The 71,763-nt window shown below is 40.6% G+C and overlaps 2 protein-coding genes, 1 non-coding gene and 1 pseudogene across 4 annotated transcripts in view; 2 read left to right on the top strand and 2 right to left on the bottom strand.

Annotated features, from left to right (window-relative positions):
• The window catches only part of HAL (histidine ammonia-lyase), a 21,147-nt gene extending 11,824 nt beyond the window's left edge, over positions 1–9,323 (bottom strand). Inside the window, exons 1-14 of the mRNA XM_006914594.3 lie at positions 8,599–9,323; positions 7,889–7,949; positions 7,755–7,782; positions 7,348–7,422; positions 7,183–7,255; positions 7,023–7,089; positions 6,672–6,709; positions 5,934–6,059; positions 4,891–5,030; positions 2,990–3,037; positions 2,192–2,339; positions 1,342–1,437; positions 1,192–1,250; positions 1–110 (exon numbers count right to left, since the gene is read on the bottom strand). The exon at positions 1–110 is cut by the window's left edge and continues 25 nt beyond it. Of these exons, the coding sequence (XP_006914656.1) occupies positions 1–110; positions 1,192–1,250; positions 1,342–1,437; positions 2,192–2,339; positions 2,990–3,037; positions 4,891–5,030; positions 5,934–6,059; positions 6,672–6,709; positions 7,023–7,089; positions 7,183–7,255; positions 7,348–7,422; positions 7,755–7,782; positions 7,889–7,949; positions 8,599–8,845 (1,316 nt within the window). The 5' untranslated portion in view covers positions 8,846–9,323. The remainder of the gene's footprint in view (positions 111–1,191; positions 1,251–1,341; positions 1,438–2,191; positions 2,340–2,989; positions 3,038–4,890; positions 5,031–5,933; positions 6,060–6,671; positions 6,710–7,022; positions 7,090–7,182; positions 7,256–7,347; positions 7,423–7,754; positions 7,783–7,888; positions 7,950–8,598) is intronic.
• LOC112481920 lies at positions 766–884 on the top strand (annotated as a pseudogene).
• Positions 9,324–13,376: 4,053 nt separating the features above from the next.
• On the bottom strand, positions 13,377–40,606 carry LTA4H (leukotriene A4 hydrolase). Of its 2 annotated transcripts, XM_006914592.3 has the most exons (19): positions 40,311–40,606; positions 34,570–34,700; positions 32,950–33,070; positions 30,546–30,614; positions 28,824–28,928; positions 27,748–27,800; positions 25,455–25,527; positions 25,062–25,202; positions 24,195–24,218; positions 23,097–23,167; positions 22,536–22,647; positions 21,818–21,962; positions 20,726–20,829; positions 20,225–20,295; positions 18,197–18,251; positions 17,260–17,355; positions 15,091–15,173; positions 14,342–14,446; positions 13,377–13,705 (listed from the first exon to the last, which is right to left on the bottom strand). In XM_006914592.3, the coding sequence occupies exons 1-19, from the start codon at positions 40,467–40,469 to the stop codon at positions 13,588–13,590; spliced, it is 1,836 nt and encodes a 611-aa protein (XP_006914654.1). In that variant the 5' UTR covers positions 40,470–40,606; the 3' UTR covers positions 13,377–13,587. The 2 variants fall into 2 exon arrangements, with proteins under 2 accessions (XP_006914654.1, XP_006914655.1); XM_006914593.3 differs by lacking the exon at positions 15,091–15,173 and having other exon boundaries at positions 40,311–40,563.
• Positions 40,607–40,959: 353 nt separating this feature from the next.
• TRNAD-GUC lies at positions 40,960–41,031 on the top strand. The gene has a single exon. It is a non-coding gene; the product is annotated as a tRNA-Asp (tRNA).
• The last annotated feature ends 30,732 nt before the right edge of the window (positions 41,032–71,763 follow it).

Raw genomic sequence — 71,763 nt, 5'->3', positions numbered from 1 at the left:
TTACAGTTTAGTAAGCAGTCAAAGGATACGGGATTGTCTGTTGCACTGTTTAATTCTATGGTAATGATGTTCTTCACAAATGCTATTGTGTCATTCACCACACCATGGACCTAAAATGTAAGATTACATGAGTTAATACATGTAAGACACTGATAATGGTGCCTGTCACATAGAGTCTTATATTCTTATTAGAATAGCAAGAAGGTTTCAAAGTGGGATTTATTCTTGCTGTTGAGCTAATTTGGCAGTTCTTCCCCAGAGACGTTTTGGATTGAGCTAGCTAGAATAGAACTTGCTAGGTGCAAAGAAGCGAGGGTATTCACTCTAGGAAGAAATCTTTATTACACTATAGACTGGAATTTGGCACAAGCTGAACTATTGTTTCATTCTTGAGATGCATGTTAATCTCTCATTTAACTAATTGCCATATGCAAATGAGTTGTAACATCTGCAATACAGGATGCCTCATGCCAACCCAGGTCATCTGTATTTTTTTAAGTTAAAATTAAACTTCACAGGGTCATTTATGATGATTTATGTCTGCCTATTAAATGCAGATAAGGCACTTGAATTTTGATTAAGTTTTCCTGTGAACATTCCTGGCAGGCTGGTTCTAACTCTAACAGGGAGAACAAGTAAAACTCCATTCACTGGTTAGGATGATGTTATTATTAAGAATTTTAAAAATGGTACTAAATCAATACAGCAAGTTGTCTGTTGGATTTCTCTACAATGAGATTGAGCAACGCAGTTCGAAAAGAAACGGTCTATGGCCATGCCACCCTGAACAAGCCCGATTCCATCTGATCTTGGAAGCTAAGTAGGATTGGGCCTGGTCAGTACTTGGAAGGGAGACCACCTAGGAAGACAAGGTGCTGTAGGTGTAAAAAAATAAAGATAAGAAATGAGGGATTATAAACTGACAAGGTCCTTGCAATCTGTGAGTTCAACCAAGGGTTGCCTTGCCTAAAAAAATAAGTAAATAAACAAAAGGAAACAAACAGCTTGTCACACTGAACAGAAACTTTAGAACAATTGCACAAATGGCAGTATGATGTATATAATTTTTAGTAGAGGCAGTAAAGAAATTTGGATTATAATCGACCATTACATAATTTTCTAACACCTCTCTTTTTCTATTTCCTCCCTGCCTTGGGCGAGAGAAAAGAAACTTTTTGTTTGTTTGTTTACCTGTGGACAGCAGCGCAAGGTGTATGCATCCTGAACATGATCACAGAACCTGTGACTTTCTGTGGAAGAGATGAAGGGGGAATTTGTTATCAATTTTTTCCCCACAAAACACAAAACCAAATAAGCTCACTCACATAAATACGCCCAGACCTGCTATTTCTGATGGATGGTGATCCGAGTCTAAGAGTGACCGAAAACGAAAAGAAACTTCAATTTGCCCTTGATGAGGGCGAACAGCGTGAATGTCTAGAATCGATGAAGGAGAAAAAAATGTGAGCAACTCTCGTATTAGAAGAAACTACCACAGATGACTCAGGACCATCCGTGGTGCTGACACAGCCTTCAAAAGTCTCAAGGATCTTTAACCACCACAGAATTAGAAAATGAACTCCAAAAGCCAGTTTTTTTATTGTCTTTATTCTTTCTACTTTAAATATCTGAGTGCAAACTATGTTGAGTCTACTGGGAATTCGACTCAACACCCTGGGCTACTCTACAAAGATGTGGGCTCATACTGGAAGGGAGCTCCATAGTGGCCTAATTTAACTAAGTCATTTTCAGACAGTTTTTCTGTCCTACTATATACAATAGTAGAGAGTCCTTCAAACTCACTACTTTCCAGGTAATCTACTACTTGTACAGTTTTTTTTTCCCTCTCAATTGTCTAAGGACTGACCTGAATTCTATAGTTTTAAAACTCTACAAACAGGTTCCCAAAACAGCACATAGTTTGATGGGAGTCAGACCTGGGTGACCTAGAGCAGGTCAGTTAACTCTTAGGGTCAGCATCTGTCTAGAAAATGTAGTCATTTCAAGTATCAAGTGTGGCATAATTTAGAAGAGATTGTGGCAGTATTGGGTATGCCATAGGCACTTGAGTTTTCTCCTTCTCCCCTACCACCCACCCCCACCACTCCTGCGTCTAAAGACCTCGAACAGACCTCGAACAGCCCCCCACCTGGTTGAATGAATAGCAATTGAAAGGAAGAATCATGCTGACCGGAGTCGAAGGCTTTGGTGGTGCCCTTCAGCACCTCCAGGGTCAAGGCTGCCACTATGTCAGCCTGCCGCGCAATAGCACTGGCCCTCTCCACAGCTTCACAGCCCAGAGAAGTGATCATCTGTGTCCCGTTGATGAGTGCCAGACCCTTTGGGGATGGGGAGAGAAGTTTCCTACTGTATTTATTATAACAAGTCTATGTGCAAGTTGATTTAGTATCTTTTGCTTTCATAAGAGAAAAGTTAGCCTGTCAGCTGAATCATGTTTATTCATGTTTTCTGAAGTGGAGTGCAGAAATGCTTATTTAAGCACTTGAGGACTAACTGCCATCTTGTATGAAATTGTTACTATTAATCTGGCAAATGAAAACACTGTCAAATATTCCCATTCTCAAGGCAGCAGTAGGGCTCCAGTGTAGAATACATATGAAATCTTTAGCTCTTAATTATGCTGCATGTATTCATTAACTTCTCATCATTGTAGACATGACACCCTGAAACATTTTTCATCCAAGACCCTTGGTTTAAAGTATCCTAAGGGATGCTGGCTTAGAGTGTCTCTTAGAATCCCTAGAGATCCCAATCTGAAGTTTAAGTTCTTAGGTAAGAGAACCCCTAAGCATTTGTGGTAAAAAGAATATTTTAAATGTTTATGGAGGAGCTCTTTCTTCAGTGAACAAATTTTAACAAATATAGAAGCCATATGTATTAAAAAAAAAAAAAACCAGTGAGACATATTAAGACTGAAAACTGCATAAAGACTTGTTAACATGAACAAATTTTCCTTGAATCTCCTTACCTCTTTTGGTTTCAAAACAATTGGTTTCAATCCATGGGCTTCCAGGACCTAAAGAATGATTTAAAAAATGAAAATGGGTATCAAATGAAATACCAGCCTATTTCTAATTCCATGAGGAATCCAATGAAAGATCTTTAAGGCCACAGGTCTGTCTTATAAAAGATGAGATCTACATGAATTGGTTCTGTTTATCATCTCTGGTCTATTTTCCAGTTCCGTTCTTTAGTGTGAGAAGAGCTTAGCTTTCAAATAATTTTTTGTTCTTAAATCAAGGGCTCTAGCATCTAGTTTTGGTAATCCTGAGTTTTGGTTTCTAAGTCCTTTGTGTCCAGTGCCCACTTTGGCAATTCAACTTTCTCCTGCTGCTTCCTGAGCATACATGTACACTTGTACTGTACTAAGGCTGGGTTCCTGGCTGTCTACCTACACTTCCCTGCCTCCAGAGCTTGACCTAAAAAGTCCGCTACCCTCATCCTACTTATCTAAACACTGGCTGAACCTCAGAGCATGGCTTCTTACTTGTGCATCAAATGTGTGAACACCAGTGAAGGGGGGACTGTTGGCCTAACAGATGGAAAGAGAATCCTGAGGGGAAGTGGGCAGAATAATCTTCCCCTGAAATAAAAGAAGTGAAAGCAGTCACTAAGTTAAGGTCCTTCTAGGGAAGAAGGAGCCAGCACCATTTATAATGGCAGTTTCACAAGTTTATCAACATACCTATTAAACACCCAATTCTGTCCTGGGGGCCGGGGCTGGGGTTGGGGTAGGAAAAATGGAGACAGACAAGCTCAAGGGCAATTACAGTGATAGAAGGTTAAGTGCTCCAGGAAGTAGAAAGTGGGTATAGTTCAGTGGAAAATAATATAAGATGCTAGAAGAGCACAATGGAGGAGCAAAAGGGGCTTGGGGGTAGGTAGGGAAAAGAACCGGAAGAGCAGAGAGCGAAGTTTCCCAGAGGACTTATTAGAAGGAGGAAAAGGACTGAGTGGAGAAGAGAAGGATGGACCCGTGCTGTTCCCTCTGCCCAGGGCGCAGCACATTCCAGCTGTAAGGAACGTCCAGCGTCCGTGAGGCGGAACCCTGGTGGGGAAGGATGAAGGGGTAACCTGGCAAACAGGACCCTTGTAGGCCACTTTAAGTTCTGACTTTCTCATAAGGACAAAGGGAAGCATTACAGGTTTTAGCCAGGACATGCTCAGATTTGCTATGTGAAGGTGGTTGGGGAACACTGTACATAGAGAAATAATCAAGATGAGACTGCATGGAAGAGAGCTGATCTAGAACCCGTATCCCCACCAGCATTCTCTGTCTGGTTGACTGCTCCTTCCTCTTTAGTCCTCTGCCCTTTGCTTACTGTTAGGGGGCTTCCCAGCCACTGATCAGAGATGGCACTTCAAATAATTCTTTGCACTGCTCTGATGGAATTTGGAGATGAATAAAAAACATTATAGTTGTATCACAGACAAGCCTTTCTGATGAGCCATCACGCTGGGAGCTTGGAGAGGAAATGGTATCTGCTTGTCAGAGGCCATAGAGCGAGTGCTATGATCCACAGCTCTGCACCTGTGAGACCAGCAACTAAGCAAACTAGTGACAAACTGTGACCTCCTGGATAGGCACTGGAAGTGTTTTAGATGCAGAATAAATTCCTGGCATCAACACTGGCAGCTGTACCTTTTCACCCAGGCGATCACCAAGTCCAGAGGCTGACAGTTGAGCATGGAAGCTAACAGCCTTGCCTAGTTTGACTTCTAAGCTTCAGTTTTCTCACCTATAAAACAGGGATTTCAGCGGCTCCCTCCCTGGGCTGCTGTAAGGATGAGTGATATAAAGCAATGGAATACACCCAGCGCCCAGCCTAGGGAAAATACCGCAGGTGGAGGCTGTTAGGAAAGCCTTACATATTTAGCGTCAGCCCAGCCACTCTTTGGAGACCACATCTTCCCCTCTCCAATTAGCCCAAGAGCAAGATGAGACAGTGGAGCAAGGTCTCCGCTGGCACCGACGGTTCCTTTCTCTGGCACGTAGGGCAGGCAGGAGGCTAGGAGGGAAGCGGGCACCAGTTACTTCAGGAGAACTGCATTCTTGCTATCCTCATTTAGCCAGCGAGTCCAACCTCCTCCAATAGGATCTCATCATTTTAAAACCCATTCTCTATCATCCTTCACTTAGTATTTGGCCTCTTTAAGACCGAAACCAGCCCCTTAAGTCTGGCCTTAAGATCGGGGCTGGAGAGAATTGTGATTCAGTGTGCCCAGATGTGGTTAGAGAAGTCGCATCAAATCATCTGGGAAACATCGTGATTCCTGGATGTCCATCCCAAAGACTGACTTACTAGTTCTGGTTGGTGCCTGGGAATCTGACATCTTAATGCTTTCCAAGTTGTAGGATCGCCAGACTTAACTGAAATCCAGCTTCTCTCAAAGACAGGACAGAAAAGAGATCAAGGACTTGCTTGTGATCATAAAGCCATCTAGTGTTAGGATCTGACACAATTCAACTCTTTGGAGCTTAATTCTTGGGACAGGAAAATATGGAGACAAGATTTGAAATGCTTGGGAGGCCACTGTCCCTTCTCACAGATAAAGATAAATATTCTAGCTCAGCAGAGGCTCAGAGACTCTTTGGGGTGAAGGAGTGGGAGAAGAAGCAGCGCTGGACAGTCACATAGACCAAAACACATGCTAGAGTTCCTATGCTGTGGACACAAGTAACCCATAAATGTGATTTACCGATCAGTGAATAGCAATTTGAATGAACAATCTTAAAGTGCATAGGAGTGTCTCTGCCACATTCCCCCACCTGGCTATCCTGCTTGATGAGCCCATTTTCTATGCATCTCCATTGTTTTATGTCTTCTTGTCTCTACCAATTCCTCATCAAGTCTACCTTGTGGGACATGCCCAGCCTCAATGGATGGTCAGCTGGGGATCCATCGCATTACCGTTAAATACTTCGATAACTTGTTTGAGAGTCTCCAGGGAAATGCCACTGTATCCTTTGGCTAAGACATTGATTCTTAAAGCCAAGAGCATCCGACATCTCTCAGGGATTAGTGGTTCCCCAACACCTACAAAACAGAATTGATGTTTTCTCCAAGAAAATTTTTCTCCACCTCCTGGCTGCCTCCATCTCTCAAATCTTTCTCCACCTCTTGACTCAGATAGTTGGACGGCCCTCCCTCTTGACTGTCTTGCTTCTTAAGGTCTCATCTTCCAGACAAAGGTGAAATCCCAGTTTGCCTTCTCAGTCTTCCTTCTTGGAACCCTTCAGTGAGACCCCACCACCTGCCCAGCACCCTTAGAACGGTGTCCAGAAGCCTTAGCGCAAGCTCCCTTGCAATCGGACAGGAGCTGATAGTCGACAGACTGTTCTATCTCACCTCATCTTGATTAACTCGTTCCCTGACTTTCGGCCTTAATTTTGTTCCCTGAATGCACCACTCTCTTGGCATGATGTATATGTGCTCCTGTCCCAGACCTGTCCCTCCACCTGGCCCATTCCTTTTTCTGAGATTCATCTGGAAGCTGTTCTTGTCAGATGCTTTCTGCTTCCCTCCCTCCTGGGCAGCAGAATTGGCACCTAATCCTCATGGCTGTTATAGGATGCCTCACTCTGTGCTTTACTTTACCCACCCAATCAGACAAGTTCTAGGAGGCACTCCATGTTTGGAATGATTTACCTGAAGAATGTGAACGTACGAGGTTGACCTGGAGCTCTCTGGAAAAGAAAGGGAAAAAAAAACCAACCCTCTTAGATACCTCTCAGTGAAAATGCTCCCTCGGTTGGGGAAATGTAGGAAGGGACAGTTAAATCTTTGGAGGGACAGAATGAGGCAGCGTGAGGCAATGGAAGAAACCAGCGAAGCCTGTGTCTTCAGTATCAACTCACGTGCAAGTTAACTGGAACCTCATTCTCCTCATCTGTAAATTGGGGTGAATGTTAATTATTTCCACTGGTGAAAGAAATCTCAAACATGGGGGCAGATGGAATGTGTGCGTCTGGTGGGGAGGAGGGCAGACATCAAACTTACTGCAGCTTATTGATGGGAATTATAGTTCTGGCAAATTTCCCAAAACCTGTAGTAATTCCATAAACAACTAGAATAAAAAATAACAGACATTACACGATCAGATGCAGGCCATATTTTTCGTCTATAAAAATAATTCTATACCACAAAGCGGAAAAGATACCAGATTTTTCTTTTACGATGCTGTCTATGACTTCCCTGGATTTTTGCACTTTCTTCTCAGCAGTTGGGGTGAGCTAGAAAAACATGGGTCAGGGCTGAGCACGCTGAAAGCGTCCACATGCAGCAAGAAAGATCAGAGGACATCCTTCCCCTGCCTCCCCCATACCTTTATTTTGTAGCGTCCTTTGCCCAGGTTGACCAGATCCTCTGTGGTCAGGTTATCCCCATCTAAGGCGATATACTGCACAAAAGGAGATCTCCGTGAGTCTGCACAGCTTAGTTGCTCGAACAAGAGAGTAGGGAAGCCTCAGGCAGAATCAAACGTTGATACTTCAGAGATTTTATCACTGCTATGACACACTAATGTCCTAATTTAAAAGACAGCTTGCTTCAGAGGAGGCCGAGTAAGGAAAGTTAGAAATGAAAAGCATAATGCCTTTCCCGATTACACAGAGCTGGACAAAGTCCTGTCCTATTTGATGGTGTTTGCTCATCACTTTCGCTGGTTCTCTCCCTCCTTAAAGAAGAGGGGCTTAGTTTTCTTAACAAAAAAGAGAGTGGTTTGAAGCTTACCTCTTCAGGCTCTCGGTATTTGCTGTACCTGGAGCCAGGTAAAGGAAAATACTGGGGGTTGTGGAGGAGTCCCAGCCCCATCACCGGCAGGAGGAGCCCCCAGAGCAGGCCAAGGAGGCTGCAGGAAAGGATACAGGTAAACTCCTTCTGGCTGCGATGGAATGAAGTTGGGAGACACGATATCCCCTTCTATAACTGAAACAAGAACGAAGAGCGGCCCCTTACAGATCACCACGGAGAGCCACTTTTGGCCTCTCCTGTAACCCAAGGAAGGGCTCTTCAATTGCCTTGGAATTCTATAGAAATGGCAGCTTTAAAACAACTTCAGATACTTTCAAGTGTTCTTAGTATCTTTACAGAGAAGAGAAACAGGCAGAGATATCTATGTTGGGCGGGGACTCAGGTTTAAGTGAAAGTTCAAGATCTAATTCCCCCATTCTATCCCCCTCCTCAGGTTTATTTTGTTTTAAATCTGAACTTTTCTATGCCATCGGCCTCTAGTCTGGTTCTTTTGAAGGGCAAAAGGACCTTTAAGCCTATGAAAATAATTGTATAACACAAAGTAATTTAATAACTGCAAAAGGATTCAGACCTGTGGTCTTGAATTCAAATGGGATCTTTGCTTCTTACTAGCCAGACTGACTCTGCATAAGTCACCTCCTTTCTGGGTCTGTTGCCACGTTGTAAAAGGCGGATAGGAATCCGACCTTTCTCACAGGGCTGTGTGAGACTCTTAGGCATACAGTGGCCTAGCAGATCCTGCACACAGCCAGTACGCATTTTCCCCGGAGTGGGTCGACAATGGCAATGAATTCGCGCCGTGCCCCTCTGGCCACTCACTCACCCACTTCCACGAACTCATTGTCCTCCAGGGCCACCTCAAGTGGGTCTTCACTGTCCAACAGGCCCAGGCCCTTGCATCGGCGCACGAGAAAGTGCACGTCGTCCACCGAGGCGAAGCCACCATTGTCTGGCTTGTTCTTCATGTACCTCCGCACGGCTTCACGGCCCAGCCAGCCCACGGAGAGCTGCGCGTCCCGGCACGGCACAGCCAGCCATTCCCCGCGCACGTGCACTGTGTACCTGGGCATGGCTCCTTTGCCGTTCCTGCAGCACGATGACGCCACGGCAACCAGGCGGTGCCGGTGACAGTGGTGACTGTCACCAGGAGGGGAGACATTTATCTGGCAGTGACTACTGAGGTGTGGCAGGTGGGGAGGACAAGGATGGACTTTCAAAATATGCCACCTCCCTTGACTTTACTCATTCACACGTTGTACAAATATTTATTAAGGGCCCCACGGTGTTCCTTTGGGTTTTTGCAGCTGAGCTAGTGGCAGGAGAGGGGGATGCAGGCAGGCCAGCTTCCTGTCTAGCTGTGATGCAGTCCTGCTGGCAGATAGGCCTGGGGGTCCTAGTGCCTGCTGGCCCCCTTTCCTGGGGATTCCTGTCAGCAATCTCCTCCCTCAAGGCAGTCCGCAAGCACCAAGTTCCTGCCTTTACTGGAATTACTCAACTGTAAAATGCACCCTGCTGGCCAACTGTGACACCAGGGAGTTTGGCAATCCTCATTCATATGTTTATTCTACAAATAAAGTGTTGAGCAACTACTCTCTGCCACTGCTAACGTTTTCTGAAGCTGTCCCTCCAGAAAGGGAAACTGCAAAGACCAGAGGTCATTTCCACAAGTAAGGTCACTGTTGGACAAAAGAGCCACCATGGCTTGGAGGTGAAACAGCTCAGACAGCCATGGTGGGACTCCAGCTCCATGGCTTATGAGCCTCCAGCAAGTAAGTTACTAATTAGCCTCTGTTTCCTCTTCAAAAGATGAAGATGCTAACTGCCTCGCTGCAATTTTACAGTATCTACCTGGGGTGCCCGCTGGCCCCCTTTCCTGGGGATTCCTGTCAGCAGTCTCCTCCCTCAAGGCAGTCTGCAAGCACCAAGTTCCTGCCTTTACTGGAATTACTCAACTGTAAAATGCACCCTGCTGGCCAACTGTGACACCAGGGAGTTTGGCAATCCTCATTCATATGTTTATTCTACAAATAAGTGTTGAGCAACTACTCTCTGCCACTGCTAACGTTTTCTGAAGCTGTCCCTCCAGAAAGGGAAACTGCAAAGACCAGAGGTCATTTCCACAAGTAAGGTCACTGTTGGACAAAAGAGCCACCATGGCTTGGAGGTGAAACAGCTCAGACAGCCATGGTGGGACTCCAGCTCCATGGCTTATGAGCCTCCAGCAAGTAAGTTACTAATTAGCCTCTGTTTCCTCTTCAAAAGATGAAGATGCTAACTGCCTCGCTGCAATTTTACAGTATCTACCTGGGATCAAATCCTGGCTCTGCCATTTACTGGTTGTGGGACCTCTGGCAAGTTATTGACTTCTCTGGACCTCTATTTCTTCATCTATAAAATGGAAATGATAGTACCTATTTCAAAGGGCTGTGGGAGGATTCGGTGAGTTCCTATATTTAAAGTCCTTAGAGCAGCCCCTGGGAAATACTACAGGAGTTTTGGTGATTATTATTATTTGATCTTTAATACTCTATATACCTATATTGCTTTATGAAATGTTCTTTCATCTTGGTCATGAATATCTCTCATCCAGTTAAGCTTCTTCAACACAAATAACTGCTCCCTGCACTGAATTCATTACCACTAGTATTAAGGACCTCTGAAGATCATGAAAAAGGAATCAAAGAAATGTGGATACTAGTTTAACTAAGTGGCATTTTAGCAGTAAGCCAGTTTCTAGAGATTTGATTATTGCAATAGAAAAATCCTGAAAAATCTGTTTCCACTAAAACAGACTTCTGCTGGGACTAGTGACACAGTCACTTACAGAGAATACCCACACCCACACCCAGCATCTTTCTCTGACAGCTTCCTGGAATGTGTACAAATCAAGAGCTACTATGCCTTAGACCTTATTAAGACTTGCACTTGAGCCATCTACATCCTGTCTGTATCCTGGAATTTGTCATCACCTGAATCTGAAACGCGTAAATCTTAACTTCCAATGCCCTACCTTCTGATCACCACCTCATAGCCTTCCAGCTCTCTTCTTACTTTAGTTACCTCTGCCCTTGGAACTTGCCCTCCACTTCCTACCAGCTTCCTTACTTTCCTAGGAAGCTGGTCCCCCATTTGCTTACCTGGACCACTTTCTTCAGCACTTCGAAATTCCTTTATTATCCTAAACCTATGCCTTCGTTCTGAGTAAAACCTGACCTCTGGGTCGTAACAACAAACTTCCACCTTGTTCACCCAGGTGGAAGGCTCTGCTACAGAAAGTCCAGTGATGGTGTAGGCCATGGCACTACCCTTCTACTTGCCCCTCCCCCTCAGTTTCCCAAACATTCACCCACTCCCCAAGGATCTTTCCAATATGCACCTCTCCTAGTCCTCAGAGGAAAACTTTACCTCCTACCTCTGAGAAAACTGAGGCCCTTATACATGATGTACTTCAACTTTCTGCTCTCATCCAACAAATACTTCTTGTACGCCTTTTATGTCGCAGTGTTCCAAGCACTCGGTGTCGGGGTTGAAATAAATACTATACATTCTCTGCCTTTATAGGGCTTACTCTCTGGTGACATACACATATATTATATTGGATATATAATATATGTATATATTATATAATATATATATGGTGCAGATATATAAAGAAGACTGATAAGAAGTCCAGTTACTTCCTGTGCTGTAAGAAAATCCAAACTCTTTGGGCACTCCAGTTGCCAGTCTCACCTGAGCCCAGCTTTTGAGTGATCCCAGGCCAGACATCAGACATGTGAGGGAAGAAGCCTCCAGATGATACCAGCTCCCAGCAATTGGAATCACATCCAGCCAGTTGAGGATTATAAGCTCAGGGCCTAGATGCTGTAGAGCAGAGACAAACTATTTCTACTGGCTTCATCCAAATTCATGCCCCAAAGAACCCATAGTCTATACCTTTACTTATGTGATTCTTTCTCCACCTGGAACACACTGCTAGATCTTTCTTATTCCTTAAGACTCAGTTTAGGCCTTCTCTTCTCCAAGAAGCATTCCCTAAACCCTTCGGTGGGAGTAAGCGGCCCTTCTCTGGGGTGCTTTAGCATACTTCTTTACCACTCTACAGACATTATCTTTGTTCACCCAGAAAGTATGCATATATCCCGCCTGGCACAAAGACACTCAACATATGCTTATTAGCAGAAGTGAGTTAGGTGTGGAGAGCTGGCTCTAGGTCAATCTGTATAGACATTTGTCTTCAGCGCCCTCTGCCTTCCTCAGAGCACTCTTCAACGCCACCCTTCAACGTTCCTTGCTCCAATTCACTTTCAGTATCACTCACCAGTAATAACTGAAGAATGGCATTAGCATAGGGTGTGGAATAAGCTTACAGGGCAAGCAGGAGAAGCTGCTAACGCATCATTTGGGTCCGTGGATTTGGAAAGTTTAATCACTTGGAATGTGATTACATACCAGGGATTCACACAGGACTCTCTCCTCTAGTATTCCTGGTACAGAAGGCAAGTGAGAGCGGAGCTCTCAGAAACAGAATCACACTGCGTGTGAGGACATGTCCAAGAGGAGAGTGAGTGCCAGGGAGGAGTCAGGATGACAGGATGACAGCAATGGACCAGTCTCTGTCTTTGATATCTGCCCCTTTTGGGCGTTTGCATCTACTGGTTTTAAGACTTTCGTCACTGTGTTAGCACTTTTGGGGGGTACTTAATGATGATATACCCCCACCTACACTTATACTCTAAAACACTATTCCTCTTTGCTAGAGTTTATTTCCCTGGATCCAAGCTGGGTCAGTCTCATCTCTGGAAATTGGGAATTGAGATAGTCTCTCCACGTGGTAAGAACTATTTGCGACAGTAAAGCTGGGGGTAGCCAGACTATCCAATGTGGATTAGAGAAATGAGTGACAAGTGTATTGATGGCTCTGCAGTCCTGGGTGTCAGTTCCCTTCTGTCTGACCACAGGTTCTGATAACCTCCCCCTACCCTGTATCCTTAAAATAATCTTCCTTTTCCCTTTCTATCTTCTAGTCATTTGAGTTGCTGTCACTTACAATTAAAGAATCCTAACTAATTCAACAGTGGTTCTTAAACTCTGTGCCAAGGCACCCCGGGGCACTATACTGCATTCACAGGAAAACTGTCACTCTAACTTGGATCAGATTGTATCGTTTCCAGTATTTCTCTCTGTATGCTGTATGCTCTATGTAGGTAAAGAATGTTTGCTGACTGCTAAAGAGATGACGCAAGCTAAACAGACCATTAGGAGACTGATGGGAAATGCTGGCCGCCTGACCCTAGAGGACAGGGTTGCATAACAAGTCCAGTGGGTCCGCAGTGAATCCAGGCGCAAGGAGCAGAGTGCTCTCGCTAGAGTGTGTACATTTTGGTAAGGGAGTTCATCCTACGTCCACCAGCTGGGTGGTGAGCAAATCCAACTGAGTGCTGCTGTTTAAGGCTATTTAAAAAGCAAAACTCTAATCATGTTTAAAGAACTTAAAATAATGAGTAAATAATATGTTGATACTGTTTGTGACCATACTGGGAGAAAATATATATGAACCTAAAAATTTAACATTTATAAATCAAAAGATTAAACTTTTGCTCGAATTCACTTTTTATAAAGAACATGACATTGGGGCTGGGGGTGGGTAGGAGGAAGGTAGCTTAGCTTTATTTATGAAAAATCACTGACCAAACAATAAAAAGCCAAAAGTAAAAAGGCATTTCTAGTTACAATCTGAGCTGAAGTTTTATATTTCTCTATGAATTCAATTTAGAAAAGAGAAATGTCTGAAATCAGCAACAGGCAGGTCCTAATCCACTTTTAAATCCTTCCCCACCAGCATGGCAGTCACGGGGTGCATACTTGCTCTGTGCTCTTGGTAGGTATGAATGGCTTGGTTGTGGGACTTGTCAAAGGCAGCGAGGTCCCTGCAAAAAAAAAAAAAAAAAAGAACAAAGACGGGTCATGACTTGTTTTCTTGTTTTGGCAAACTTTATTATACTTGTGAAGTCAATGAAACAGATTAATTGTGGATATTTATGTCATGGTTATATTTTTTTCAGAATTCCTGCCAAATCCATAGGCAAAATAATTTCACTGAAATAGTCAAGATACTTTTTCCCCTTTTATCAAGCACTCTTTTATTATATGTCAAGCGACCTACTCTTCCACCTCATTGCAACATTTGAATCAAAAAATTTGGCTTTACTTGCTCAATTCTTTTTACACTTAACTTCAGACCCTCTTTTTTCTTGTCCATGCCTACCCATTAATTATCTTCTACTTGCTTTTACAGGTATTTCTGTGTCTTTGATTCGTTTCATTTTCACCAGTGTCTAACCCTCTTTGGCCCATATTAGGTAATCCACATATAATGCTTCGAAAAAAGTGAATGAAATTATCTCAAATTTTAAATATTTAGAAGTGTTAATTTCTATTCCAAAATTATATCTATAATATTTAACAAATTAAAAAATATGTATTATTTTTAGATTGCATTTTACAAAGTATTTTCTTCCCCATTTCTTATATAAATTCAAAGCATAGTTTGATTTGGTTCTTACCTGAATAAAGGTCGTGTAAATTTCATTCTTCCTTGTTCAGTCACCATTTTTAGAGCCAGAGGAATTGCTTCCTCCCATTTCGATTGAATGCAGAGCCGTAACCATCTGAAAGGAAGATTTTTAGGGGGTATGGAGTAGGAAATGAGGAGCACAGGGCAGGATAGGGCAGGTATATTTGAAAAGTACTTTTGTAATGATGAATAATCCCATTATAGTTACCTTGTATATCACTTTACATTATGTCTTTATTCTGAGAATCTCAAATACTTATACATACAATTGGAGAAGAGAAGGAAGAGGAGTTTGTTCTTTAAAAAGATCTAGCTTGTGTAAGTGCTCATGTACCTTATATATGTAATTTCTGAAGGAACTGAACTTCGGTTTAAGCTTAACACTACAAATCTGAATTAAGAAAGATTTACCATATAACAGAATCAAAGATTTCTAACTATTCCCATTTCAGGGTCGATTTGGCTAGTTGTGGAGCCTGTTTACCACTGAATCCTTAATTCTAATCTTTTTTAAAGGCAAGAGAAGCTTAGAACAAATTCTAATAAAAAGATTACTACTATCGTCGTATAGCCATTGCAACTATTCCTTTAAAAAAACCCCCACTATAATTATTTATTTAGAACCAATAAATTTGACAAGGATTTCTCAAGACTTATGTATGTCTCATACTCTGCTTTCCCTTTCTCCACCTTTTAGTTTTCTACTTTCTTCCACAGAGACAAGTTAAAATGATGTACCTGAATCGTATTTCAGAATTGTTAATGACATTGAAGTTGTACACCTCTTGCATTCGCTTTATGTGCCCCAATGGAAGAGGTGCCTAAGAGCAAAATAAGAAAGTATAATGTATCATTTCAACAGGATTCCTTGGAAGAAAGGAGCTGGAGAGAAATTCTTAGCCGGATTAAAATGCTAAATATTTTATAACATAATAGTAAGTTAGATTAAAAAAAATAATAAAAGAAACAAATGCACAGTAAAGTAAATTTTGTGCAAACTTATTCTGGATAAAGATGTTCTACTGGGAGCCAAGGGATAATTTAATTTGTGAAGTATGTAGAGAATTAATTGAGAATTACTCTCCTCAGACTATTTGGTATATATATAAAATATTAACTTTCAGACCCTTTCCAGAGTCATTCAAATTCTCTTTATACCTTATGTATTTTAAATATATTCCATTCTCCAGATTAAATCACAGTTCCTTAAATTTTTCCTCACTAATCCCTTTCCCAGGTTTATATTTCCTCTGAGATCCCTTTTAAATTATCAAGATCCCTAAAAAATATCAGTTTTTAAACTTTTATATTACGGACCCCTTTCAGAATCTGATGAATAATACGGACCCTTTCCTTAGAAAAAAAATACACTTACTTTATTAACACAAATTTCTATATACAATTTCAGGGGGTTCATAAACCTCCTGTGCCCTTCTTGACCTGTGCTAAAAGGGAGGACAGGTTTGGGAGAAAAAAGAAAGAAGAGTTCAGTTTGGACAAGGAGAGTCTGAGGTGCCTGTGCAGTGTGGGCTGAGGTGCCATGAGGTGATGGTAACTCTCGTCGCCAGCTACGACCTCCTGCACAAAACTCTCACTCCACGCTCATTAACCAACTCACTTCTCAGTGACCGCTACGCGCTTCCCAAAATGTTCAGTTTCAACTAAACTCCAAGTCCACCCTGGTAGGTCACCTGGTTAAGGTCACCTGCTCGGCTCCCTTACTTTCCCCAATGTGTGCCATTCCTACCCTCAAGTTATTGAGTCCCATCATGTTTTCTTTCTTTATGGCCCTAGGCCACATGGCAGTGCTACAGACATTTGTGAAGCTGCGATGACTTAATGCACTGAAAACTGATGCTCTAAGGCCCCGGTTGTCTTGAAATCCTATTCCTCATTTTGCATCAATTCCATAGGAAATTCTATTCAAAGTCTTCTCCATCCCTCTCAAGGTCCTTAGATCTAAGAGCTCCCTGTCACGCGGTAGTAAAGACTCAGTCATTATCTCCCTCTCAATATGCAGCATCTTTCAGTCTCACATATTCTTTTAATTACCTGGGTTTAAAACCTTAAAATCTGCTTGGACTCTTCCCTGTTAACCCCCAAATCCGGTCATTCATAAAACCCTTTGCTTTCATCCCCTCTCATCTGTCCTGTTCTTTCCTTTCCCACCAGCCCCACCCTCAGGTCCTATACTCCTCTGAGTCCCCCAGCTAACTCCACCACCAGCATTCCTCATGGCAATCCAGCCTTCACATCACCAGCAGAGTAGTTTTCATAACCACCATTTCATCGAATGACTCTTAAAAATTAAGACCTTTTTTGCTGACTGGGATAAAATCTAAAATTCTTAGCTTAGGATTCAAGACTTACCACAGCCGATCCTACCAGCCTTTCTAGTGTTACCTTCATTAACCTCTTTACCAGAGCTACGACTTAGTCCCGCAACACTGGGCACGCTCTGTCACTTGCTGCTCTGTCAGTCACTTGCTGCTCCCTGATTTGAATTTCTCCCTCCCTGCTAACACTGCTCTGCTCAAGTCAAGCCGCATTCTTCCAAAATCCTTCCTTGATTATACCAGTTGGGAGTCCTTCTTCACTAATTAAGTGTTTCTCAAGTTACACCTAAACTATACTTCCTTTTATTGCTAAATTTTGCACGTGGGACCTTTCTTACTTTGGTTTGTAAACTTTCTGAGGACCCGGTATATTTCTTTCTTATATATTTTTATATTTAGCACAATACTAAACAGTAGGCATTCAACAAATGTTTTTCGGTAAATGAATACATTTTATAAATTATTTTTTCCATTAGTTTCCACATTAACCTTTTTTTTCCAAGTTGGGTTTGACATATATGCTATGTCTTTATGCTCATCCTAATTTCTAACGTTTTGAGCTAGTACTTACTCTCTGAAGCATCTGTGCTAAAAACTCATTCAACTGATGAGAAGAGAGATCTTTCAGGTCTGCTGAGTTGAATGCATTTAAATCATCTTCTTTGGCCTAAAATAAATGTTACATAGTTATTTCCATTCATATACAATTTAATAATATTTATTGGTTTTCTGACACGAAAGTAAAAATGAAAGAAAAAACAGAAATATAAGAATGTATAAAATTGTAAAAAATAAACTTAAGCCTTAGCTACTTAAATATTTCAGAGATTGTATCACTATAACTATGACTCCTGTAATGCATACCACTTAAGTAAAATTAGACTTAATAGTAAGAGTGGAGGAAACTTCTGACATCCTTTGTACTATTCATGTTAACCTACTCAGAGGGTACAGGGGAAATTATTTTTCCTATAAGATTTATTGCTAAATTTTCCATTCAAGAATTATCCAGGGTTCTCTCAGGGTTATATTTCAGTGTATACATGAAGAAGCTCCTGTTTAGGAAGTTTCATAGATGTGAACAAGCAAACTGACAGAGCAAAAGTGCCTCAGTTCTTCCCTAACCGTTGGCATTAGCTGTCGCCCAGGACCATTTTAGATTTACCTGGTATGGGTAATGGCTATATTTGAAGTAGTATCTTTATAAAAGATTTGTGAGGAAAAGAAAAAAGGATAAATGCAAATATTTTTGCATACTTTTTAAAGAGTTGACAAGAAGCAAGAAAAATCAGAACCAGTGCCATCAACGTCTACTTGTTTCCCGTCCTTAAATTTCACTTTATACATTGGGAGATGGTATAGTGTCACTTTGGGCAAACTTGACTTACAAATAGCCTTTCCAAATACATGAGTTCATGAGTAAAGCGCCTATCACTACCAGCCCCATCTCCTTCATGAGTAAAGAAATATTCGTACAAAAGAGTTAAAAATCACACATCACTACTCACAGTAATCCATCTTTGACTTAAGGCAATACAAGCATTCGTCAGAGTCATATCATAACTGCAAAGACGAAAAAATAGAGATTAAATTTTACTAAAATGCACATGCTTTTGCATAAATGCAATTTTGAAGTTACAGAGCATACTTAAACTTCAAAGTTCTTTTTAAAGGACTCCAGAGTGATGGAAATAGGAAATCTTCTACCTGACTTAATTACTGGCATCATCTAAGAACTCAGAAATCCAAGTGGATACCAAATTAATGAAACGCCTGATTATTTTTTAGACAGAATGCCAAAACATCTCAGCAAAGACTGTCATAAGCTTCAGTAGTAAATGCTAAAGCAGCCTCAGTTGACCATATTTAGTGTTTACTGTAGGCCAGGAGCACTTCTAGGTACTTGGGACGAGAGATGAACAACACAGAGACCTTGCTCTCGTGGATCTCATATTCTGTTGTTCCAACCATCCTACCATCGACAGATCTTCGAGCACTTATGTAACAGGGACTGTTCTAGGTCCTGGGGAAATACTGGTGTCGCATGAGGAGACCTTTGGGAGATTCTGAAATCATGTGAGGATTTTGTTCCTCTCTTTTCAGATGAAAGTGGAAATAAACTCTGACCATTAAGCCAAGAATATTACGCTAAGTTTTGTGTCTTCTCACCTTGGAAAATAAATCATATGTTTTACAACAATGGAAAAGGCCATGTAATGTGTAATGTGTGCAAAATTCTTGCAACACACTGCCCTCTTTGTCTGTAAATCATTCTTGCTTGCTGTGAAATGTTTCTATTAGAGAACAGAGATGTACTTGGCCTTAGGGCCTAAATGAAGTAAGTTTTGATCAGAAGTTGTCATTGAACCTGCTTCAAGAGAGTTTGGGCCCGGAGGGAGATAATAAAGGGGTCAAAGCTGTGACTGTCCTTGAATCAGCTGCTAGTTTATCTTCATGAAGTAGTCAGGCCGTGGACCATAGACAAACCCTTTTGTTTGTCCTCAAGACCGAACGGGATGAGAGGTCCTAGACTGCTCAGGCAGTAAACTACCTTCGACTAGAACATTACTTAGCACTGATTTCAAAAGGAACAATAGGACAGTGAAAGACCTTTGCCTGGTCTGTTTCTTGGTGCCCTGAAACTTCCTTCTCATGGTAATGCAAAGAACTAGTCGGGATTAGCCCAGGGAGAGGAGGCAACCCTCATTTATGGCACAGTCCTCAGAAAAGTAATGAGTAAAACCAGATATGAGCCCTGCTATCGTGGTGTTTCAATGGAGCAAAGAAGAAAGATGTTAATAATCACACAAATAAATGTAAAATTAATACTGTAGCAACAGCTATAAAGAGGCAATGCACAGCACCGAGAAACCCTAAATGGGAGACTCAACCTGGTCAGAGAGGTCAAGGACTGCGTCCATGAGGGAGCATGTCTTGAGCTGTGACTTGAATTAGCTGAGTAAAGAGCACTCTAGTTGGAAGGAACAGCACTCCTGGCTGGAACATAGGGTGGTGTGCATCCTGACATGACTTGTGGAAGGCCAGCGTTCAGGTCCCTGATCGAGGAAGGTGTTCAGTTTAAAAGGCACAAATGGAGGGGTTTGAATCTCAACTCTTATTTTTTACTTGCTGTGTAAACCTGGGCAAGATGCTTCACCTAGCTAAGCCTCATTTGCCTCCTCTGGAAATGGGGATGATAACTTATAACTCTGTTGTAATGATTAACATGATACTTATGTTATTTTTCTTATTGCAAAGGTTTTCAAGGAAAGGGCAACTTCTCTCTTTCTCTCACCATCCTTGGGCAGAAAGGAGACCCTCAATAATTACTCGCAATGAACTGAACTAATTTATATTTGTAATATCATCAAAATTATTCTTTTGACCTCAGGGTTAAGGTTCAAACACCTAAGAACTCTACTCTCGTCACTAACTAATCAACAGCTTAAGGAAGGCATAAAACCCTTTCAGATATTTTGAGGATATTCTAGAATTTAGAAGAATGAGAAAGAAATCGCTATGGGGTAAGTACTGACTTGGGTTTTACAGGAGGCAGCCCAGGGGAGTGGAGCCAGGTATTCCAATCAACTTGATTGAGAATATCAGCCTGTGAACAGTAACAATACTCAATTTGTTCCAGAACAATCTTTTCTATTATAAAAATAATTAAAACAGAATTTCAGGTCCTCATATCTACAGTTTTGTCTATACCACTGTGTCAAGGTAATTTCTAAGTCTCTTTTTAAAAATAAATTTATATTAACTAATTGTGTTCTGCTAAGTAATTAAAATAGAAAAATTAAGTACATACAAAAAATAAATATCTAAAACTATTGCAGGTCTCTCTGAAATAGGAAGATTCTACACATTAGTTAATGTTGTTGAGATCACATTTTAAATATAAAAAAATACAATGAAAGATTGAGTTTTAAGTTCTAGACCAATACCTCTATTAAGTAATTCAAATCAGCCTAATCAATAGCCATTAAATAAAGCTATACTGGGCATAAAAAGAAAGAAAGTTTTTAAAAGCCAACCTTATCTTTAAAGTGAGAATACAGGAAATCCTTCCAGTCATCAGTGGTTATGCTCTTGTAGGAAAATTTCTCAATATAAGCCTTTAAGAATCCTAGGAAAACCTCTAAGAGTTAAAAAAAAAAAAAAAAGTATTAATGGAAAGTTAGTTATTTAACTTTTTTTTTGGTGCTTGGCATTTGTATACTTAACCACAGAGAACATTTGGAGAAGAGGGAAGCCAATGAGGGCCTTAAGAGTGAAAGAATGTTCAAAAAAGGAGGTAGGACTTAAGTTGGGGCTGGAAGAATGTATGTAATTTCGTGGAAGAGAGAAAAGAAATCCTAATTATAGGTAAGGGATGACCCAATGAATACAGAAAAGGAACACACAGCACACGTTCTAAAAGCAATGACCCTAGTTTGACCAAAAAGGAAGAAAATACGATCGGACAGGCAGAATGGGTCGAGGTAAGGAAGGGCCTTCAAAGTAAATCAACAAGGGAGATCACCTCAACTGCCAGGAGTGGGGAAGGTGACATGAACTCAGCACATCTAAATAATGAAATATGATGCTGGCATTAAAAAGTATAAGAGAGAGCTGTACATTCCCATATGGAAGGATATATGTGAAATATTGAATTTAAAAAATGTAGAATAATTATAAAGTATGATCCATTTTCTGTAATTAAAATAACAGTATATATTTATTTGTCTATTTGTTCATTTATACTTAGAAAAAGATCTGGAGCCATACACACCAAACTGCTAAGAGTGGCTACCCCAGGGAATGGGGAGGGGCTGAGGGGTGCTCGTTTGTTACTCTTATAAACTTCTATACCACATAAATTTTCCAATGAGTATATATTATCTTCCTAATTTTTAAAATACTGGTGAGTGGTTTTTTTTTTGTAAGTCAAGCAGCACGATTTTGAACTCAGCAGTTATTCAAGGTTTTAAGAGGAGTGAACATTAGAAAATGATACAGATTTCTTCAGCAGCCATAGACAGAAGGAACTGGAGGAAGACAATGGAGCAAAAAACGACAGTTAAAAATTCTTCTTTATTTTTCACATTACCCTCAAAAAAAAAAATCAGAAAACGCCAATGACTTGCCTGGTCCTCCAAGAAGCTGTTCCAGGTAAAAGAGTAAAGCAAAGCCTTTCTCGTAGGGAACCGAAGAATACGCTACGTCGGGGTCTACATTCGTCAGATCAACCACAAGCTTGGTGAAAGGATGTGTATCCCCAAAAGTCTTTATCTGCAAGACACAGAAGTAGGTGAATAATCCAATATGAAGACTAGTTATCATCATGCGAACAAGCTAATACGGAAGTATTACGTCACTCTGCAGCATAACTAGGGGAGTGTAGAACTTATGCAGACTTAGACCCTGGAAGTTGTAGGATATGTTAACATAAATTCTGGAAGTCTATTAATGGAATGGCTACTTATGGAATAGTTCCATGGTATTTCTTGCCCAATAAGAATCTTTGGTCTTTCGAAAAACTAGAAAAATATTTCAATGCCTGGTCAGCAAATTCAACTTTCAGGAGAACCGAATTTAAATGTCAATGAAAAATGCCATAAATATATACCAAATAAAATTCAAACACAGTAACTGTTTTCATTGCAAATACCCAGTGAGGTCTTGCTGGTCACGAACACATTTGAGGTTAGGGTTCAGTAGAATATTACACCAGCATCGGCTCCTTGTTCCACACCTGTAAAAATGCTTGTCTTGTTGCTGCTTAGGAAAGATGCTTTTCAAACTTAAATTTTTGAACACTGACACAACTTTGGATGACTACTTTTAAAAGTATGACTCATTTACCGAATTTTGTAGTTCTCCCCATCCTCCCAGAGCATGAAAATGTCTGAACTTTTCACCAAACAATCGTCCACAAATGTGGCGTTCCAAGTACACCGTATGTCCTTCATTTAACCTGAAAAAAAATTTTTTTAAAGAAAAATAAAAACAGTGACATAGCTGAGAGGAAAAGGCATTTTAATCAACATGGTATTTTCTTAAAGCAAAGCATGATTACTATAGTCTAGGCAGGCTGCAAGGGGGCTTCCCTACATTTAATTCAGAATACTGAGAAGCCCAGACCAGCAGAGGGCAGCAGGGAAAATTAAGCCATGGTCCTGGTTTTACACATTCAGGTACTACAATATGACTACACCGCTAACTAAATAACAAACATAAACTGAATACTCCTACTCTACCTAACAATGTGACAAGTGTTATGGCATTAAAAAAAAAAACCCTTTGTACCAAAGAGATATCAAAGAAAAACAAGATGTACACACAAAACAGTTCAGAATGGTTAGAAGCAAGGAAAGAAATTAATAACAAGAATCAATAAAAAAAAAAATAGGAAAAAAATCATACCAAAAGTGATCCCAAGTTTTGTTGGTCACTAGATTTCCTGTCCAGCTATGAGATATTTCATGTGCGATAACCTAAAGGAAATAGTGGAAATGATTAGAAGTAAAACTGATTACCTTACTCTAAAAAAACCCATTATGCAAGCATTCTAATTCTTTCAATTCCATATTGTTCATTTTTTTTAAGCATTAGCTGAGATATTCAGGGAGTTACTTAGTTCATCAAAATAATCATAATTTAGACAAAGACAAAAAAATAAAGCAGTTAAAAAATTAGGAAAACAAAACAATAATTTGTAAAGATCTGTGCACTCCAATATTCATGGCAGCACAATTTACAACAGCCAAGATATGGAAGCAACCCAAATGCCCATCAACAAACGATTGGATAAAGAAATTATGGTTCATATATATAATGGAATATTACTCAGCCATTAAAAAAAGTGAAATCCTACCATTGGCAACGACATGGATGGACCTAGAGGTTATTATGCTGAGTGAAATAAGTCGGACAGAAAGATAGATACCATATGATTTCACTTATATGCGGTATCTAAGGAACAAAAAGAACAAACTAATCAAAAACAGACTCACAAATATAGTGGACAATTTGGTGATGGACAGAGGGAAGGGGAGTTGGGAGGCTGGGAGAATGGGGTGAAGGGTTAAAGAAGTATAAATCAGAAGTTGATAGCTGGGCATGGGGAGCATGGCAGAAGGAATGCAGTTAGCATTAATACGTTGGCTAAGTGGAGGGGCAGGGGAGGGAGGAGGCAATTGGGGGGATCGTTTTATGAACATTATGGATGTCTAATCAATGTAATGTATACTTGAAACTAAATAAATTTATTTTAAAAAATTAGAAAAAAATCATTTAGAAAATATTAAATGGATACATGACTCCATTAAAAAATATTTCATGAACATATGAAGAGCTCAAACCATAAAATGTTCTTAAATCTGTTAAATCCAATTGTTAATGTAAAATGTCTTACATTTATCTTTCATAACCATATCTTCAACATAATACAATGGATATTTTAAAATCAGTTGACTTAATACTTCTTGAGGATAAGGCAAGGACAAAAAAATTTTAACTTACGTTGGAGAGTGACTTGTCACCTGCCTAAAAAAGAAAAAAAAAACCCTTAGTATTTCAGTTATCAAATTACAGACTGTTTCTTAAAAGACCACTTATATCAAGATACAGTATCCTGGCATTCACGAAACACTGTATTTCTACATGTCACTCCAAAGAATTCAAAAGAGACATGCGGTAAGAAAATAAAACAAAAAATGCAGGACTAACAAACCGCGTGATTCTTTCTCTTCCTAATCCAAGAGAATTTTTCCAATACCAGGAGGGCCAGTATACTTGTCTCTAACATCTAAGAAACATTTCTCCTACTTCCACTCTTTATTATCTTATTTACCCTTATTTACCTTCTTTCTCTTTATTACCCACAGTATATTTTTTAAAGTTTATAGTGTCTCCTATGATATATTTTATTTTACTTATTTAGTTGCTAATCCATTGCTCACTTGGTTCTAGGAAGGATTGTTGTATTTTACAAAGGTATATAAAATATAGCTATATACTGTGGCCTAATCCTTTCTTATACATGGTAAACTGAGGTTTTGTTTTGTTTTTTATACCAGTACCTATATGCCAAGTGCAAATGATTTAGTTTCTTTGTCTTGATACATAATTCATCAGTGGGTTGGTATTACACAGCCCCTGACCCTTAATATCCCAAAACGCCTCATACATAATATTCTTTTCTCCTAAATGGCCAAATTATTTTCTTTTGAAAGATGAGATGATAATAACCACAATAAGCAATAAAATTAGAAACAAGGGTTGTATAAATAAAAGATTAAAAAATATTATTAGAGGTCTAAGATTCTTCATTTCTAGGATTATGTTTGAGGAGAACTCAATTTCAAAGGAAGAAGTATTTCCACTTACCAGCAGAGTCGGAGTTACAAAAGTGAGGCATGGATTTTCCATGCCGCCATAAGGGAAGGATGGCGGCAGGACCAATAGGTCGTACTGCCCCCATACATACGGGCCTCCCAGATCTTCTGCAATTTTAAGCATAGATTCAGTCTGGAAAATTAATGAATATATATTTGTATATCTTCATCATTATAATACATTTCTTACAAGTATATATTATTTTCTATGAGGGTTAGAGCTAATGATGCTTATTTTAAATGAAAACAATATTAAAAAGTAACAAATACAATAAATAACATATTTGATTTTTTACCACATCGCTTAACACTATCACATTTCATACTCAACACCTTAAAACAACTGTCTACCACAGTTATTGAAAAGGGTGACTGTATGACCAACCTCAGAAAATTCATAAGCTGACTTTTCCACCTGCTCTTTCTCAGACCAGACCAATGTTCTTGGGCCAATTTGCCTGCAAAATTAAAAAGTCTAATAAAAAGGAAATTCAAGGCAAATTACTTACCAGGTTCTAGGAAAGTTTAAAGTACTGTACACAAATCCTTACAGAAGGAATGTGATGTACCATGTGCTTACAGGGCAGCAGTGAGATTCAATGGCCTGAGTACAAACGTGCTGTTGTGTAAGCAGCCACTGATGTACAGCTCTATATGTAGGTACAGTCTAGGCCGGATGAAAACCGAGACATAAAGAACCCCCAAAGGTTAGCTTACTGGCTTCTGGAAAGACCTTGGGGCATCTAGTTTCCTCTCGTAATCTCACAACTGTAGAAACCCAGTCACAGCTCGGTAAGAGACTATTCCAGAACAGGGAACTTTGTTATGCATTTAAAGGCTGAACGCTCTTATACCAAAGAAACATATAGAAGAAAAAGGAAATCTTGTCACATGCTACAACGTGGATGAACCTTGAGGACATTATGCTAAGTGAAATAAGCCTGTTACGAAGGGACAAATACTCTATGATTCCACTTAGGAGATATCTAAAGTAATCAAATTCATAGAAACAGAAAGTAGACTGGTGGTTACCAGGGGCCACAGGGAGGTAGAAATGGAGAGGGTACCGAGTTTTAATTCTGCAGATGAAAACGTTCTGGAGATTTGTTTCATGATAGTATGAATATGCTTGGTATTACTGAACCATACACTTAAAAATGGTTAAGAAGTTAAAATTTTATGTCTTTTTTTAACACAATAAAAAAGAGAAGAAACAAATAGAGCTAGTTATACATCATTTAATAGAGTTCAAACTCAAAAATACCTTTTCTCAAAAAAAAATATTTTTTTTCATCCAAATTTCATTTAAAAAATTTTATGTAGCACAAAATCCCAAGCGACAAGACCTGTCTTGGTGTCCTGCCCCTTCTGGAGAGGCAGTGGACGCTAGAGCAGTGCTTCTCAAACTTCAGTGTGCATATAAATAACCTGGGGAGCTTGTCAAAACACAAATTTTGATTTATTTGGCCTGAGCTAGAGCCTAAGAAATTACATTTCTAACCCAACACCCAGTGATGCCAAAGCTACTGCTCTAGGCCACACTGAGTAGCAACAGCAACCAGGACTGTCCAACGTAAATTTAATGAGAGCCACAAATGTGAGCCACATATGTAATTTCAAGTTCTTGTGGCCACGTTAAAAAAAAAAATGAAACATGAAATTAATTTTAGTAACATATTGTTTAACCAATATATCCAAATATTATCATTTCCACCATGTAATCAACATAAAAATTTACTAATGAAATACTTTACATTTTTTTTCATACTAAATCTTGAGAAATCCAGTATGCATTTTACAGTTATAGCACATCTCGAGCCTCACGTGGTTAGCGGATGCCACTCTGGACAGCGCAGGTCTATCCCGCATGGGTTCAGGTGACCTAGGTTTGTTTGGGTCCTGGCTCTGACATTTCCCAGCTGTATGACTCTGAGCCAGTTATTCAAACTCACCGAGCATTGGTTTCTTCATTGGTGAGATGGGAAAAAATATCTACCGTACAGAGCTGTAAGGGTTCAGTGGGATAATGCATCAGAGTTGGTACATAATAAGACCTTTTAAATGTCAGCTGCTGTTACAATTATTACAGTTATCATTTAGTGAGTCCTTCCAATAGGCCAGCTTTACATATGTTAGGTCTGTTAATCCTCACAAAAATCCTTGGAAGTAAATCTTATTATTTCTAGTCTTTAGGTGAAAAAAAAAAAAAAAAAAAAAAAAACAACTCAAAGAGGTGAGTCGCCCAAGGATGTACCTAGTAACAGCTGGGGTGGGAATTGGAATCTGTATTTGCCTGACTTTTCTATCATGTCCATATTTCTGGCAATTTAAAGGATGTGATTACTACAGATATTATTAATTTTCAGTTGTTTAGAAGAAGAAACAAAGAATGAAGAAGGGCACTGTAGCTATTGGTAAAATTTTAACAGCTTATATTTCTCTAATCGTTATAGGCTTCCAAGTGCTTTAATATGTTTTATCTCATTTGTTTCACATAACCACCGATTTTTAATCTACAATTAATTTGTTACTTAACATTTTATAATTAGATTTAAATTTATTCTAGAGCTGTCGACTTATACACAAATGATCTACTAGTTAATCCGGACAGAGGTTCAAGATGCCTGAGGTTTGATCTTTTCATCGATCTTTTCACCTCAAAATTTGTAAAAGCTCACCTGCTTTCTAAGGCTCCAACAACTAAAGCAATCAGGTAGCTGGGGATCGGTACCTAAAAAGGGCAAACAAAACACACACCAAATGCTGGAATTAGTGTTTGAAAATGTTACAGAGTAAGGCAATTTGTATTTAAAAGTTAAGTGAATTCCCTTTCAAATCTCCAGACATTAGTATGGATTACTTTCCTTTTGTACTTCTCAAATAGTTCTCTTTTTTTTTTTAAGGGTCAAATAGTTCAAAATTGTGATGTAAAACATTTCAAAACATTTATTTCCCTTTTATTCCATTAGGAAGGAAAGCTTCTGAAATGTGAAAAGGATGATTGCACATATTACACAGTACATTTTAAGCATTTCTCAAAAATTAACCTGTAATAAGGCAACTGTGCTTTTCTCTTAAGTTGTTTTTTTTTTTTCTCTCTCTTGACTTAAAAAACCAAAAATTTTAAATTCCTTTTTTAAATCCACTCCTGGTGTATTTGAGAGACATATAAAATAATCCAGCAAAAAGAGGATGCGGAAGGTTTGGGAGCTTGGAATCTCAGAAGCTGGCGTGAGAGCCAAACTGTCCACTGTGACTCGCTTACACGTTATGTCAAGGAGGTTGATTAAAAAAGCATACACACGTGCATGCATGCGTGCACACACACACACAATTCATTAGAGGTCAAAGATAAAGTCAAATTATAAGCTACGTAGAAATTTTAACTCAAAGGACTATAACAGAATCTGAAGACAGCTCTTCCTTTTGTAAACATTACACAACCACACACCACAGTCTGGTATGAGGGCAGGCAAAAGTGTAACTTAGAGAAGCAGGAAATCTGCTAACTGGGATGAGGGAATCTGGGGTCTGATGCGCTCTCTACTATGTCTATCCAGCAACCTCTTTCTTCAATACAACAGTGTAAATAGAACAAAATATTTCAAAAGCACAAAAGAAATGATGATAACAAAAAACAGAAGCTGCTTTCTAAATTCTGAAATATTTCAGAAGCAATCCTGCTCTCTGGATGAGTAACACTATTTGTAGTTCACCACCAACTAAAACAAAAACCTAGACCCTAAGATCTTACTTTTTGGCTGAATCTGTATATTTTCCTGCTTGGGTCTTCTGGGTCAGGTGCTTCTCCATCACGAATGGCACTCATAAGTGCCACCAAGTCTTTAGGGACAGACACCTAATGGAGAAGAAAGGTTATTTCCAGTTATAAATAAAAGGCTCTATGTCTATTGAAGTGCTTGTGTAAAATAACCTGTTCCTCCCCTTTGTGACTATCTATTTAATAAATAGACTGTGAACCTAATAAGTTCATATGTATCAGTTTTATAAATAGAATTAGCAATATGTAAAACTGGCTTCTTTAAAAATAAATGTGAAATATCTATCTATCCATTTATCCATCCATATTAAGACCTGGTAGAAACTAGGTTAAAATCCCAGCTCTGCCACTTGCTAACTGCATGAACTTGGGCAAATAACCTCCCTGTGCCTCAGCTCACCCATCAAACAAGAGTACTACTTCATAGGATTGCTGCAAGGAATAAATCGTATAAATGAAGAGGCCAGCACTGTGCCTGGCAATAGTAGCTACCACCACCGCTTCCCAGTGCCCCTCGAAACAGATGCTACAGACACTTTAGGGTAGAGAACCCAGTTTTAAACATTTATATTTAAAATATAAACTTAAAAATAGAACTTGTTAAGGGTCATGATCGTGAGAAACTAAAACTTATCACCAAGAATTATGAAATAATTTTCTCTGGATTATGTATAGAAAATATCTCTATGAAGCAAATTGTATGGTTGCTTAAATATGCACCTTAACTCTATGATTCTGTAAGTTTTATTTCTAATGAATGCCAGAATCGAGGACTATCCTCTGAATATTGATGCTCTAGTAAGCATTCATTCCAAGAAGTGCTAGAGTTCCACCTTTGTCCTGCATGACCCAGTACTTAGAGCTACTATGGAGGCAGGCGAAGAATCGGAAGATTCAGAATCACAGATCCTAGAGCTAAAAGCATTCAGGAAATAATGTGGTTCCACTTCCTCTCTTCATTTACGAAGTGATATGTTATATAGAAGGCACAACTGAGGATGCGAGGTCGTAGGACTTACTCAAGGTCATGCAGTCATTAAGTGATGGGGAAGAGTCCAGAACCTGAGATTCTTTGCCTCCAAGTACAGTTTCCTATAGAGCTATAGGAGGTGTAGTTGGGTTGTGGGATGATGTGGCAATCAAAAAGGCCCCGTACACACAGGTTGGTCCTCAATTCTATCTGCTTGGTCTAACGAGGGCCAGCCTCTGGGATAGTATTTATTTATTAATTATAATCTACCTTTTCCTGAAAGAATTAGTATCTATGACAAGAATAAGCTGGAAATGTATACAGACAAGTCTGCAATATATGCTCATTAGTATGCCTAAATAATGTTTATTTGGCTACAAAGTGCATTTATCTCGCAATTGTCAATTTTTAAAAGTAAAAAAAAAAAAAAAATTGTTCCCAAATTCTCATTTTTAGGTCCAGAATTCTACAATCTTTTAAAAACCAGAATGGTACTCAGCTGCTTTTTTTACACTTAAGTTCAAAACTGCCTTTAAAACAGAGATTCAAAACGAGGTCCACAGTTTCTTTATTATATATTTCAGTAAGAATTAATTTTGTAAAAATTATTAAAATTCAGTGATTATCAACTGATAATTAAAATTCAATTATTAGCTCTGCTTATCGTTAATACCGTATTTACTTGTATGGATTTTTTAATTTAGTGAATAATTTGTGACATTTACCTCTGCACTGTAAGTTAACTTCACAGAAGGAGTGTCTTGGCAAGGAAGAATCGCTCTGCAGTGGATGGCCTGGGGGCGGGGAGAGGGAAAGAAAAGAAAGCGCTATTTCTGTTTCCTGTAAACCAAGTCACTAAGAAATCATTACAACTGCAGCATTGTTCTTACACACATTCTTTTTAAAAATAAAAATACACCTCACATTCTTTGGGATCTTTCAAGGTAGCAACAATTGATTTGTAGATTTAAAAAATCTGATTTTCCCACTTTAATGTATGGTCAGCACTCACAGTTCAGTTGAAGGATGAGTAATGTGAAGTGTTTCCTACTCTGTGCTTTGAGCAATAGCAGTGCCCAGTGAGAAGCTGTTAGGAATCCTGAGAAAAAAAGGCTATCTGGTGAAACAAATTTGGGAGCTGCGACATACTATATCTGTCTTGAAGAGTCCCTGGGAACATAAGCCTCCTGAAGGCTCTGAAAAGACCTACAGGAAAGAAACCTGTCTGATTTCTCGCACTGATTTTAACATGAAACCTACTTATTTCTAGTCAGTTACTAACATCTACTGGGACACCAGTGTTCTGATGAACACAGTCTGAGAAATGTTGCTGGAGTCCTGATGTTTCAATTTTGAAGTTAACTCTGAAAGTAACAACTAGGAAGAAAAGGAGGGAGAAGGAACAGTCTCTCTCAATACCATGCAGACATAGTCATTCCTATAACATGTAAAGTGTTTCTTCGCTTCCACCTCAATCTGTCATAAATGCTGGTTCCATCAAGAAGAATGGACAGAGCACCTACAATTTTGTCTTGGCCTGTTTACAAGTAAGTCTGTTATCTATTGCTGTGGGCAAAGGAACCCCAGCCTCATTGAGAGTCTACTGAGCCTAAAGGAATACCGATCCTCTGAACACCTTCAGATTTCTCTGAAGCTGTTTTAAGTCCTAGACAGATTTCGTGCTACCATAAACTACCTTAAAACCCCAAACTCCATCCTTTTTTACTTTAGGTCTAGCAGATTCTCCAAAGATATGAGATCCCACATGACTTCTAGATGAATTAAGTAGAACTAGAAGAACTATCTGGTTTTCTCTCCCAAAATGAGGTTCTAAGAATATGCCTTTAGAGTTTCTTAATTGTCTTTAGTTAAGGGTTTTTTATATGTATTTCACTGGATAAGACCAAACCCAGGCAAATATGTATAGAGAACAACTGTAAGCAAATTCATCAAAGTCATGTCTATATGCTTCCTACCAACTGTATAATTTCTGAATTTACCTGAAATCTCTTTCCTCTACTTCAAAAACTGTTGCCAATAAGAAATGGAATAATATAGTCAAATTATATTATATTACGCCTCACAAATCTTACTTTTCTTGCCAACTTCAGTTTATGGACAGTCTATAAGAAATACTAAGAATCAGGTATTACTAAGAAAGAGAATGCATAATTTGTACATTCTTGCCTAGAGTATTTTGTCAATTCCGGATTACTGAACAAAGGATTTCTTAGATTAAAAAGATATTTTTATAATGACTTCTTGATTTCTATGTGAAACAAACAAACAATAGAAAGTAAACATGTCTAATTCAAGTGCCAACACTGCCTCCTTTTTTATAGACTTTCATTCAATATTGAGCCTATCATAATTATTTGTCACGCAGGAATAGTAAGAGGATTAAAATATGTGAAGTACCTAACACAGTGCTTGGACATATAGTAAATGTTTAATAAAGTGAGTTCCTTTAATTGTAAACTATTTGATTACTAACAGAATTAGGCTTTCTTTCTTTCAGAAGAGAGTTTGATATTTATCTTTGTGACAAACTATCTCTAATTATATGGTTCTTTATTCTTCATTTTTAAAGAGTAGTTTAAATCATATTATTTTAAAGGTACATTTAATATATTTATATAATACATGCATTTGTAAATATGTAAGAAAAATCAGGAAAGGCTATACACAACTCAGTGGTGGTTACCTCTGGGCAATGATATCTGGAGAGAATTGGGAAATCTGATTTTTCACTTTCCACTTCTTTATTGTTAGCAATTTTCATAACCAGTATCTATTTTATTTTATCAATATTTTCATTTTATGACCATTTATTGAGTATACGCTCTATGCTAGGTACTGAGATATAAATACAAATATGACCTAGATAGTCCAATCTAGGTAGACATGTTTTCAAATTAAAGGAAGTTTCTTTTAGAGTAATAGATGAATGTGTTGATAGTGAGAGATATAAATAAAATATGTTATTTTTATAGTTTAAGATAAATTAAAACACATAGTTCTCTAAGACCCACATATCCGTAAGACCCACATATCCGTAAGACCACTATCTACTTTGCCGCATTCAGCTTCATGAGCTGGGAATAAGAAATCACTCCGAGTCCTTTTTACCTGGCACTGACTGAAGAGATATGGGTGCTCCTTCCCGGAAGTTTGTTCAGGAGTGAGCCACTGAAGAGCAGAAGAGTTTGGAGATGTCTCAAAAGAAATTTCTATAACGACTTCTTGATTTCTATATGAAACAAACAAATATATTAGCAGAGTATAATTCAATCTAACTAAAATTTGAATTCATAATACATGCACTGAATAATATAAATATTATATGAGATCTCGTTACTGATCGAGAGTAAGCTCTAGGAACGTCGCATCTTAAGTGGGTAGGTTTGCCTCTCACGTTCCTACCTGAATGCCAGCCTGTGAGTCCTTTTCACGCTACCGTGCTAACTCCTTAGGAAGACCTAATAGGAACTAGCACTAAATACCCCATTGTGTGTCATATGCTTTTTTGATTCTGTGATATCGTGTAATCTTTTATGACAGCGGGAAAGTGGAAGGAGTAATTTTGGAGCTTTGACTACCCCCAGCGGTGGATGCCAGAGCATAACGCAGGGCAGTGCTGGTCTGACTGTTATTGGAAAAGCCACAGAATCGAGAGTGCGCTTTTAGAAACTTGGAGTCGTTTTTATGTTTGTGGAATCTTGTTAATAAAAAAATCTGTGCTTGTATTTAATCTCTTCTTCCTAGCACTTCATTTGCTTTACAACATTATCAGTCTGGGAGGGATTGATGGTTTGGGCATCACCCCAGATGGTTTGAGCGTTACCCCACTCATAAAGGGGAAATAGCAAGAGCTCTGGAAACCAGTGGCTGTGCCTGAGTTTGAATCCTGATTCCACCATTTACCAGTGCTGTGACCTTGGGCAAACTATTTGACCTCCCTATGCCATGGTTTCCTCGCCTGTAGAATGGGGTCAATGAAATCTACCTCACAAATTATGTGTGGATGTTTCCTCTCTTTTTCTTAAATGGGAAGAGAAGGCATGAGAACATCAGCCACTGAAAGGTGGGGGTAGATCACCCTGGCCCTAGGCCCTGATTTTTTACCCTTTTTCCCTCCCCAATATAGCAAGGAGTGGGATATACTCCCAATATGACAATTCTGACTGTCATTTTCTTGAATAAGTTACTTTATCTCTCTGAGGTTCCCTTTCCTCATCTGTAAAATGCAGTGATTACCCCATTGGGTTACTACAAGAATTAGATAAGATTATATCTAAAGCACTTATCTCAAGATTGCTACAGAGAAATGGTTCTATGTTTGTCATTGTTATCATTCCATTAATAAAAATGGCTGGCCTCTGGGGAACAGGTGAAAAAAAGTGCAGCTTGTCAAAGCTTCCCAGGTGATCCTGAAATGCCTCCTTACGATGGCATGCTCCCACCATCACATTTTGCTAGATATTGGTAAAATGATGAGTAAAGAAGTAGCGGTTATCAAAAGTCCCATTCTTGAACATTTCATACAATGCATTGCGTTACTATCTTACGAACATACAATTTTCACTATAAGCTTCAGTCTGAACAGTAGAGCAGCGGGAGTAGAATACCAATTACTACATATACACGAACTAAAACGAGGAAAGAAAAAAATTAAAAATACATTTCTAAATTGAAAACATATTTCCCCCATTATTTAGCTCTAAAAGAGAAAGAGGATAACGTTCATACTTGCTCAGAGCAATGGGAAGAGAGATTTCCATTGGCGATCCTTTGTAACTTTGTCTTTCTCCAAGAGCATATTTAACTTCCTGTCCATTGATGACCACCTTTTCTATTGTAAGGTCCTTTGTATCCAAAATCTAAAATTAAATTAACATTTTTAAATGATAGTTTTATATCCCAGAGAAAATTACAGACTAGAACTGGTTGCTTAGGGAGAGTAAGAAACAGTGAAAGTAAGTGAATTAAAGGAGTCAAAAGTTAGCATAGTTCCCATCACTTGGGACTCTAAGCTTCCTAAAAATTCTTGGGTTCTAAGATATGCATATATATTAAGTAATTCCATAACAGTTACACAAATTTTGTGCTTTAAGTAGAAGTCAACTCTTTAAGTTAAAATGCCTTTGCTTCTGCCTCCTAAAACTTAACTTCTGTGCTATGAAAAAAATCGTCTATGACTTAAGTTTCTTTCATCATGACTCTTTAATATGTTTCACCATATATTTCTTCCTAGAATTCATACAGTCCTCTGTACTTTCATACATCCAAAAATTAAAACAAACCTTGGCACTCGTTAGGCAAATACACAGACTATAATCACTACTGTTGTGTCTCTAGAAAAAGCCCACGTTGGTATGGCAACTCTGACCAAATGACCCCACAGAAGACTGGGAGAGCCTATCTCCTTGCCGTGGCCAATTAAGGGTAACTGCTTTGGGCACGGAAGGGAGTGGCAGCAAATATGAGTATTTTCAATCCTAATACTCCTCTGAGCCCTAGACACCATATCCTTTCATTATCTCTCAACTAATTTCTCGTTCTAGCATCTTCAACCTTCTTATCCCGCCAAACTGTTACCAAACAACCGAAGCAAGCCCCCTACATTATTTTTAAAACTTCATTTTGTCCTTCTGCTCACTGATAACTATTCATTTTTCTCTTTCCTTTCTTAAACTCCAAGGGCAATCTATGGCTGCTATGTCCACTTCTTCCTCAAACTCTCCTTCCTTCCCCCTCTTCAATCTGGCTTCTAGCCTCTCCATTAGTGAAAGGGCGCTCTTTCTGATTGACAGGACTTTCTGTTCAATAATCTTGACCTCTGTCCACTCATACATAGCCCTTGCAAACCACATCATCTATTTGAAGTCCTTCCTAGCTTCTTTGCTTTTACTCATAAATGGTTCTACTTGTCTAATGCTTTTTCCTCCCCCTCCTTTCTAACTCCTAAATGTGGGTATGTCCCAGTGTTCCAGCCTTACCAGATTCGTCACTTCCTACCTCTCACTCATGCCCACAGAGTCAGTTAATACCACTGTGCTGATGACCATCAGTCTGTTTTTATAATTGCATCCCCTCCCCAGGACTTAAGCTGGATATCTCTAATTATCTGCTTGATATTTCCATTGGAAAGATGGCCTCATATTCTATAGGCTTCTAAAAATTCTCATGAGGCAATCATTGTCTCCTAAATTGGCCCCCTCCCATGATTTCTCTGTTAAGGGAACTCCTCGAGGTATCCATGAAACATTCAAATAATCCACAATTGATCCCATTTCCCAATTCCACATAGCCAGTTAACAAGTTTTTCTTTCACACTGCCCTCATACTTTATTTTCTTTCTTTCTATCACCACCCTAGGTCACGCCCTGCTTTAGAACTATCTGCTCTCAGATCTCCCTACCTCTGGTGTCTCTACCTTGAATCTGGCCTGGACTAGCATGGGGAGTTAAAAGGCAGGTTGCCTCTTTTATACTACCTGTGGGTCATAAGCTCAGGAAAAGTCACAAGGGCAATCATTAATTTAATTCTCACTTCTCTGGAATCAATAATATTTGGTTGGGAAGAAATTCTCAACCTGGTTTATTTATTTTTATTATTTTTTTATTTTTTAAAGAGCAACCAGATTTGTTATGAGTACCATTTGTTTGCCTCCTAATCGGTAATTATTTCTTTACGGTTACTCTCTTTTGGGGGTATCTCAACTGTTGCCCTTACTCTAAATTAGTAGAACTGACTTATCTTCCTGCGCTTGCATATTCAGAATATATGGCTTTATTAGGTTTATTTTATTAAGAATAATAGAGCTATTCCTTTGTCCCTTCATAGTCTAGTACTTATTTCTAAATATCTGATTTGTTTTAAAAACTTCACTTGAATATCTATATACATAACTACTAATGTTTATACTGCTCTTGTAACCATAAGGATGAATTAATTGGGTCATTTCCCAGTGGAACACATTCAGTTTTCTGTATTGCTTAAACTTTTTCAAATCTGTTTGGAATCAGAAGAATCAGGTTATTATTCTATTTTTTTCATATCCTCTGTACTTATAACAGTTGGCCCAATTCTCTCCTATAGTACTTACTAAACTTGTTATAATTTATTTTCTCCATTAGACTAAAGGTTCTTAAGAAAAGAGAATGTTACTTAGATTTACATTCCTAGGATTTAGTACAGAGCCTGAAAAATAGTAGGTGTCATGCCTGAAGCAAACCCTGGACCAGGAGAAAACAGAAAATGCAATGGTTAAGCTCTATATCACTCCCAAATTAAGGAATTCCCCTTCAAGTTTCACTGATGAATGTTATTAAATAGTTGATCAAAAATAGTAACAAGAAAGAAAAACAAAGGAAATTGGTTAGCTGACAAGTTGAAATTGGTATTTTTCAATAAATACTTATTGAGCACCAACTATGTGTAAAGCCAAGACACCCATATGTAGTCATAAGAACTAGTTCTACTAATGGTAGGCAGTTACTGAGGATATAATTTAATATATCTCATAGTATCCTCTTTGAATAATACCCTAAGCAGCTGGCCAGTTCCCATGGAAAATAAAACTGATTCCCATTTTGCACAGGCGTCTGGGAAAGTCCATGTCAGTCTTGGGCCTACTTCTGTGTTTGTGTCTAGGGCTTTACACCATGTATATTGCTTTTCCGATCCTTCTCTCTTCCCACAAATTCTTTAATTATTATTAAATCTTATTATACTGTATATGTCTCAAATTCATTCTGCAAGAAAACAGGCTTTAAATTTAAAAAGTGTTATGCCTCATTATTATGTCTCTATTTACATTTTCTACTTGTTATTTGCAGGGTGCTATAATAAAAAACCATGGGGTTATGCGTTAAAACTGAAACCAAAACCAAAAAACACCTTGATTTGATTCCCAGCTCAGCCATTTACTTAGTGAAGACTGGTGGGTTTGCAGTCAGAAAGATCTGTGTTCCATCCCTGGCTTCTGCCACTTACTAGTTTATGATCTTGGCCAAGGCATTAAAACCTCTTCTGAGCCACAAACTGAAAGAATGCCTAAAAAACTGAAAATTTCAATGAAAGAAACAAATGCTTGAAAGTTATTACAAATAAGTACTAAACTTCAGTGCAAATAGCAAAAACCTTTTTAAAAAGATTTTTAGAAAAGCTGGAAATTAGTCCTATTAGAACTCCTTCAGCATCCCCCAGCATCAAGGACTACACGAATGGGAGGGGGAAAGAACATATGCATTGGGTCCTGGCATTGGGTCCTTTCTCTCGATGGCAGTGAGCTATGATGCCATCTCACCTTCAAGATACGCTTAGCACTATTATCAGTGCAATTCATATTAGGCTTAGCCACTGCTTTCTAATTAGATTCATCCATTAATTCATCAAACTTTTGAGTGTTCTCTACATGCCAGGTGCTATAGACTGAGAACCTGAGATACACAGAGACATGAAACGTCATCTCTACCTTCAAGAGTCATAATCTGGTGGAGGAAAGAAATAAGCTAACTTCACATAAATAAAACCAAACTCTTAGACTCAGGTTATTGTTATAAATAAGGAAACAATTAATTAACAAAAAGAAAAAAACAAACAGATGTCACTGTACTACAACTAGCCTTCCTTGTATAAAAATCTAACATTATTATAATTCCAGGCTCTAATTTACTAAACAGACATGCCAACCAGAAATCATAATTTAAGTATCTTTTCTCTAGATCAGGAGAATATCGAAACAATGGACAAGTTTTTAGATTGACACATTAAAGGGACATTTTTTTCAAATTTAAGCCTCCTGATGCTTGCTTACTCATGGAGCAGAGGAAAAGCTTTCTTTTATTTTTTACAAAACACGTAGAGTGCAAAGTCATATTAAGTGATAATAAGCTATCAAAATTCAATTCTTTTAATAAAAAAAGAGACTGCATTGAAACAGGACTTTAGTTCAGCCAATCTTCCTGGGAAAAGCTGCCTGCAATAAAAGATAACATAGTACTTCAAGAAGACCAAAGTTCAATCTACAGAGAAATAGTCATGTTCTTGCTTATCCTACTTCCATTTATTTTCTTCCTTATAGTCTTTTTGGTGACTTCTTACCAATACATAGAAGAGTCAGCCTATTTTTCAAATCAACATTAGTCTAGCAAAATGTTAAAGGACAACAAAGAGTAAGCAAGTTATTTGCTATATTAGTTCATATCAATGACTCAAAATACAGGCCTATTACACAAGCAGGAAAAAGAAGTATGAAAACCACTAATTCTTATTTAAACTTTAGTAGCTATCACCACACTACTTTATGCAAAATACACTGTGGTTGATCTTTTCTTGTCCCTCTTATTTCTAAAATGCTCACCCATGAAATTCTTCAGGTGAAAGGTACAATCCAAATACTATCAGACAATTTGAGTAAGAACACTGAAAACAGGTTATTTTGTACAGATAAAATAATGTAATAAAATTCCATAAATCTAAACAAATTTTTCATCATTCAAGTGGCTGGGACCCGGTAATGGTTTGCTCTTTCTCGGTAGCATTAGTTTTATTCCTCTTATGATTAATTTTTTTTTTTTTTTTTTTAAAGAAGCACGGTAATTCCTTGCTCCTTGGAACCCATTACTAATACACTGTATTGAGACATCCTTAGAAAGTTTGAATGGCCCACACGTCTTTAAATTTCTAAAAGAGAAGAGTGATAAGTCTTAAACGTAGGAAGGACCGTGACCCTGGCGAAAACGAGCTGCATCTAGAGTTAGCGGAGACTGGAAGTATCAAAGTAGGGCGGAGAGAGGGGTCTGGTGCTGGGATTCCTAAGGGGTTTGAGAACGACTGGCAGGGAGACCGAGAGAAGACGGCGATTGGTCGTGTCCTGCAGACTTCAGGGGTTGAAATAAAGGTTCCCAGGAAGGAAGAGTGGGATCCGGGATCCGCAGGATACGTATCTAAGTCTTAGATGAGAGTGTGGACTGAGGAAGGTGCGCTGGGGACTGGAAGAACTCTGAGGCCTGAGGAGGGAGTTCTGGGCTCCAGGCCGTGGAAATGGGGAGGCCACGGGGGGATTATTGCTGGGAACTAGGATTGTGGGAGTGGGGGGATTCGTGCTAAAATGAAACCCGAGCCCTGGGTGAGGTGAGCAGCGCGGATGTGGCAGTAGGATGTGCCCAGGGACTGGAGAGGGAGTCTGGGGGGCAGCAGGGAGGAGACACTTAAGTAGAAGTAGGGCATAAGAGAAGGGATGCACACACGTAAGTTGGGTTGGGAGGCGGAGCAATAGGGCGAGTGGGGCTGGAGAAGAGGACGCTGAGAAATGAGTGGGGGCTAAGAAGGAGGTGCAGAATAAGGGGTGAGGGCTGCAGAGGGGCACCGAGGGGTGCGCGGAGCAGATAGGGACGTGGAGCTGGGAAGAGGCCGCAGCGGGGTGAGGGACAAGAGGCGGGTGGCCAGGGAGAGGCGGGCACTGGGCGCGCGTCCCACCGTACCAGGCTGCGCAGATTGTCCTCCTGAGACTGGACCGTGAGCGCGGCGGTCCCGGTCAGCGCCCGGCGAGTAAAGTCAACGCTGCAGCGCAGGTGCAGATGCTTGGTCCGACAGATGGAAGCCGGAGAGGCCAAGGAGCACGTATCCACTACCTCTGGCATGGCTCCCGGGAGTCCCGCTGCACACCGATCACTAGCTGAACACTCAGCTGCCAAGACTACTCGACTGAAAGTGAGAGGAGGAGGAAGGGAGGTAAAGAACTGGAGGAGGGATTCGCGGTGCCCGCCGGGAAAGGAAGTTTCTAAAAGTCAGAGAAGAGTGGGGAACGGCGTGGATGGAACTATAAGTCCCGCAGTGCAGCGCGACAAGGCATGCGCTTGGCACCCTGGGAGTGTGTGGGGGGTGTGGGGTGTGGAGGACCGAGATTGCTCCTGAACGGGGAGCAGAAGGAAGAGGAGGGGATTGGGGGCCGACGAAAATAAGTGGAGCGGAAAGATCAAACTGAACGTTTTTATTTTAATTTCCTTTGATTTCGGTGACATTGGCAATGGCAGTAAAAGAATAGCAAATCTATTTATAGTTATGAGCAGTAAAGGCTGGGCGGGGCTGAATGAGATAAGAGACTTGTCAGAAGGCCTACCCCTGTGCAATTCCTCGTTAGTATAGTGGTGAGTATCCCCGCCTGTCACGCGGGAGACCGGGGTTCGATTCCCCGACGGGGAGGCACAGCTAAATCATTTTTTTTCTTAGTAAATACATTTGGAAAATGAAAATGTTCTTACAAGTGTTGTAAAAGACAATGTGAAAGAAATAGCACACGTCAAGCTACTTGTGAGATTTACATTTTTAAGAGCTATTTTATTGCTGGTTTGCCATATTGGCAACACCTTAAAAAAACTCAGTTCTGTCAGTTTAACGAGCATTTTTTTGTGTGCTTATTTTGTACATTTCCAGACCTGGAGATCTAAAACGGAACAAGCCAACATTCCCATACTAGAAACTTAGGAAGATTATTTCAATATGCTGTAATGAGATAGTCCTGTGATATGCGTGTGCACTGGCCACAAGGGGAGACGTTCAGCTCGGCTCTGAGGAAAGGTGAGGAAAGATTGAGGGGTCACTTGCCTTTAGTGTGGACCTCAGAGTTGACACTGGAAAAATTGGAAGAGCACAGGTCTCAAAGGACTTTAAGCAGCTGTGACTTTAATCTTGAGTTCATGAATGGGAGACCCATTGAAGAATTTTAAGCAGGGTAGTAACATGGTCAGATTTATGTTATCAAGGGAACACTGGTAGTATACAGAGAATGGATATGAGGTATGAAAGTCAAAGGCAGGAGAGTTAGGAAACTATTAAAACAGTCTGGGAGAAGACGCTGAAGGCCCGACATAGGTAAGTGGTAAGGATAGAGAGGAAGGAAGGATTGAGAAAGAATCAAAGTTGTTCTCAGGTTTTTGGCGTCCATGGCTGAGTAATCATTAAGGAGAGATAGAGCCTATATGAAGAAGACAAATTTAGGTAGGAAAGATCTAAGCTTAACTTCGGACATATGGAGTTTGAGAATTCATGGGAATCAAAGTGAAGATGTCTATGAGTCACTTGGTGGAGATCAAAGGAATTATGCGGAGTGGAAAAAGCCAACTTAGAAGGTTACAGACTGCATGATTCCATTGATATTACCTATTGATACACATAACAACGTTGGTGGGATGCAAGAGAATTATGATGAGTGAAAAAAAAAAGCCAATCTCTTTCAACACCAGGCTCTCAGGCAGGAAACTGAAGAATTTTGTTTATGGAATCTGAGTGCCCCAGGGGAAAGAACCAAAGATATCGCTAACATGGGCTTCCCGATGAACTTCGAATTGCAGTTCACCGTCAACAAACTCTACCTATGTTCTCAGAGCTTCTAAATCAGCTTTTTTTTTTTTTTTCCCGGACTCTTAAGAGTTGACAAATGAGGATTGCCAGCCATCTTAGGAAAGTCTCTAACCCAAAAGATAGGGACTAAAATGAATAAATAGAAAACAAAACAAATTGGAGAAAAACAAGACTACTGGGAGAAGAAAACATCTCACACACCAATATACTCAGGAAGACAATGGAATACATTGCATACGTGGAATAATTACAGGATAGTAGAAAAAAGGAGCAGTCTTGGAATGAGAAAATAAAACCCAAAGGGATATAAAACATGAAAGCAGAAATAAAGAAATCAAGAGAAGGGTTGGGAAATAAGGTCAGGGTATATATGGGTGTGTGAGAGAGAGCGGAAAAGAAGGAAAAGTGAAAAATAGGGTAGAAATGAGAAGAAATTAAAGGATCAATCCATCCAATGGATCCAGAAAAAAAAAAGATTAGAGAAAATGGAAGGGAAGAAATCATCCATGAGATAATTCAAGCAAAAGGTAAATATAGCAGTTTCATAATATACCGTCAAAGGAAAAAATTATGGCAAGACTTTGTGAGAAATAAACACATCACAAAAAACAAACAAACAAAAAGTTTGCGACATTAACAATAATCATGTTTTTGAAACGCATTTACATTGAGGAGACTCAAGAAATTGCCATTGGTACATTAGCACTTTCCTTAAAAGGGTATATCGATTTTTCACTGTTTTCTCCCCTTCTCGTAGACTGTTCCTTTTAGTCAAGTGTAGGTGCATTCTACTACACTGTGCTACCTAGAATAGAGTCGGGGAAGGCTCTGTCTCACCTGTTGATAATTTACACTCTAGTACACAGTTATACCAATGACCTAAGACAGCATAGTATTAAGATGAAGGGCAAGGCCCAAGGAGAACTATAAATGAAGTTCTAGACAGACAAGTTCTATCCCTTTAGGGAAGGTCAGGAATAACGTCATGGATGATATAGCATCTGTGATGGAGCTTGAAGAATGAGAATTTTAATAGGAAAAATGGTAAGGGCTATAGAATTGAACATGGTTCAATGTGAGGTAGACAGCTTTCCAAGTAGTTATAGTACCAGGAATCCAGGCATGGGCCCAGAAGCAGAGATGTGTTTGCGAAAGAACAATTCTGGGGGTACAGAATCCTACACGATAACCCAAAGCTTCACACACTCCTTAATAATCTAATTTCTTCTTTTCTCTCTAGGTTGTACATCTGATATAGTAGAGATCATTAATTATCTCCGCAGTATCTATATTTTCTTCTTAGTAGTAAAATTCTTGATATTTAGCTGAACACAGCGCTCCAGAAGACCACATTTCTTGCCTTTTTTTTTTTGCATTTATGGCCATGTAACTAAGTTCTGGTCAATGGAAGATAAGTTGAACTGTTAATTATGAATTCTAGAAAGTGTCCTTCACAGGAACTTTAACAAAATAAATAATGAAAAAACTCTTTCTCTATTCTGTTATCTGGAATGCAGAGTTGATGGCTAGAGCTCTAACTGCCATGCTAAAGGTAATGGAGTAGCAACATAGAAGGAACTACCAGCTGAAAGTAGCCAGGAATATTGTATAAGATTGAAAGTGTTATTTATTAACTAGGTCTTTCCCCCCTCTATCTTGTGTGGGTTTTTTTTTTTCTACTAGAGCGTTCTTTCTAATTTAATCTTATCACTACTTTTCTTAAAGTCCTTCATGGTCTCACCAATATCTGCAATAGATATTCTCTACCTTTTTTGGTAGATGTGACTGCCTGGGGTGGTTTAGCCAAGGATGTGTGCAAGCAGGGTAAGGAGAGGACACCAAGGGTGAGAGAGACCTGAAGAGGTAGAGTCAACAGATTGGAATTCTCATGGGCCCGAAGGGTGGTTGGGATCAGGGTGCATATCCAGAAAGATAAGGGGCAGTGTGGGAGAGTTTGACAGATCAAGATTATGGATGACTTTCTATTTTTGTGTAAAAGGGCGAGGAGCATATATATAAAATTTGCTCATATCTATGTAAAATATCTCTGGAAAGATTCTCGAGAAACTCATGGTATGTTTTGCCTGTGGGGAGAAGTAGGGTGACTAAGAAACAGAGGTGAGAAGTAAATATTCCAACCGAGTAAGTAACCAGTTAACCTTTTTAACTTTTGATATATGTGAAAATATTGCCGATTCAAAAGAATTATTTATTGATATTTTTAAAAAGAAAGGTCACCAGAACCAAAATCAATAACGAAACACAAAACAGCCTTCTGTGACTTCCTGTTTCCATCAAGCTCTCTAGCACTGGCCACTTCCATCCTTGCAGGTTCACCTTCCCAGGCCATGCTGAACGAAGGATAACTTGTCTGCTTTCTCCTGCTCTTCCTTAAGCTGGAAGCCTCCACCCCCAGCCCCCAGCCTCTACTTCCAGTCTGAGCTGGAGACCAGAAGAATCCCTTTTCTTAATGGAACGAGGTGTATGTGATGGCATTCACATTCATATCTTCCTTCTAATGGGTGAGGAAATAGAAGAAATGATTTCAGCCACCTTTTTTCGTTTAGCTCACAAAAATGGATGAGACAACCCTGACCCATTTCTCCATTTTTCTGTTAAATCTGTTTTTGCTTGTGTAAGAATTTTATGTTTATATTTACATATGCAGTGCGTTCTTCATGGAAGGAAAAGGTATGGGCATCGGGAGAGGCCAGAAATGAAAGGAGCATGAGTCAAAATTCTTCCAATTTTGTAAAGTAGCATAAGTGACACTCCCACCCTGCTTGTTCCTACTCCTTCCCACTGTGATTGACAGCAGGCATGGTCTGGCGGAGAGCCTCCCCAGCCATCCAGTCACCTCTGCCTCCTCCTCCCACACAGGTCTGCTTTTTGTTTCTCTGCCTGTGCCCTCGGGAGGGACTGGCCTGAACAAGATAGATTGCATTGAAGCCCCAGAGTTACTGCTAGTCACATGACCTCTCTTTCCCCACACAACTCAAAATTCCAGAACCAGCAGCATCAGTGTCTCCTAAAAGCCCTATCAGAAATGCAGATCTCAGGCGTCCTGCCCTGGCCTACCAGATCTTAATCTGCATTTTAATAAGATCCCCAGGTCATCCATGTGCACATTAAATTAAACTACTGACTTAGAGGCTTACAGGGTACTTTGAGGGTTGGAGGAAATTCAGTACATAATAGTAATTAAACAAGTCAGAGCAGCTTTTGGAGTCCACAACTCAAATCAGTTCTCCCTTAGCACCCAACACAGCACCTACCACACTGTGTGTGCTTGTCAGTTTCCTTGTGAGAGTGTCCTTAATTCCCAAGTGGTGTATTTTCCCTCTCTGAGCATGTCGTGTGAATGAACAAATGTGTAAACGAATAAATGAAATTACATATGAGGTTCCAGGCATCCCTTTTAGTCAGTGCTTGACTCTGTTGACTTTGGGCAAATAGAAAGCCACCTTTGAGCCCTTTCTTGTCCTCCAATGTCACCAGACAATACGTTTGCTTGCGACAGAGAATGTTCTACCATCCGCTTGCTAATGGTGAACACTTTAAAAACATTTTTATCGAAGCATGCTATTCATTCATAAAAGAGCACATATCCTAAAATGTATAGCTTACTGGATTTTATAAGTTGAACATGCCAGTGCAATCAGCACCCAGATTAGATACAAAGCATAGACACCCCTCAAATTCCTTTCCACTCTCTAGAAATCTCTCGCTCCCCATGGGTAACCACTGCCTGACTCTCAATACCATATTATTTCTACCTGATTGGCAATTTATATTTTCTTGCTACAAATGGAAACATACATTAGGTACTCATGCCTGGCTTCTTTGGGTCGCTGTGTTTGTGGGATTCGTCCTTACAGTTGTGTGTGGTCCTAGGTTGTGCATCCTCAGTGCTGTGTAGCGTTACACGTGCGGGCACACCGGGCTTTATCTCTCCGTTCTACTGTGGATGGCCGCTGGGATAATTTTTGTTCTGGGTTATTATGGATGATGCTGCAATGGGCATTCTAGAACATGTCTTTTTGTGAACACAGTGTAGCCGGGTTTTGATGTGCCACTTTGAAGTTTGGACAGCTTAACCCATTCAGGACCCATTATTATGGGACCGCTGCACCCAACCAAAATTTATTCATTGCAACAGCCCAGGTTCTGTAGTCTTGGACATGAGCCCAACAACATAAGCCTAGCTTGTGTTGGGTTTAGGTGGATCGAACAGGGAGGAAAGTTGTTCTCGAGTTACAAGAAAAAAATTCTTTGCAACTGCTGGTCTAGATTATACTTTATTTTCCTCTCAGTCACTTCTGTTTCTTTCCTAGGTGTGTCTGATTGCAAGATTCAGCTGTACCGTTTGTTTTTCTCTGACTCAGAGATTTTCAGCTCTACTTATATTTTTCCTACTAAGTAGCCAGTGGTGTTTCATCAAAGCGGTACTTAAACCTTTAGTTCTGATGGTCTAAAGCATGAGTGGGATTTGACAAGTGTCTATGGGATTTTCCAAAGCAATATTCCTGTCTCATATTGGTTGGCTTTGAGCCCAACTTTTCTTGTTTTAACAACAGAGCAGATTATGGCTTCTCACTTGTAAAATATGTTTTTACTGAAGACCAGCCTAAAAGGCTTTCCTCTTAAACATTCTTTTCATCTACAAATCCGAGTTTGAGGAACTATCTACTATTTTGTCATTTCTTATAAAAGGCCTCTCTTACTTGGTATTTGGAGTTGAGCAAACTTGGGTAAGAGACTCACATAGTTGAGTTGCTCTTCTCTCCTCCCGCAGATGTATGTCTCAGTATTTCTCAAGCTGAGTCACACGCTTCCACTTACCCCTTAACCTGGCTTCTACCTCCTTTCCAAGCTGCTTCCTCTTGGCTCCCGGCGCAGGCCCTTCTCCAGCCAGCCTCTACTTCCTTTCTCTCAGACACACCTCACCGTGCTCCACTTTACTCATCCAGGTGACGATGCTGGAAAGCCCTCCCAACTCACTGCCCTCACCTCTGCTCACTGCCCCCATTCTCCATAAAAATTTTCCCAATGTATATTCATTCTTCTTTTGGTCCTTAATTTTCCGAATGGGAACTTTATACATACACGTACACACACATGTGTAGACGTGTGTGCACACACACAGTAAACCTTCATTATTTGAGATTTCATATTTGTGAATTTCTCTAACTCACTAAAATTTGTTACCCTAGAATCAGCTCTTGCAGCCTTTCATGGTCGTTTGTGGACACAGGCAGAGCTGTGAAAAATTTGAGTTTCCTGAAGCTCACATTCCCAGCTGAGGCTGAACGAGACTGCTGCTCGGCTTTGTTTCTGCCTCTTATAGTGTAAGTAAGTGTCCTTTTTGTAGCCTATTTAGTGTCTTATTTTTCACATTTTTTTTTTATGTTGTTGTTATTGTTGGTGATTTTGCTGTCTAAAATGTCCTCTGAGCAAATGCTAAAGTGTCGTCTAGTGTTCCTAAGCGTAAGAAGGCTGTGATGTGCCTTCTGGGGAGAATGTATGCATTAGATAAGCTTTGTTCAGGCACGTTAGGTGCTGCACTCTATGTGTTTAGTGTTAATAAATCAATTGTATATTGAATAAGATGCCTTTAGACAGAAACACATGTAAAACAAGGTTATGCATTGGTTGGTTGGTGAAACTATGGTGACCAGAATTTCTCCAGACCCTACAGTATTTTTCCTGTGAGCAGTGGCTCAGGATTTACAGTGTTCACGGCAACTTTATAGAATAGAATCACTGCGAATAAGGAGCATCAACTGTATATATTTCTTATCCTTCCAGTCAGTTTGCATTTGTTTCTTTCAACCTCTCTTCGTTCCCAAAGGAGTTACGGTGGCAAGCTTCTTACAGGCATACCTTCCTGTCCTTTTAACTCCTCACAGCACCCAGCTCAGTATAAATGACATGGCGGGTCCCCAGCAGATAGAAAGGAATCAAAGAAGTGAGAAGAGGAAGGAAGGATGGCAGAAAGAAAAGACGCACCATGGCAGCTGAGGTAATTGCTTGCTGCAGAGGGCTTGGGTTCCCAGAATTTCTCAGTCTCTTACTCCTCAAGTGCTTCTTCTTTATTTCTTAGAGCAATCATTGACTAGAATATCATAAAATTAGAAATCGAGTGACATTTTATGATAGGTTTGCCTTTTATTTCTGCTCTTTAAGGAATCCATCCAACGGAAAAAATTCTTTCGAGTTTTTCCATATTTTCTTCTCCTCCCTCCTCCCTTGCCCCATCCCGTGGTCTTCATCTGGAGAGGGGAAATTGCAGAACTCTCAAACTTTAGGCCAAAAGTAGGCACTCGTGGCAGACATAACTACATCTCTGCGGTATTACCAGACACCTTTCATGGGCGCAAGCAATATGGCTGCCCGCTTGATCCTGGGAAGTTCATAAACGTATTGGAAAATGGAGACCATAAAATGAAACTGCTAAAGAACAGTGTGGGAAACAGGTGGAGCAGTCCACACACGCTGTAGGAGTAAACTGGGGTGTGGGGGCGGGGCATGGGCATCTTCCTGGGAGCAGTATGGATGGCATGGGATCAAAGCAGGGTTCTCTATTTTTAATTGCTTTTCAATATCAGTAGAAATTTGGTGGCACGCCCTCAATAAATGTTGGTTTGCTTATTTATAAAGTCTCTACATGTGCTAATGTAATTAATAAATGTCTCGAGGCATAAAATATACCAAAGGTCAGGTTCACTGTCATAGATAATACACATAAATTCTTATTTGAAGTAACCATCTCAATAATTTTGATTGCACAGAGGTGCCTACCTTCTTGTCAGATCTAATTTGATCATCATTGTTTTGTTTGTTAAATCAATCTGTCCGCCTTATCTTGGAGGGGGGAATCGTTAGTTCTGCCATTCTCTCGTTGCTCACTTATGCCCACATTCTAACTTCTGCATTGAGACTGCAGTTTGTGAAAAGTGACCCCAGAACGTCGAATTACCCGAGCGTCTAGAAAAGTCATGAGCTTACAGAAGGTTTTAACCAGGGGCAGAAGAAACACTAGCCCACTCAGAAGAGTTAAAGGAACAATAGAAGAACAAAGTATACTTGTTTCTGATTTCATCTCACGAGTCATACCTACAAATACAGACCAGATACATACACAAATTTAGAAATTTAATGTTTTCTGCCTGCACTGAAATGATTGCTGTGTGCATGTGTCCATCCCACTGTGGAAACCCTCACTGAACGAAAGTGTCAAGTTTGGATGGGTAATTGAAAGGGAGAGTACTTCCAATGAAGTTGATGGTTAAGAGCAAAGTCAGATACCAAAGGCAAATTAAGAAAAATAACTCATACTTCTTGAATCCTCAGATGTATATCCAAAAAAATGAATTCGTCACACTTTACGTAAGATATCTGTGTACACTGGGGCTGGCCATGCCACCCTGGCCTGGTGGTCATGGCAGGATTCATTGAGATTTTCTGTTCCCTAGAGGCAGAGGAACTAGCAGCCACTGGAAAGCTATTTTTCTAGCTTTAGTCTAACAACACTGAGCTGTGGATGTGACATACCACCACTCCTGCCATTTTTAATTGGTCACACAGACCAACCTGAGACAGTAGGGAGGAGGTGGGGATCACTGGGGCCTCCCTGGGGGCTGGCTACTACCATGAGTTAGGCATTATTACCATCCTCATTTGACAGAGGAGGACGCTGAGGCTGTGATAAATAAGTCACTTTCTCAAGTCACCCAGTTTGGAATGGGCAGAGCTGTGATCCAGCCCCAGGCAGTGTGGCCCCAGAGCACATCCTTTTTTGAGCATTGCCCTGTACCCCGGTCTCACCACAGGCATTTTTCTAACTTCCTTTCTTCCTCCCACTGCATAAAACATTGCGAATAAGATATATTTCCTTTTGCTTAGACCATTTCGAAAGCCATTGTTTCTTAAGGGCAGAGATTGGAGTGTTTCCAAAGAATGAAATATAGCGAGAACATCTGGCCAAAGTCCCTAACGTGTATGCATTAATGAATTAATCAATCAGGAAGACGTAACATGCAGACTATGAGTGACGAGACCATTGCCCTAATTTCAGAGCCTGACCTTTATAAAACGAACACAAAACGAGTGGGTTGTGGGTACGTTCTGTTAAATTCCTTTTCTTTGTGGTTGTTTGGGTCAGGTCGTTGTCTCATGAGGCTGGGTGGACTAAATTGAGCAACATTTTGCAAAAATAAGTCTGTAAGATTAGACCGTAGGAAACAAAAACCGGAATGAGAAAGAAACTACATTTCCTATAAAATGTGCAACTGTAGGATAACAGCTTACAACAGTATGACTGGATAGAGGGCACTTTATATACGAGAAGGAATGGGATTCTATGTGACATGTAATGTCATCTCTATAAATGGTCATGTGAAAGGTAAAGTTTCGTTGTTCTTTTGTGCCTATTTTTTAAAACCAAATTTGGACTGCATTACATGAAATAAGCGTAGTCCCTGATTTTAGGTTTCAGCACAGCATTAATCAATAAACACATTTAACTTCATTTAATACTTTTTAGCACTTTCTGTGTGTCAGGTGCTATTCTAAGGGCTTTAGACATATTAACACATTTCACTTAATCCTGATAACAACCCTGTGAGGTAGGCACTATGGTTTTTCCCATTTTACAGATGGGAAAACTGAGGCATGAACACTGCCCTGGTTAAGTAACCAGGTTATTTAAATTAGAAAATAACCAAAGGTTAAATTAGTAGCCAAGATTATGTAGCTAGTCAGTTTCCGAATTGGGATTAAAACCAGGCACTATGGCCCTAGAGCCTGGCTTTTTAATCAGGCTTTTTGCTTCATACAAAAGTATGGATATATGGTTTATTCTCTATTGTAACTGCTCAGGCCATTCTGCACTCGGATCTCCTCCTCGCCATTCTCACCCCCTCTCCTGCCTACCCAGCAAACTCCTGCTCTTTTTTCGAAAGTCAACTCAGGCTTCCCCTCTGCTGTGAAGCCTTCCATGACTGGCATGCAGATTTGGGCATCTGTTTCCCTGTGCTCTTGATATATCTCGCTCATGCTATTGAGACATTTACTGTTTTTTGTCTACTTAGTGTCTAGTCTTTCTTCTCTGCAACAGTTCTGTGATCCTCTTCTCCCTCACTTCAGGAGTAGTCTATATATGATCTAAGTCTCGCCAGTCAGAGCACTAAGGAACCACAGTTGAGAGGCGACCATGTGAGCCAGGTCAGTCTAATCAGAGTGAACTCTGACACGTGACAGAAGCCACTGGAGAGAAACGTACAGGTTTCCATTGTAAGCCAGGAGCTGCCGGCAGTTTTGTATTCACGTAGTACCTGAGAATAAAGCCCAAATGAAGAGAGTGAGAAAGGAATGAGAGAACAAGAGTCTGCTGGTGACATTGTTTGAGCCTCTGGATCACACCCCTCCTAAATTCAAAATATACTCTTGGACTTCATGAGGTAACGAATTCCTTTTTTCAGCTTAAGATAGTTGGAGCTTTCAATCAATTTGCAACCGAAGGACCATTAACCGACAGATATATTCCAACCATCCATCTCTGCCAGTTTATCACAAGTGGGAAAATTAATGTTAGAGAAGCCGAGGCTCACGTATGAGCAAATAAGCACGATCATCACACACGCACAAAGAGCTTTCATCAAACGCCTTCAGATCGTCGTAAGGAGAGGGCCAGGAGTTCAGAGGCCCATGCAGGTCAGTTTGCCATGACAGTTTAACGGATCATCGACTACGAGCAAAGGCCCTGAGGAAACGGAGATTGGGAGAAATTGTCCTTGCTTCTCTAACCACCAGCCACGTGGACACCGAGAAGGAGATCCATGAAAGGTACGAACGACAGCACCCCATCAACCAGCTCCTGGACCCAGTGGAAGCGGGGGATAGGGCCGCTCTACACATCCATCACCTCACCTGGAAAAGGGGCCAAGTCCTGTTGAGACTCGGCGTCTTCATCGTCAGCCTGCATGTGCGACAGGTCAGCAGGGAGAGGCACCGTCTCTTTTGCTCTGGGGTTATTGCACTTCTTGGGATTATTGCACCATTGCTCTGTGACTTTGTCACTGACCTGCAGACTCCCAGCTGTAAGACAGTCTCTGGGTGACCTATTCCTGCATTGGCCATGGGAAGACCCCATCCGCCAGGATAAGGGATCTATAGCAGTACTGTCCAGTGGAACATTCTGTGATGATGGAAATGTTCTGCATGCAGTCCATTTTAGCCACAGATGGCCACTGAGCGCTTGAGACATGGCTAGTGCAATTGAGAAACTGAATTTTTAATTTAATTAGTTAACATTTAAACAGTGACTAGTGGCTGTCATATCGGATGACACAGCTCTATACTTTATCTCTCTTTCCTCTCCTGCTCTGCCTTTTACTTATTTCCCCATCCACCTCTCTCCCTCTTGCTGAAATAGCTCCTGTGGAATGTGGACTTCCTATGTTTTAAAATCCTTCCAGTTTGGGCCAATGCCCTAACCAAGTGGATGCACAATGAGTCAGCTGAATGTGGCCTTTTTTAGCAGAAGATTTGTGACGGTAAATCAAAAACAGACTCCATAAGGAGTAAATGGTTTGCTGCCATTTCAAATTATTAGTATTTTACACAGCTCCTTTAAACTGGTTATTGACCTCTTATTAAGAAGAAACTGTAAGGGCAAGGAACGCATCTGTGAGGAGTTCAGGAGCCAGACTCCCTGGTTCAGGATCTGATTCTCTCACTTTTTAGCTGTAGACCCTTCGGCAAGTTATTGCATTTCTTAGGATCTCCGTTTCCTCCTCTGTAAAAAGAGATAATAATACCCAGAGGGTTATGCTGAAGTTTAAATCATTTTTAAGCTTCATTTTGGCACCTAGTAAGTGTTAATCAATGTTTACTAATATTCCCTTTGCTTAGCAAGCTTCCTTCCATGGAGCAGGCATTTAATAGATGTTAGTTAAATGAATAAATGACTCGATTAAGTATGTTACCACCAGGTGGCAGTAGTGCCTCACTTATAAAAACTGAACTAACTCACCAGACTACTTTGTCCGAGATTCATTGAAACTCCCTCCTACAGTCTCAGGTGCCTAGTGTGAAAAAGAGCACTGAATCTCTTCTCTCCTGCCACTCCCTTTTTTTCCCTCTAACCTCTGCCCTCTCTCTACTGTGATGAAACTTTTCTCTTTTTTCTCATTATATTAATCTGCTCAGGCACCCATAATAACAGACTGGGTGGCTTAAACAACAGACACCTATTTTCTCAGTTTTAGAGGGTAGAAGTTCAAGATCGAGGTGTCTGCAGGGGCTGGTTTCTCCTGGGGCCTCTCTCTTGGTGTGTAGGTGGCCTTCTTCTCACTGGGTCCTCACATGGCCTCTTTCTGTGCGTGGAGAGAGAGAGAGAGAGAGAGAGAGAGAGAGAGAGAGAGAGAGAAGAGAGCACGCACGAGTGGGAGAGGGATATCTTTGTTATTTCTTCCTCTTCTTATAAAGTCACCAGTCATATTAGATTAGTACCCCCTTCCCCCTTCCCCTCATTATAGTGTCACTGGCATCATGAAGAGTGCTGGCCACACAAGAAAAGGCTGGGCTGTGGAGTGAGCAGATCCCCTAAAGGTGTCTACTGTGTATAGTAAGCTTCCATGGTGAAGGATTCTTTATAAAAGACCTTTGTCCCCAAGAAAAGACTCACAATTAATTCCTTACACAACCTCCGATGTCGACCCAGATAATATTAACAGTTGACTTAATAAGGAAGGAACTCCATTAGACCTACATGTTTGTGTATCTTTAACTCTTGTTTTAGCTTTTACTTTGTTTTGAATATGCTTTTAGTGATGATGACTTCTGCTTCTTATTTCAACAGATCTTTTTAATGGAAAAAACATATACAAATGGATCATAGAGTATAAAAAGAAATGCAGCTATCCATGCATGCAAAAGCCTATCTAACAGGCAGAAGCTATAATCTGAGCACCACCATAAACCTCAGGGCAGTGACCCATATTTCAGGCAAAGTAGCAAGGGGAAAATTAAAAGTTCCTCTAGTTTTAATATAGTAGTGGTTACCCCAACCTCGCAAGTCATACCCAGAATCAGTTGAGAGAATGTGCAAGGGGGACTGGGTTCTTTGATCTTTTCATAGTTTCCTCCTTGGTAAGTAAACTTATATTTCAAGCCAGATCTCATTTTGCAATTTCCTGCCAACTTTAGTTCTCTGTAAACTTACCTTTGCTTTTTCCACCTCTGCCCTCAGGCATTCGACAAACACTTTACCTTTTTATTTTTCCAGATTTAAATTAAACATTTTAGAGAAATGAGGCATGTGATAACAGCCCCTGCAGCCCTTCCCAACAGCACAATATTAATTTGGGCCTCTGTTTTCTCTCAAACTCTTCAATTGCCCCATGATTTATATTAAGCACAGCTACATTTTAAGATTTAGAAGTAATCTAAGTGGAAACAGCTTGATAATAATAAAAGTCAGAATAAAATAATTACAAGTAAGTTGGAAGAACAGACTCAATTTTTAGAATTCGTTAGTTTGTCATTTGTTATTACTGTTTCCATTTCTTCAGCCAAAACAAGTTCTAAGCAAAATTGAATCTATTTTTATAAATGAAGTCCATGAATTTAACACAATAACTTTAAAAAAATGTAAAACAAGATAAATTACGTAGTGAAATCCCATTCATTTGGATCCCACTCATATTTGCCATGATCTAGAAATGAGTTGATTTAAAGCTGACTTTTCTAGTACATGAGGGAATGGGTTTATTAGGAAAGTTATGTAAGCAAGATGTCAATCTATTTAAGAAATCCAATGGCTTCCAAGAATTTGAAAAAGCTTTGATATTTTCTATTTTGCATATAATTCAATTATTTTGACAAACGATTATCAATGTTCCAGCTTCACTGACATTTATAAAGGATTTCATAGTTTACCAAACATTTTTGTGAGTCAGAATTTTGTTCTCACTGTATAGAAACATTCATTCAACAGTTATTTTATTAAGCACCTTCCATGTCCCAGGCATTGATCTAAATGCTAAAAAACAAAACAAAACTGTAGGCTTAAACCAGAATCTATGCCCAGGTTATATGCATTTTCTCACCCCTACCCCTCCCCAAGTGATAGATATTGAACTTGGAAGGCTCGTTAAGGACAGAGGGTATGTCTTAGTTATCTCACTCTCCAGAATACTCAGAATCTAAAACTTGGCATATAATACATCCTCAAAAAACGTTTCTTTTTAAAATCATTATTATTTTTTAATTTAAATTAGTTTCAAGTATACAGTACAGTGGTTAGACATCTATATAGTTCATAAAGCGATCCCCTCAATTGCTCCCTCCCTCTTCTGGCCCTCCACCGAGTCACCATATTAATGCTAACTGCATTCCCTCTGCCATGCTCCCCTCCCCCATGACAACTATCAACTATTAATTTCAACAAATGTTTCTTGAATGAAAAACTTCTGACTCCCAGCTCAGTGCTCTTTTGCTATAACACGGCTAACACTAATTTAGAGACAATTATGTGTTTGGTACTGAGCTAAGGAGTATATTTCATTTAATCCTCAAAATAACCCTAAGAGGTGCATAGTATTATTATCTTCATTTAATAGATAAGACAAAGAAACTCAGAGAGTTAAAAGTAACTTGTCTAGATCACATACCTAATAAGTGGCAGAATCAGAATTCAGGCCCCCGAGTATTTGATTCCGATGCCTGTGCTTCATTGCTACCGTGTCCTGCCTCCGTAGCTAACTCTTAACTATTAGGTAGCCATGTGCTAAAATGTAAGGTCTGTAAAGGATGTTGTACTTTGCTTTGTTATCGTTAATTCCAGAGCCTAAAGTGCTTGGAACGATTTGGTACAGATATGCTCTTAAGACATACATGTTGAGTAAATAAACAAATTATTTGATTAAAGATGCTCTGACAGGACCTCCATTTGGTGATGTCTTGTTTGATGTTTATTTTGTGATTGCTCATAGACGACACTGCTGGTCACTATTTCCTCCGTCACTCTTGTTAGACGAGCTCTGATTTTGTGTCCATCCCTTTCAAATATGATTCAAGGAACAGGCATCCTATTTCTGCTCCAGGGAAATATCTTGGTTGATCTAAACCAGGAATTCTCAACTAACAGTTTGGCAATGTCTGGGGACATTTTTGGTTGTCACGACAAGACGGGGAGAATTGTGCTACTGACAGCTAGTGGGTAGAGCTCAGGGATGCTGCTAAACATTCTACAATGCACAGGACAGCCTCCCTCAACAAAGAATCATCCAGTCCAAAATGTCAACGGTGCTACGGATCAGGAACCCTGGCCTGAGCCGATCGTGGTGGTGCCATTTCTCACGCAGTGAGTGGTTTAGGCCTGATCACGTGAAGTAATTCTGGACCATGAGACAAGAGCAGAAATCTACTAGTGGAGTGTGGCAGAGAAGGTTAGTTACCTCCTACTCATTTTCCCTTTCTTTTCAGCAGTGGCACTCTTCCAATGTTGGCTGGTCACGTGTCCAGCTATAGACTTTGCTTCCCAGTGTCCCTTGCTGCAAGATGTGGCCATGTGACTAAGTTTTGGCCAATGAGGTGTGAGGAAAAAATGAGTCTACTTTCTAGATCATGTTTTTAAGAAGGTGATTACTGTTCTTCCCTTTCTTTGTCTTCCCCTTTCTCTAGACTGGACATTGGTATTGGTAATCCAACTCAAAGCAAGAGCATGACTTCAGGGAAGAAGTCATGGGTCTTCTTTGGAATTGGGTCTGATACAGGAGAGTAAAACAAACTTCTTTCTTGTTTGAGCCATCCTATTTTCAAGTCTTTTTGTGTTAGCAGCTTAACTTGTACTCTAATATAGAGAGCTTTTGACTAAGATTTTCCTCTCAGATTAAACAGACACACATGCCTACACACACACACACACGCGCGCGCGCGCGCACGCAGGAAAGGACTGTTTGTTCAAAAGATGTCATGGCATTTGTGGAATGTCTGCAACCATGGCTGCCATCTCGTAGCCATTAGGTAAGGTAGCCAGAGGGTCCAAGCTGATCTGCTAAGTGAAAATGACATGAGATGGTTGTAAAAAACCCGAATCTTTCCTGACATTGTTGAACCATTGAATTAACTAACTGCTTCTGCCCTACGTCAGGACTTCTTGTTAAGCAAATAGTAAATTTTTCGTATTATTTAAGCCACTGAGAGGGGTGTTAAAAAATTATAGCCCTATTCTGATTCCCTCTACATATTCAAGCATAAAGATATTACATGTCATTATAAGTATGCTCAGACTTTTCTTTTAAAACTAATTTGTATTGCCTTCCTTCCTACTTCCTACTTCCTTCCACCAAGTTAATCTATAAGGTTTTTATACTTTAAGTGAGTATGTTGGGAAAATGTATACTATCAATTCCTTGTGGAAATGAAGGTGCAGAGCAGCAGCTACTGGCCCCTGTAAGTTTCCTGCTTGGAAACCTGAAGAGCCCCATGGAGCAGGTAGAATGAAGTTGAATGGGATGCTTGGCTTCCAAGACATCAGGCTGCAGGTCTGCTGATAATTGTGTGGCCTATGATCTTCAGGGGTCTAGGGAATGCAATTTGCATGTCAATGGTGCCCTCAGCATTCTGCAATGCACCGCCTGCATGAGTACTCAAGGTCAAGCCAGCTTAGAGGGTGCCCGTGTCCAGTATTTTAAGCCAATTATTTCCATCTCCCTGCTGCCACTGAAGCCTCACTCACAGCCCTCCCCTCGTTATACTGTCTGGACACTCCCTGAAGCCACTAAGCGCATACTAACAGGTTCGTGATATAGGCAAACTCTTTAGAGGATCCTGAAATGAGAGCAAAGGCTGTTTCCTGGAGGCGCTGGCAAATCCTCTTTGTTCTCCTCTTGGCAGAAGATATCGACAAGGGCCTTTGCTCTCTCCCTAAGGGTCTGCTTTTCACCATCTGTGCACCCGCCGCTGAAGAGCCAGTGCGAAGGTGAATTTCTATTCACTTCCCGCCAGCATCTGGCTCCTCCTTTCGGACTCATCTCGATTTGTTTGCCAGACCAGCCAATTAGTCTCCTCACCCTTCCCGTAGCTTCCCAGGGAAGCAACATCACAACCAGCAAGCCCCTCATTATCCCACTTCTTCTAAGCATCGTGATTCTAAGTGCCCTCCATGGGAGAGAAGCTAATTTGCACATGACTCTTTAACCCTTCCTTGAAAGACTTCAATGACACACACACACACACACACACACACACACACACACACACACCCCAACAACCTGATGCAAGACAGGAAACAAGGTGAGAGCGTGTGGCATTCAAGGAGCTGACAAGCCCCCCCTTCCGGAGCCCAAGGGCAGCTTGTCTGGTATATGTCACTGGAACTCAAGCTGTAAGGATGGTGTGCGGTGCCTGAGAGGCTGCTACAGAGCTGAAATTAATTGGACATTATAGAGGGATCTATACAAATGTTGGTCCTCAAAACCCACAAACCAGTGGTGTGTGAAATAAAATGCATTGGAAACCTCTGAGTAAAATGAAAAATAAAAAAAGTACGTTTGAAAGTAAGATGTCATTCCGGATGTATTGTAGTTTAAAGAGATCGCAATTTTATTTAAGTACAGAGTGGAAGGGAAAACCCAGGGGCTACATTTTCTGATCCCACTGCAGGACACGATAAAGACTCTTCCCTATTTATGGATTTGTTAGTGTGAAAGAAAAGGTATAAGGGCATAAAACAAAGTTGCGTTGTTATATATATAACTAATTATTTTGGTTTGAAAAGAATATAACCTCGTGGGCGGGGTTCTTCACTCCTCAAACTCAGGATGGTGACCTTCCAGGCCGGGCCACGGAGATCCTCCGGGTTCTCTTTATGGAAACATCAACCTTTGACTCATACTAGGGTTTTTCACCTTTAAACATTTTTGCCTGATGCCCAAAGCACGCATGTTCGGTCAAGGCATCCATTTCAACATTGCCGCTTCTCTGAGGCCTGAGCAAGGTGTTCATAGGCTGGGCAGACTGGCCAGCTGTTTCAGCGCTCACGGACCGTGGGGAGATGTCTGGAGGATAAAGATATGTGTGGGGCGGGCTCTGTTCACAGAGGGGTGAACGTGTTTGTGTTCCTCCTCTTTCTGCTGTCGTTACCACCACTTTTTTTGTGTCCTGTGCACATGGGGAGAGGGCAAGGAGGAGGTTGAATTCTTCCTGATGGGGTGATAGATAAGACCTGGACACAAAACGAACCACATTGTGGACAGCCACCCCGAGGCAAGCACGTTTTCACAGAATCGCAGGACTGTTGTACGTCAATGAGTTAATATAAACGGGGCACTTAGAATGGTGCCTGGTGTCTAGAACGCAATACCTAAATGTCACTGGTTACTATTTGCATCTTCTAATCCAGTGCCTTGTACAAACACCCACTCAATACGTGTCCGCTAAGTAGATGACTGTTATACTCCCTGCCACCCTGGGAGCTCAAACAGCCTCAGGAAGATATTCCTCTTCATTCAGGTTCTTTTTTTTTTTTATCTTTTATAATAAAGGGGTCAACATCTGACCCCCAATCTTGTACAAAGGGGACAACCCTTGCTACTCTCTTCAAAGTGGGAGAGCTTCTGGTTTCGTGGGGAGCTGGGAACCCCTGTGGGCAGCAAAAAAAAATAAAGGAAGCTGGAACCAGCTGGATAATAAAAGTGCTGCAATTCACTGCAGGAAGTAGCAGTTGTCTCCAAAAATGCAGTCGCACCAGATTTTATATACAATAAGGAGGGCTGGTTCCTCTAGAGAGGAGAGAGTCAAGGGTTCCTTTGAGAAGGAACTAGCTCCTGTAAATCAAGAAACCTCAAAGCAGTCACAGGCCCACGGGAAAGCCCAGCTCCTCCCCGTGGTGATTCATTGGCTCGCTCTGAACCGGAAGCTCGAGCCCAGTTGGGCATCTTTTTGGCGTGCCTGCCCGCACTCTGCTCCCCAAGGATGTGATGATCTGTGAGCAGGCTTCCACCTTTCACGAGACAGCCTTTTGTGCCCCACGTAGTTTCGCAGCCTGGCAGCTCCTGCCAATTCTCCCTGGTAAGCCCTGCCCTAAAGTGCACCCTCTTCTGCCAACCAGAGACTCATTTTATTTCCACACCTGCCTTTCTGCGGCCCTTTAATTGCGAAACCTTTCATTTCACAAACCAATTAAAGGTGTACAATTAGGCTTGTAAAGCAGCCCCGACCGTGGGCTCCCCTTAAGCGTGGCTTTTCATTTTCTCTCATTCCCTTCACTCCAGCCTCCCAGAGGGAACCCCTCCATTTCTGAAGAGACCAAAAGTAAGTTGCTGAGGCCTGACTGCTTAATGGGTGCGGCGGGGCTTTCTTTTGGGGTGATGAAAACATTCTAGAACCGAATAGAGGTTGCAGGTGCGCGATGCTGTGAGTGTACTACCTGCTCCTGAATAATACACTTTAAAATGGTTAATTTTATGTTATATGAATTGCACCTCGGTAAAAAAAAGTTAAATTGCTTTTCCTACCGCATATTGGCCCAGATTCTCAGGTAAAAGGGTTCAGGGAAATTCTGTATATGAGAGAATGGGGAGTTAGCCAGGGGAAGTGAGTGGGGCTTGCTCCACTCACAGCTCTAACACAGAGGCTAAGCGGACCAGGAAAAAAGAGCGGACACGCTGTCTCCTGGGCATGCGTGTTCCCACGGTGTAGAAAGGGCCGGGCCGGTGGGCAGGTCATCACTGAGGCATCAGCTTGCCGTGGAGATAAAGTACCTGAAGGTTTAATTTTTATAGGACATACTTCTTTTTTGGAAAAAGTTCTTTTGGCTGGGTTGGTGACAACTGGCTAATCAGGGTCTCTGTATTAAATTGTTTATTCCATAAGTAAACACCGCTCAGTCTGACAACCAGCCCATAGAAGAATTGAAAGGCTAATTATCAAATAAAGAAGCCAGCATTCAAGAAACATTTCTTTAACGTCTGCGTTTAGTAGAAGCTTCTGGAGGCATCCTGCACCTGGGTTAGAGTTGTCAGAGAAAATACAGGGTGCCTCGTTAAATTTGCATTTTAGATAAAGAACAAATACCTTTTAAGCATAAGTATATCCCAGGCAATATTTGGGACATAATTACACTAAAAAGTGTTCATGGTTTGTTTGAAATTTAAATTTAATAGGACATCCTGTATTTTTATTTGCTAAATCTGGCAACCCAATGAAAGGATCTCTGAAATTCCGACTGATGGGATTACAGATGGCAGCCAGGCTGTGAGTTCAGAGGACAGGTGGCCTCCTCTTAAGGCACCCACTACCCCATCAGCCTGATCCCCGCAAATACTCAGTCTCCCAGATGATTGTGCAGCTTCAAAGATCACAAGCCTCAAACCTGTCACAAATGGCCCCAGGTCTGGTTTTGTGTTGATAGCCTGCTGGGGGCAACATAACCTCTAGGATTGGCACCAGGTGGGAAACAGCCTGCAGCACGAAGCCTTCCAAAGGGAATCAAGCAGTGATCAGATGGAGGGTGAAGGGGGCCGAGCTCAACCCACTGAGCAACCCGGCTCCTTAAGGAGAGCTCTGTGCTGGCGGGACCCATTTCTGATAGAAAACGTCCCAGGGAGCTGCTAGAAGTTGGCCATTCTGGATTTTGACATTCTTCCCCTGTCTTTGTGCTCCTGGGTTGCTTTAGGGCAGTGGGTTATGTGAGGAAGAAGTCTAACCATAGTGGAAAGGACTTGTATAAATAGTTAAGAACTCACACAGCCTGATTACGTCCCCCTGGCAGCAAGCTGGACAACAATTATTATTGTTTTTAATTTCTTTTTTCTTTTTTTAATTGAAGTATAATGGACATATAACGTTATATTAGTTTCAGGTGTGCAACATAATGATTCTATATTTGTATATATTGTGAAATGATCATCACCATAAAGCTAGTTAACATTTGTCACTATACATTGTTACAAAAACTTTTTTTCTTGAGATGAAGACTTTTAAGATTTATTCGCTTAGCAACTTTCAAATATGCAATACGGTATTATTAACTGTAGTCATCATGCTGTATATTACATCCCTAAAACTTCCTTATTTTCTAACTGGAAGTTTTTATTTTTTGACCCCCTTCATCCATTTTACCTATCTTCCCCCTGAACCTCAGCAACCACCAATCTGTTCTCTGTACCTATCTATGAGCTCAGTTTTGTTTTGGTTTTTAGGTTCCACATATAAATGAGATCATACAGTATTTGTCTTTCTCTGTCTGACTTATTTCACTTAGCATAATGCCCTCAGGGTCCATCCATGTTCTCAAAATGGCAAGATCTTATTCTTTTTTATGGCCACATAATGTTCCATTGTATATATGCCACATTTTCTTTATCCATTCATCCATTGATGGACACTTAGATTGTTTCCATATCTTGGCTATTGTAAATAATGCTGCAATGAACATGGGGGTATATATATATCTTTTCAAGTTAGTGTTTTTATTTTCTTCAGATTCCAGAAATGGAATGGCTGCATCATATGGCGTTTCTATTTTTTTAATTTTCTGAAGAACCTCCATTCTGTTTTCCATACTGGTTGCACCAATTTACATTCCCACCAATAGTGCACAAGGGTTCTCTTTTCTCCACATACTCACAAACACTTATTTCTTTGTGATAATACAGGTGTGAGGTGATATCTTATCGTGTTTTCGATTTGCATTTCCCTGATGACTAGCGGCGTAAGGGTTCCCTTTTCTCTACATCCTTGCTATTACTTGTTATTCTTTGTCTTTTTGATAACAGCTACTCTATAAGGTGTGTGCTTTTGATTGCATTTCTCAGATGATTAGTGATGTTGAACACTTTTTCATGTACCTACTGGCCATCTGTATGTCTTCTTTGCAAAAAATGTGTATTCAGATCCTCTGCTCATTTTAAAAATCAGATTATTTTTTTGCTATTGAGTTGTATGAGTTCTTTACATATTTTGAATATTAACCCGTTTCCAGCTATATGATTTGCAAATATTGTCTCCTATTCAGTAGTTTGCCTTTTCTTGTTGTTGATGATGGTCTTTGCTGTTCAGAAGCTTTTTAGTTCGATATAGTGCCATTGTTTATTTTTTTCTTTTGTTGCTTTTGCTTTCGGTGTCAAATCCAAAAACTTATCACTAACACTGATATCTAGGAGCTTACTGAGTATATTTTCTTTTAGGAGTTCCATAGTTTCAGGTCTTACATTCAAGTCTTTAACTCATTTTGAGTTAATTTTTGTGTACAGCGTTAGATAGTGGTCCAGTTTCATTCTTTCACATGTAGCTGTCCGGTTTTCCTGACACCGTTTATGGAAGAGACTGTTCTTTCCCTGTTGTGTATTCTTGTTTCCTTTGTCATAAATAATTGACCATATATGTATGGCTTTATTTCTGAGCTCTCTTTTCTGTTCCATTGGTCTGTGTCTGTTTTTATGCCAATACCATATTAATTACTATAGCCTTGTAATATAGTTTGAAATCAGGGAGCATGATGCCTCCAACTTTTTTCTTTCTCAAGATTACTTTGGCTATTTGGGGTCTTTTGTGGTTCTATACAAATTTTAGGGTTGTCTGTTCTAGTTCTTTGAAAAAATACCATAGGAATTTCAATAGGCTTTGCATCTGTAGATTGCTTTGGGCAGTATGGACATCTTAAAAATACTAATTCTTCTAATCTATGAGCACAGAACATCCTTCCATTTATTTAAGTCTTCCCTAATTTCTTTTGTTAAAGTCTTATAATTTTTGGTACACAGGGGTTTTACCTCCTTAGGTAAATTTATTTCTATGTTTTTTCTTTTTACTTTTCTTTCTTTCTTTCTTTCTTTCTTTCTTTCTTTCTTTATGGCTTCCCTATTATCCACCTGTGTGCTGGTGAAAATTTTCTCCTATACTTAATACATAGAATTTGGGGTCATTTATGAAACAACTTCAGTAATCTAGAGTGAGGATAGATAGCCCAAATCCATAAATCTCATCAGGGAAATATTACTTTCCAGACTGTCAGTTTCTTTTCTTTTCTTTTTTTTTTTCTTTTTGGTTCATGGATAACTATTATTAATGCCCACTTGCCTCAGCTAAGACTCGAGTTGTCGACAATAGAGAGAAGCAAACTCTCTGTCGACTTCTAACCGCTGGAAATAATTGGCAAGACTGGCGGGTAATAAACAGTGCCCTTTCATTTTCTCCAGCCCACCACTTGGTCCCTTTGCTTCATTTGCTTGAAGATTGAAGGAAGGGGGGAAAAAGGCTTAACCTTCACCGTGTAACTCATCCCCATTCCCATTCTACCCTGCGAGTTCAAACACATCGGCTCTAGGCTGCAATGGCAGGCTTGTCATGTGTGTCTCCCTTGGTGGAGACAGTCTGCCAGACCCCCTGATACACACAATGCTTTGGCTCCCTCTCAAAAACACCAACATTCATTGCTGACAATGTCCCCACCTACCACTCATCCCTACCCACCCCTTCCTGGAAAATGTGATGGAGAAGGGTAGTGGGCCAACTCCAACACCACCTGGCCCTCTGTAGCAGACCTGGATGCTGGCCCAAAAGCTGCTCTGGCTCCGTGCATAGACAGCTCCTTGGGGACGTGCACAGGGCGGCACATCCTTATTCTCACAGCTTTTGCTTCCTGTGAGGCTGTGGAGTCACCTCTGTTGGCTTGGGTCTCTCTGACCTCAGATGATATGGGAAATGGAGGCCAGTGGGTGAAATTGGGACGCTGAGCTGTGATATGCCACTATCCAGCCGAGGGCGGGATACTTTGTCCCCAGAGAAGGAGGGTGACTTCCCACCATGTCCAACAACAGCACAGCCAGGGGCAACGGGCCCTCCCCCTCTCCCCACGTAGCCCCGAAGATATATGCCACATACTGTGGCCCAGTTGCCGTCGGGTGGTAATCCGAACCTAGCCGGGGAGCTAACACTCATTTCTTTGTCTCCTGCTCCAGGAAGTCTCAACTCCCTTTAGAATAGCTGGATTTTGGAGACTTTGAGGGCATGTGTGGAAAGTATAAAAGCACACTTTCAGAGGTTTGCTCACCAAACAGCGCCGTGCTGAAAACTCACAATAATTCCAGTGGCTCCGACTGAAATTATACATTCAAATTGATTTCCACTAATCCAGAAATCTCATAAACATGACATGTTTTTCTCAAACAGTTCACACTGGAAGTGACTCTGTCACATTTGCCTCGTCAGACACAACACCTGGCAGCCACGGCCAGATCCCAAAGGGAGAAGACTGCAGATGAAATTTGGCTCACTCCACATGGTCCTTGAAAAGACTAAACAAAACAACCGCTTAAATTGTAGGAGAACATGATGATAAGACAGACTTTTCTTTTTTCATAGACTCAAGGACTAACTGAATTTCCTGCTCACACACAACTGTTCGGGGCCATTCAGATTACTGAAGTGACACAAGGGAGACTGTTTCTTCTCAGGTTTTCTCTAGCCGCCTTTTGTGGAGGTTCTTTTATGTGCCACTTGTCAAATTTCTCCGCAGCCCAGACCAGACCTCCCTAGTTGTCACTCCCCTGCCCAGAATGCTCCAGGCTTGAAAATCCTTCCTCAGAGAAATTTGCCCTGACTGTCTCCTTCAACCCTAGCTTAGCTTCTCCTGTTGTAAGTTCTTACTGTTCTGGTCACCACTAGAGTATCCACCACAAGTGACATTTACATATTTAATTGTGTGGCGATGTATTTATAGTACAGCTCCTTCCTAAGCTGCAAACTCCCTAAGAGCAGTGTTATGAGTTGAACTGTGTGCCTTCTCACAAAAGATATGTTGAAGTTCTAACCCCAGAACCTCAATACGGGACCTTATTTGGGAATAGAGTCGTTAGCGATGTAATCCGTTATGATGATGTCATACTGGAGTGAGGTGGGTTTCTCGATCCTTCTGTAATCGATCCCTTTCTTCTTATTCACATGATACAGGATTCCTTACGACACTAGGAAGTATATTGTATATTAAAAACAATACATTCTGTAATTATCATGATATTTTACAGAACCAAATATGCTAAAAACAGCCATGCACATACTAGGCCCTTAATAAGTATCTGTCAGAACTGAATGAAATGTAACCTCTCAGAATATCACAAAGTTACAAACTCTGATATAAAATAGCAAGCTTTAGTTTTAAAAACCTATTTCAGAATGTAAGCGAAATGTGTCAATGATTGACTTTTTGTTAGAATGTGGTCAAAGAAATTGTGGCATGCCTTACCTTTCCCTTCCCTCCCGTCCTCCTCCCCTCCCTTCCTTCCTTTTTTCCTTCTTAGGGTGATAGGAGATGGACTCAGCTGGTTCTGCAGCTATGCTTTTAGCTGGGTAAAAGTGAATCTCCATTTTCTGCTCCAGTGGCAGACTATTGTATTGAAAGTCTACATCTTTCTTTTAGTTCTATGAAGCTAAACTCTTGAAGTTACCTGGCTATGTGCATAACACACATTGTTCTGGGTTTGTTTGAGGGATACTAAAGCAAATAGTTTTTTTGGCTTTCAAACTTACATGGCACTAAAGGAATAGAATTTAGGGTTGGCCAGGAGAGGGATCAGACTAGGCATTTATAAATACCCGAGTGTCCCCAGGATTAGGGTCTGGCTCTTAGACTCCAAGACTTTCCAATTAAAGCTAGGAACACTATCCGAGTTTAAGTTGCTTTCCATTGCTGCTACCACATTCTGCCAAGCCGTAGTTCATGACAGATTTTTGCCTGTTCTCAAGCAAAATAAGAGTAGCCAACACTTACATAGCACCATTTTTAATCTATTAGGCACCAGGCCCCATTTTTCATATTAACTCATTTAGTCCTGAACCTATTAGTAGGTTGTATGATGGTAATGACAATTGCTGCAGCAAAGAAACCCTAAAATTTTATTGGTTTAATCTAATAGGTGGTTATTTCTCATCGCATATAACTCACTTGCAGGCATTTGGTAGGAGGTTCAGGGATCCAAACTCCTTTCATCTTGTAACTTTCCTATACCCTAGAGCCCAGAAGTCCTCTTCCATCCAGCAAATGGAGAACAAAACTGGAGGACCATTCACTGGAGGTTTTTAATGGGTGAGGCCTGAGAACAGCACACATCTTCTGCTCATGCCATTTGCCAGAAATCACACACATGGCCTCATCTATCTGCAAGTGTTGCTAAGAAATATAGTCTAGCTGTACTTACAGATAAAAGAGGAAATGGTTTTGGTGAACACATAGATTCTGCTACAGTCCACCCTTTAGTTACCACATAACCTCGCTCACCTAATCCGCCTTCCCACACAGACCTCACATTTATTCTCTCCCCAAAGGAGACAACCCAACATCCCATGTCATTACTGCGTTCAGCTAAAAATGCAGGATTTCTAGGTGACATGTGGCCTTTTCCATCAGGATGGGAAAGGTTTGCTTCATTGTTTATTCACCACTGACCTGAAAGGACAAACTGCCTTTCCTGCCCCATTCATATCCAATATAAAGTGGTGGACAAGAAGTGCATAAAGTGGTAAACATGCCCATTTCGAAAGGGAGGAATGGGAGACCCGCAGCACACATCCCTGGCGATGGTGTAGTCCTGATGGGAAGGCATCATGCAAGTGACCCTGTCATGCAAGTAGGAGTAAGTTCCTTGGCTGTCTCCTTCTTATTGTACCCTGATTCGTCTCTCTGGAAGGAGTTTTCTGCTCTCTGATCCCCTTCTGCGCTCTGAAAGGTTCCTCCTTGACTGTTATCCTCCATGGCCACCCATGAGCCTATGAGGTGTGTCTCGGGGAGCCTGTCCTCTTTGATGACTGTATAGCTTTGGAAGCCTGCTTCCTGCTAGTGCAAGTTTAGAGACTCAAGTGTTGGTACAAGGTTCTATTTGTCAAGGGCCTTTTAAATCCAGGCTCGGTTTTTCTTTGGCAAATATAAATTCCCTGAAAACCTAGAAAGCTCTGATCTGTGCTTCCCAACAATTTCGTGGGCAAAAGTTCATACCCAAAGATTTTTTCTAATATACACTTTTCATGCTTCATTTGTTGATTTGGTTGTTCATTCATGCCTCTCTCTCTTCTGAGTTAATAGCAGCTGTCTCGAGACTCTGAAATAACTGGCATGGATGAGAAGGTCACATCCTAATCAGATCTTTGTTAGTGGGTCTGAGTCAGTAAGGGCCTTTGTCTCTCACATAATATTGTTTTACTATTTGAGATCCAGAAGTGGTAGGCTTTTATAATCCTTGAGATCCCGTGTTCCTGGGCTCCCCTAGCCTCTTTCATTTCTGTTTGCAAACCAGATAATCTTTCCTGAACTCCTCTTGACCTTGCTAAGAGCAGAATTGTGCGAGTGACTGCCTCATTAATTTTGTACCTTAGGTGCCTCACTCACCTCACCTTAGTCCTTATCCTGGAAAAAGTCAATATATCCTAAAAGTTGACTCTTTCTAGCCACTTTTCCTAGAACTACAGGCTTGGTAGGCACACTGTCTGCCATTGAAGGAGACCGATATTTTGCCACTTTTAAAACAGGTTTCCTTATTTCTAGCTTCTTATATCGCTTTCCTCACCAATTACCACTCAACTGCTAAGCCAATGTTATATTATTTTAGGTTTTTGTTATGGCAGCATTCCACCTCTAGGTACCAATTTCTGCACTGGTTGGTGTAACACTAGATACTATAACAAACTCTGAAATTTCAGTTGCTTAATCCAATAAAAGTTGTTTCTTCTCACAGTCAAGCCAATGTAAGCACCTTCCACGTGGTGATTCAGGGCCTCAGGCTACTGGCACCTAGAGTTCTGCCATGCCCTTGGGCCATGGAGTCCTTTGCTTCCTGGCAGTGGATCAGTAACATACAGAGGCTGATTCATTGGAGGGTTCTAGTGGTCAGGCCTGGAGGTGGTGTTTGTCAGTTCTGTTCATATTTCACTGGCCAGAATTCAGTCATGTCCACACCTAATGCAAAGGAGGCTGAGGAATATAATCTAGTCATGTGCTCAGTGAGAAGAGGCGTCAGGCTCTGGTGAACACATGACAGCCTCACTGATGACCATATACAGCACCAAGAAAACTGAGCCACAAGCCAGTGAGTCCTTTGTGTCTTCATAGCACAGTAGTCTCTGTGAGGGAGGGATGTGTCCTTATAGAGACCTAAGTGCTTGATCACATCTGAGAGTAAGAGGGAGGCCTTGGTTTTTAAGTGATGGGTCACTGCAACCTTTTTCCAGGGGAAATTTATATAAGCATAGAAGGAAAGCTAGTATAAATTAGACAGATACCTCCTCCTCCAATTTTTGTCTCTTCAGATAACACAAGCATTCCTCATCTCTCCTCCATCATTGACATGTCTGGTGCCAGGATGCTGGTACTGAGAGATCACACGGAAGGTGTATCACAATGTGGTGTATTTAGGGTTTTTTTCAGTCTAAGGGACTGGGCAGCCATTTCTTCAGGAATGTTGAGCAATGACAATTCCTCCACAAGCAAGACTTGAGTGCATGTAGTTCTGGGGAATGATTCCAGAAAGCACGATTGAAAAAGTGGGGAGAGTACGTCAAGGAAGAGAGAAAACTCCAAAACAGGTCACTAATGAGGGCAAGAGGGACTCAAACCCAGTAAGAACATTCTGAGAAACCATGGGAAACATGCTTCAGAATCGTCCTTTTCTATTATTCAAGGAGGTTGGGACATTTTTCCAACAGTTCCCATTTGTGTTGGTTGAGGGTTGTCCCCAGGATTATTAAGTACCCTCCCCCTATCTATGGACTGCATTTACAAACAGCCTAGCAAGCTTCTGTGACAGGCAGAGAGGAAGAGATGCGGTCACTTGGGATGGGAATCTGTCAAGTTGGTGCAGGAAAACTCAGGTGGGCCAGGGAACATTGGAGACCTACTACAGATGGCAAGAGGCATAGGCCACTAGGCTGTAGACGCATCACAGACTCTCAAAACCTACTTAGCTGCCCTCACAGGTCGTTGCTCTCCTCTGGGTGAAACTGTACTCTGCTTCCCACATGTATGAACTAGTATTCATAGCCAGCATTGACGGAACATTCACTAAGTGCCAGGAACTGTACTAAGGACTTGACATAAATTATCTCATTTAATATTCATTGGCCAACTACCAAGTACCATGGGAAAAGCAAGAGATGGCATAAGACTTACTCCCTGCCCTTAACCAAATTAAAGTCTGCAGGAGGGATAAGGTGAACACAAAGATTTTGCATAGCAAAGGATGTGATGGGGCCAGAAGAGTAATTGTGAGGTCTCTGGGACCTGAAACTGACTTCTAGATTGTGGATCAGGCATCCTCGATGAAGGAGGAGGTGTTTGAACTTACCCTTGAGGGATGGGTGGGAGTTTGATGAGCATATTGCGGGAAATACACTTGTGGACAAAACAATAGAATGTTTGGGAAGGTGGAGGGGAGGGAGACGGAGTAGAGAGCAAGAAGGAGGATAAGATGGGCATTGCCAGGAAGCTGTCACAATATGGTTATACTCAGTAGCGAGACTGAGTATAATCCATGATCCAGATGTGATGCCAAAGTTGGAGGAAGCCAGATCAAGCACTAAATTGAGGGATGGGAATGGATCCAGTGGACATCACCAAGCATGTGGGAAAGGGGAAGTTTGGGGGAGGAGCGAGATATAGGGGGATGGAGGCAAGTGATTCAGAAATAAAGCCACAATTGCTAGATGCCTGTAGCTATCCGTTCGATTGCTCAATACATACCCATCGTTCATTGTTTTTATGCATTCGACAAACATTTATTGAATACTCACTTTGTTCCAGGCACATGAGGATTCAATAGAGTAAAAATCTGTGGCCTCATGGAGCAGACACAGAAAACGTATAAATAAAATACCTAGTATGTTGAATGATAAGTGGCATGAAGCAAACTAAGCAGAGAGGGGCAATTGGAAGTGCTATCCGGGGAGAGAGGTTGGCATTTTAAAGAAAATGGTCAGGGACGGCCTCACTGAGAGAGAGACATAGGAGCAAAAGAGCAGAAGGAGTGAGGGAGTGAGCCACGTGGTTCCCCAAAGGAGTACCTGGCAGGAATATGCCTTGTATGGTCTGGAAATCACAGGGAGGTCAGGTGAAGCTGGGACAGAGGAGTGAAGTGCATGATGGTTGGTGCTGAGGTCAGAGAGAGGAAGACAAACCAGATGGTAAAGGTCAGTGGTTTTCTATGGGGTGGTGTCATCTGATAGTGGGCGTTTCTGAAACTCGTGAAGATGTTTTTGTATGAATGTTTACATATTAAAGTACATATTTTATTATGGATTATTTTCTCTTGAATTCTGCTTTATACTTTAGATAGAGCATTATATGATTCTTTTCATTAAATATGTTTGGAGGGAGGTCGTACAGTCCATGAATTCTGGATTGTAAAGGAGATGTTATTCAATATTTGCTACTAAAAGGAGACTGAGTCTCACAGGGTTGAAAGCTTCCTGAGAAAGGCCACAAAGGCCGTTGTAAAGACTGGGGAGGTGACTCCGTGGCAGAGAGGTTTGAACAGAGAAGTGCCGTGATCAGACAGGATTGAAACAGCTCTTACCAGCAGC

Source organism: Pteropus alecto, unplaced genomic scaffold (genome assembly GCF_000325575.1).
Source record: "Pteropus alecto unplaced genomic scaffold, ASM32557v1 scaffold94, whole genome shotgun sequence".
NCBI lineage: Eukaryota > Metazoa > Chordata > Mammalia > Chiroptera > Pteropodidae > Pteropus > Pteropus alecto.
The sequence above is the reverse complement of the archived record's forward strand: the minus strand, read 5'-3'. Positions and strand labels throughout refer to the sequence as shown.

Coding starts and splice junctions, on each gene's coding strand:
- LTA4H (XM_006914592.3), bottom strand. CDS start 40,469: ATGCCAGAGGTAGTGGATACGTGCTCCTTGGCCTCTCCGGCTTCCATC. Junction 25,528..27,747: donor GTTGGAGCCTTAGAAAGCAG/GTGAGCTTTTAC, acceptor TTAATTTTGCAG/GCAAATTGGCCCAAGAACAT. Junction 18,252..20,224: donor CTGCCTCCTGTAAAACCCAA/GTCAGTACTTAC, acceptor TCGTCTTTGCAG/TTATGATATGACTCTGACGA.